General features: G+C 40.9%; 1 protein-coding gene, 2 non-coding genes and 1 pseudogene across 6 annotated transcripts in view; 2 read left to right on the top strand and 2 right to left on the bottom strand.

Moving 5' to 3' along the window:
* Nucleotides 1-2,068, bottom strand: part of CHN1 (chimerin 1) — a 194,544-nt gene extending 192,476 nt beyond the window's left edge. For 2 of the 4 annotated variants that reach the window (XM_032292893.1, XM_032292895.1), the window contains exons 1-2: nt 1,103-2,068; nt 791-976 (exon numbers count right to left, since the gene is read on the bottom strand). In XM_032292893.1, coding sequence (XP_032148784.1) covers nt 791-809 — 19 coding nt within the window. In that variant the 5' untranslated portion in view covers nt 810-976; nt 1,103-2,068. Of the gene's footprint in view, nt 1-790 lie in introns of all 4 variants that reach the window. The other 2 variants (XM_032292891.1, XM_032292894.1) reach the window with 1 other exon arrangement.
* A 16,327-nt stretch (nt 2,069-18,395) lies between these two features.
* Nucleotides 18,396-18,501, top strand: LOC116561268. The gene has a single exon (XR_004273362.1). It is a non-coding gene; the product is annotated as a U6 spliceosomal RNA (small nuclear RNA).
* An 8,046-nt stretch (nt 18,502-26,547) lies between these two features.
* Nucleotides 26,548-26,656, top strand: LOC116561265. The gene has a single exon (XR_004273359.1). It is a non-coding gene; the product is annotated as a U6 spliceosomal RNA (small nuclear RNA).
* Nucleotides 26,657-45,697: 19,041 nt separating this feature from the next.
* LOC116561237 lies at nt 45,698-60,446 on the bottom strand (annotated as a pseudogene).
* Nucleotides 60,447-72,089: the final 11,643 nt, after the last annotated feature.

Here is a 72,089-nt window from a genome sequence, read left to right as displayed (position 1 = left end):
TGACTTTTCTTAAAGTCAGGCACGTTAAGTGTACCATAGTCCAGTTTTGTAAAAGGAAATAATGTATCTTTTCAGTCCTTTTTCCCAATCCATTGTCACTTCAGACTGACAACCTTGAAGGCTTACCCACTAACAACAACAGTGTTGCAGTAATTACATCACAAAACTACCATTTCTTTCCTAATACTCAGATATTCTCCTGAGATTACAGCTATATTCCGGTAACCAACTTTCTTCTGTCTACTCTCATTCGTTAGCGCAAACATTTAAAATTTTAACCAATAATCAGTTCACAAATCATTATTTCCGACGTAATATACTGAGTCCAAAAGAAAAAAATCCAATAATCCAACAGGAAGCAACGCATGCATTTGGCAATTCCAAGGAGGCTGGCGAAGCACAGATACCTCGTTCAAAATAAATAAACTTTCCAAGGATCTTTATTTACCGACTTGGGAAAGGCAGGTTTGAAAACAACCAGTTAACTTCACTCCCAAGTTGGCATCTTAGAGAATCGTCTAGCTTTTGCAAAAACACCCAGGACCTCTGAGCCTCCCAGCCTAGAATTGGCCAGGGGAGCACACGCCCATCGGCCCTGCCTGGAGAGGAAACAATGGGAGAGGGGCGAGGGAGCGAGCCGGCGCCCCAGGCACCCCAATTCTACGGCCCCGGCCCGCCCAGACCCCACGCACCGCGCCCCCTACCCCGGCGCCCGGGCCCTCCAGGCCCCCGCCCCCGAGCCCCAGGACGCGGCCCACCTGCGGCGGCACGGGGAAACGACTGCACTTACCAAACAGGGTCAGGGCCATTGTAAAGACGTTCGCCGCCGCCCGCGAGTCCACGCGCTCCTCCCAGGCGGGCTGAGGATCACCTCATCGGCCCACCGCGCTCACACCTCGGAGGGAGTGGGGTGCCCGACGGGGCGTGCCGGGGGCGCCGGCACTCGGGGAGGCTGCAGGCCGGGACGCGGGGGCCGCTGCAAGAAAAAAGTTATTCACGCGTTATCCTCGGGTGCACCATCCCCGGGGAGCCCCGCTAGCTCTCCGCGGGCCGGCACTTGTCGCTGCCATCCGGCGCTGAGCGTGCGCGCGGGGGGAGGTACCTGCGAGGCGGGAGGCTTGGCCGCGGCGCAGTGGCAGGCGGAGAGGCGGCGCCGCAGTGGCGGCGGCGGCGGCGGCGGCGACGGGGAAAGCAGTAGTCTCGCACAGTCCCCGGCGGGGCGCGCTCACTCCGCATCCCGCTGCCTCGCAGACGCCATCTTGCGATAGCGTCTCCCACGAGCTCTGCCGCGCCGCAGCCTCCAGCCTCTCTCTCGGGCTCCCTGGCCGAGTTCCGTTCCCATGGCAACGGGAGCGCGCGGGGGCACGGGGGTGCGCCCTTATTCCCCGGGCGGCGAGGAGACGCCCGCGGCCCCCTGGAGGCGGCCGCCCAGAGCGGAGATGGAGCGGGGCAGTAGCTGAAAGCCCAGGCTTTTTCTTGAATGGAATTTGAGGAGGCGCAGAGGAGAAAACTGGCTGTTACTAGAAAGAGGAAGAGTCACGGGAGGATGCTGCGTGAATGCAGTGCCCGGGCAGGGTCATCTGGGGACCTGGTGCGCGTGAGGACATATTTCTCCTCCTGGCGCCCTTCGGACTCACTGAAGCTGGAGCCGGTGACTTGAAGCTTCAAGGCTCATGAAGGAACAGGCACTGAATGCTGCTTTCCTCTCCGTTTGGACTTATGAGCGGCCAGTAGTTCTGATGAAATTGTCACACATTAGGAAAGAGGAGTCGTTTAAAACCACCTGAGATTACCTAAAATAATTTGTTAAAAGGCCGATGCTTACACCTGATTTTCTTCCCTTTACGTTATACCTCTTTGATATCGTCTCAAGGAAGAAAAATCAGCATGTGTCACTGACTGGCACTTATTTGCCACAAAAGATTGTTCCCCTGAGCTTCTTGTATTTGTCTCACAATCACTGGCAACATCCTGCTTTCTGGGATGGTCTCTCCTCACCTCTGTCTCTGCCATGAGGAGCCATACACCACCTTGAGATTGTCAGCCAAAAGATGTTCTTGAAAAGCTGGGTTATGATGTTTTTCGTCCTTGTCGTTTAATGTATTCAAAAAGTCATTCTTCTCTAGTTGCTATATGTGTGCCCTGTTTAAGAAATTCTTTTTTCTTGTTTGTCTGCTTAGGGATTTGACACTATTTTGGTATCTGATCATGTAGATCTTCTCTTTGGTTCTCCTTTCTTTCTACAGGCATATTTCCTCTTTTAGTTCCTCAGCTTCCCTAGTGTCATTTCCCTCTTCTCTCTGATTGTCAAATAATTCTTTAAGAATATTACAGAAATATATTGTATTTAATGTATCTTAGACATCGAATCGTGATAAAGTGGGGGATTGCTACAGTACTTCCAATGGAACCACAGTTAATTCCACCATCATTATTTCACAGCAGACTTAAGCATTAGAAGAAAAGCAGGTGGGAAGGAGGAGCCAAGCCTTTTGTTTCAAGTCAGTTAACTCAAGAAGAAAGAAATATTAAAATGATTCAACGTGAATGGGCAAGTGGTTAAGATGCTATATGCTTCCAATTTTGTGATGTAAAATGCCTCTCTTTAGCCACTAATCAAACTGAATCTTTAAAGTCCCCAGAATTTTTAATTTTTCATGAAAATGGACTCGATTTTGAACAACCTTTCTGCTAATGAAAGATTACAAACACACAGCTCATGAAGATAAATGAGAAACTCACGAAAGCTTTGTGGGACAGATTTTATAACCATATAAAGATTGCTGCTAATCCGCTCTGCAGCCAAATAAATGAAAAACTAAAGACTCCATTTACTCTTCCATCCAGTGGTCTTCAACATTTTTGGACCTAATTTTCTTTTGAGGCTCTAATGAAAATACTGTCCCTCCTCCTAGAAAAGTGCTTACGTACATACACACATTCACTAGAAAATTTTCACATAATTTCAAGAGAATTATGGGCTATTCAGGTACCTTAGGTTAGCCCCTGGAAGTGTTTTTTGTAATCTCAGAAAGTTTTTGCCTTTGTAATTTAAAAGAATATATATGTGTGTGTGTGTCTATATATATATATATATATATATATTTTTTTTTTTTTTTTTTTTTTTCAGAATAGAACCATTGAATTTTGAATAGGAAAACACCAAAACTCCCTTGATTTACAGGTAAGAAAATCGAGTTCCCAGTGGTTAAAAGACTTCCCCAAGTGTGTTCACCTGTTTAGTAGCAGAACCAGTGGGAAAATAGGTTTCTGGTGTTCTCATCGACCACCTCCTATCCCCCCATCCCCCACCAATTTAGAGGTTGCATGGTTTGAATTTCAAAAGAAAAATCTGTTTAGTATTAGAAGCAAAATAACAAGGAGAGTATTTTGTCCTCAGCCAATTTGCATAGAGTTTGGGAAGCTGCATTTTGTCCCATAGAGTTTATTAACATACGCTTCTACTCAGAACTCTGTGTCCAATCATCCTCAAAGAGAAACAATGCCTTTCTCTCCTCTTTGTTAAGCTCTGTTAGAGCATCAAGGTTTTGGTGCTGCAGCTCAGCTTGCTAGTAGCTCTCTCCATCCCTTGTTCTGACAGTGAGTCAGAGGGAAATGAGTTTCTGTGTGCTCTGCTCGGATTTACCCTCCCATTTAACAGCCAGCCTTTGGTTACTGGACTAGCTTTCCGCACACTAATTTGGCCAAATACGGCTAAATCTTAGAGACATACCCTGTTTAAATTCAAGTGAAGATCCTTTTCCTCTCTGCTTTCTACTCCCACACCCACACACGCGCACACACACACACAGAGCTGTTTTTAAGGTACAATTTGGAACAAAACAGTGTTAATGTTGCTATGTTTCCCTCTAAAGCATCTGGCTTTCCACAAGCCATTCCTTTCAACTAACTTCCAAATGGTTTGATGCTGTAACAAAATGCTCTCTATACTTGATCAAAGTGCCTGTCTTGAAAATAGTATTGGCTTTTATAATAGAGTACTTTTTCAATGACCTATTCCCATTGTATTGCATGTGCTTCTTTTCTCACTTAGGTGAAAATAAAGCCACAGCCTTTCAGCTACAGATTCAATGCAAGGAAGGGCGTTAACTACTTGGAGGTGATTATTATGGGTGGTGACTTAGATTGTTTATAAAAGAAGGCCAAAGAATGAGTTGACTTCTCAAAATATTTATATTTTCACTCAAAGATTTAATTTTGTGCTCAGCACCAAGTGCGTAGAAGAGCCAGATTTGTTTACTCGTTACTAACTAGCTGTCAGATTTTTAGACAAATGTTTTACTCTTTCTAGTTCTTATCTTCCTCCTTTGTAAAATGAAAGGATGGTACTAAGTTATCTCTAATGTTCCTTTTAGGTTTATCTGTCATTCTGTGATATTTTGAAATCTTTAAATTAACTGGTTTATGGATAAAACAGAGGACATTTTTATTTGAATCTTCAATATATTTAAAGGGCTGTTATATGTAAAGTTCATAAATACCTAATGTAATAAAGAAGTCATATTTTATTAAACCATTGGTACTGCTATTTCTTCTGCAGTATGTTGTATTAATAATGTTGTATTAATCATATAGAAAGCAACCTTTTTTTTTTTGTTTAACAGGATTAAAAGTGCACTGAACAACCCATTTCAAATTTACTAAAATAATTTCTCATTTTTATTTAAGTTTTGTTGACTAAACAGAACCTAGACAACCCTTTAAAATGGTTTTTCTACATTTTAAACTAATGACTTATCACAAGTGTTTTGAGTTTTCTTTTTGTTACCCATTTAGCTTCATTCCCATTGGTAAACATTGATTTGTTCCTCAGTTTTGAATAAAGCAGAAATTAATGAGGCGCTTTCTGCCTCACAATAACAAGTTAAAATTATAGCACTTTATCATGTCAACACAGCTTTAAACACTACGAATACCAGTGCTATTAGCACAGTTCCTAAAATAGTGCAGAAGTTTGCTAGTGAAGAGAAAAATTACACTGTATATTTCTGCTAAGGTTAAGATTAAGAAAGTTAAAATTGTTTATTTAAATATTCACAATATGTGACATTCTTTCTATTCCATATTTATGTTACTAGTTAAAGTATTTGTTTCCATTGTGTGAATTTGTTTAAAGTGGATTTGTTTTTGGTTTTGGTTTTGTTTTGAAACAGGATCTCACTCTGTCACCCAGGTTGGAGTGCAGTGATGCGATCTCGGCTCCCTGTAGCCTTGACTTTGAGGGCTTCAGTCATCCTCCTACCCAGCCTGTGGAGTAGCTGGAACCACAGGTGCATGCCACCATGCCCAGCTAATTTTTAATTTTTAGTAGAGACAGGGTTTTGCCATGTTGTGCAGGCTGGTCCCGAACTCCTGAACTCAAGCAATCCACCCCTCTCAGGTTCCCTAAGTGCTGAGATTGCAGGTGTGAGCCACTGTATCAGGCTATTTGGTCTGTTTTGGTTTTTTTTAGACGAAGTCTCACTCTGTCACCCAGGATAGAGTGCAGTGATGCAATCTCAGAACTCACTGCAGCCTCCACCTCCCAGGTTCAAGTGATTCTCTTGCCTCAGCCTCTGGAGTAGCTGAGGTTACACGCATGAGCCACCACACCTGGTTAATTTTTTGTATTTTTAGTAGAGACCAGTTTCACCATGTTGACCAGGCTGGTCTTGAACTCCTGACCTCAAGTGATCCAACTGCCACAGCCTCCCAAAGTGCTGGGATTACAGGCATGAGCCACCGCGCCCAGCCTATTTGGTTTGTTTTTAATAACATTTTCCTTAAACGTTTAATTCTGATGATTTTTTACCCCCCTTCTTTTTTTTTAATCTCACACTCTCTGAATTAATACCTTCCCTGATACTTGTGTGGCATTTCATGATTTACAAATAGCACTCTCACAGGACAAAGCCATATGCACACAAGTGGCTAAGGCAGTACTTGCCTCAAATATGAAGATTTAGACTATAACACTATTTATTTAAAAAAAATTATGTCCTAAACTGTAAAATTGCCCTTTAAGCTTAAATAACTCAATATTTTGGATAATTATTTGTGTTCTCTTCACCATCAGAGGATGCCTAAATTATAATAGTAATATTGGGCCTTAGAAATGAAGTAAAACTCAGTTTGAGAAATACATGAGAAACCTTAAGAATTAAAAACTTGCTTGGTTCCCCTGGAGCGCTTGCTGTATTAGCAGAAGATACTTTCACCAAAAATATGCTAAAATTAGAGGTGGCTATTATCTGGCTAGATACAGATTAGAAACTGGATTATTACTGAGGAAACACTGTTCAGTCCTTATTATATGGCTTCCAAAGTAAAAAGAAAATGTGTGTGTGTGTGTGTGTGTGTACGTGTGAAGTGAGGGGAAATTGGAATTGAAAATCAGAATGAAAATAAGGTTTTCTATCCTTGACCCAGAAGAATGGAATTCTTGTTCATCGCTCAGCATCGAGAGGAACTCTTAGTTCAATAGGCAATAGAACCACACATATTACTGTAACCCTAGGTTAGAATATTCTAAAAGACACATGCTCTAGTTTTTTAAATTTTGTGATACCTTATTTTGATGTAATGTCAAAATGGCCAATGGTTTGGAGTGGCACAAAAAAGGAAGGGAGTGGGTAAAGAAAAGGTCCGTTTTTGATGTATTTTGAATACATGTTTTAAAAGAATACTTATTTCCTGGTAAATAGTATAGCAGGTCTCTCCGAATTTTTTTGTAGGCTTAAAGTCAAATACATTTTCAAATACACATTAAGTAAAAGAACAATGATGATGGCTGCTCTTAAGTACAAGTTTTTGTTCTGAACTACAATCATATTATAGTACTTTAAGCCAGCATTTCTATTCAAGTGTATTTTTCTGAGGTCACCAGGCATATCTAATGCACAGTGTGGCTAAATGTCTATTTGACTGGAACAGTTGGATTTCTGCCAGATTTAGTTTTCAAGAGGGTCTAAGTGGATTTGGCTACAAATCAAATCTCTCTAACATGGCCATGGTTTTTCTGGTTAACGTGGGTGTCCACCGTAAGGATGACTTATTCAAGTTGATTACATTGTGAGTTAGAAATCAGGAAAACAGCCATGAACTTTGGATGAGACTTACACAATCTCTAATTTAAAAACAGAACTGAAAAACAGGCAAGTGAAATTCCATGATTAAAATCACAATCTGGGCTAGAAACTCGTCTACTGCTGTGACGGAGTTTTCATAAAGCTCTTTTGTATTCTGTTGTAAAATAGGACATGTGTCAGATATTTGAGACAATGCACATATTTAAAATCATCCATCCGTCATCCATTCAACAAGTATTTGTTGAGTATCTATGATATTCCAGGCATCATGCTAACTTCTGGCAAAGAAGCAAAAGATGAATCAAACATGTATCCAGAGCTTTAAAAAAAAAAGTAGTGTCTGGGGAAAGTGGGACAACGACAAAGACCACAAGAGGAGTACAGATTAAATTTTGTGGGAGTTCACAAAACCAAGATTATTTCTAGCTGATTAAATAGGTAAAACGTTCATGGTAGATGAAGCTGTGCTTTGAGGTCTGAACAGGAATTAGGCAAACAGAAAAGAGAAAAAGAGATATGGAGTTTAGGAAAGAGGGGAAAGCATGAGGAAACTCTGAGACTTTCTAGTGAAAGTCAGAACACGAGGAAAATCACAATAGAAGATTTGCAGGCAGGACAGTTTGTAGCAAAGGACTCACGAGTGGAAGAAGTGGGAGAAGAGACTACACAGGCAAGTAGGAGAACAGATGTAGAAGGCTAACCTGTTGAGTTGATGCTTATAATGTTGTCTGAAGCCTGCCTGCTTTCTACAAGTACTTAAGGCAACTAGGAATTTGGATTCATTATGTAAAACTCTGGCCTCAGATTATTTATAGTGCCCTATCTTTCAGTAACAAGTTTTTGAGTTACAGGAAAACTGTCAAATACACACACACACACACACACACACACAAACACACTTGCCATTGTTGTAAGCTAATAAGGCACAATGTACCCTTGAGATTAAGCTCACCATTTCATCTACTACCTCCCTGGAACTCCTAGAATGCCACAGTCATCTCGAAAAAGCACTGTTCAGAAAGACTTAGAGCTGAATCTTGGCTTCACCTCTCACTACCTATGTAATTTGGAGCATGTTTAAACCTTTCTGGATTTTAGTTTATTCTTCTGTAAAATGGGGGTATCTTCTGTATCAGTTTGCAACATTTTGGTTGCAATTAATGGAAAATTTAACTCAAATTGGCTTTAGTTAAATGAACAAAGAGAATTTATTTGCTCTGTAATGAGAAAGACCAGAGTCAGGGTGAGTTTCAGGAAAGGCTGATCCAGCTGTGTAAAGAATGTCCCCAATGACTTAATTTCTTTATTTCTCTAGTCACTGTATCATATACCACAGGGCACTCCAACTCATGGCATCTCCAGGCTCACCTCTTTTGATAGCAGGATGGCTTCAGGGCTTCTAGACATCACACCATCTCACCCCTCCATTCAAGGGAAGAGAGTTGTGTATACATCTTGGAATCAATCTCTCTCTCTCTCTCTCTCTCTCATTGGCCTGAATTGGGTTCTGTGCCCATCTATGACTCATCACTGTGGTGAAAGGGAAGAGGTAAGTGCAACAAGTTACCCTGAACCTGAGGGGAATCATCTTCTCAAACCTCGTGGCTGAGGTGAATTTCCTGTAGAAATACCAGGCAACAACTGGGGAAAGGGAAAAGGGGCTAGACAGGCAACTAGCACATGTCTGCTTTTATGGTCAGTCTGAGAAGTAAAAGCACAGAGTGGACAGTCAACAAATACTTTTCTTCCTTGCTCCATATGGGTGATCTTCCTCAGTATTCAGTAAAAGCCAGTTTTTTATAAAGCCTTAGGTATTTTCATTTATCTTTTGTTTACCTATTTTTTCAGAGACAGAGTCTCACTCTGTCACCCAGGCTGGAGTGCAGTGGCACAATCAGAGCTCACAGCAGTCTCAAACTCCTGGACTCAAGTGATCTTCCCGCTTGAGTCTCCCAAGTAGCTGGGACTACAGGCGTGAGACACCACACCCAGTGTTAGGTCCTCTTTTTAAGAAAGAATCTCTTTTGAAATGCCAGAGCAGTGTCCTTCTCCTTTTACCTCATAAGTATTTGCTTCCCAGATTATTTACAGTCATGGCAGCCTCACCAACACAACCTTTTAGAAATAAAAATTGTAATCAATTATTTTATGTGTGTTTTCTGCTATGCAATGCCATCCAAACAGTTGAATTTTTTCATTAAATCAACATTTGTAATATTTTTCAATTTCAAAATAAGTTAAACCTCTTAAAATATAATTTATTCAACATCAAGAAAAATATTTTGTATATGTTTTAGGATTTCCAGTTGAGCCTCAAATGGGATTCCACATCTGCCTATATGTGATGAACTAGTAAGCTTTATAGGAGCATACTTACATAAATTGCTATACAGGGATAGGTAATTATTAATTATGTTCCTAATTGGCTACTAACTATAGAGTTTATAATAAGATAAATAGATTCCAGGTCCCCAAATGGCCTAGTCTCTGCATAGTGTTGCATTCTAAGCAAGAGTCCATTTGGCAAAAGGAATTTAAAAGGAATTGTAGCCTTTACTTGCATTTAACAAGGAATGTTAAGGGTATACTATATAAACTATTCTTAAAATTCCCTTTCTCCTTTTCTGCCATACCCCACAGAACACTCCAGAGTGTTCTCGAGGAGAGCACTCTGAAACCCCACAAATTATCTCCCATACCTCAGCCTATATGACTTTTCTAACCCCCCTCTCCAGCCCCGATTTCTTATTATGTAGATGGCTTCCCCTCGTTTCTGTTTACTTTCCGTGACCTTCAAGTATTACCTGAATTTTCCTGTGTAAAGGGGGTCCAGGAACTGGCACAGCAATCAAGACTCTTCCTCCTGGTCTTCCTGCCTCCAGTTCTAGTCTTTCTCTGCCCACCATATTGATTCAGCATGACTAAAAATGCTGAGAAATTTGATGTGGGAGGGTGAAAGAGTAAGAAATGTGGCCTAGGTAAAATTCTAATAAATTTTGTCCCCAGCTTAAAATGAATGCTAGGAATTGTGTGGAATGCTTTCCATACATTTTTTTTTTATTAGAATCTTCCACCAGCCTTATAGGGTATATCCTGGAATCCAGGACTTTGAACTCAGAACTCCACTGCACACCACCTTTCTATAGGAAAGGATCTAGCTACACATTTTTATCATTGCATATTCATATACATTGGTATAGTTTGCTCATTCAGTTTCCTTTATTGTAAAAGTTAAGCTAATACCATAAACAAATATTTTGTGTTGTTTTTGTTTTTTTGTTTTTTTTTTGAGACGGAGTTTCACTCTTGTTACCCAGGCTGGAGTGCAATGGCACGATCTCAGCTCACCGCAACCTCCGCCTCCTGGGTTCAGGCAATTCTCCTGCCTCAGCCTCCTGAGTAGCTGGGATTACAGGCATGCGCCACCATGCCCAGCTGATTTTTTGTATTTTTAGTAGAGACGGGGTTTCACCATGTTGACCAGGATGGTCTCGATCTCTTGACCTCGTGATCCACCCGCCTCGGCCTCCCAAAGTGCTGGGATTACAGGCTTGAGCCACCGCGCCCGGCCACAAATATTTTGTTATAAGAAATTGAGTTCAGAATTGATGCTCCAATCTGAATCCAGTTTAGAACTTCCACCTTTATTTTCATTTGACAAAACATCCATTGATGATGATAATGTACCTGTATTAGTCTGTTCTCATGCTGCTATGAAGAAATACCCAAAACTGGGTAATTTATAAAGAAAAAAGATTTAATTGACTCAGTTCCGCAGGGCTGGGGAGGCCTCAGGAAACTTACAATCATGGTGAAAAGGGAAGCAAACATGTCCTTGTTCACATGGCAGCAGAAAGAGAAATGAGAAGCCCCTTATAAAACCATCAGGCCTCATGAGAACTCACTATCACAAGAACAGTATGAGGAAAACTGCCTCCATGATTCAATTATCTCCACTTGGTCCCGCCCTTGACACATGGAGATTATTACAATGCAAGATGAGATTTGGGTGGGGACACAGCTAAACTATGTCAGTACCAGAAGTTCAGATATACAAAAAGATAAACTCCAAGTAATAAAGCAAAGAACAGGTATTTACAAAATATCTCTTATGAACTTAGTATTTTGCAAAGAGCTTTGATAGAAAATTTTTACACAGGATTTGAATAGACCAACTGAAAGAAATATTATATAACTGGAGTAGGTCTAAATTGAAAAAATGCTGGGAGAGGGTTAACCTGCAACACTTGCCCTTAAATCTCTCTAGATAATGGTAGCTGGTGAGACAGCTGGCTGAGCAGTAGAGAGGGAAAGGAAGAAGGGAAGGGGGCCCTGAGAACCTACTTGTCATTGAACCATCAGTGTCACTGGAATGCCCAGATATTGCTGGCCCAAGTATTACAAGATAATAGGTTAAGTGACAGGATGAAGTTTATTTTACTGATGAAATTTTAAAATTCCACTCTAAGGTAGAACCAAGAGTTTCCTGTTGTGTTTCTGTTATACCCATAATGATTTCATTAATACTTCTTTCTTTCTGAGCTTCGGTCAGAAAGAAGTCTGATTCTTTGGCTTTAAAAGTGTTTTAATTGCCTGGTACCTCTTAAACTGTGAGGGGAAGCCAGCTGTCTTAGGGAATGTCTTCCTGCGTTTCCTGTGTTTCTTCTGAGGAACAATGCAAATTGGAGAAAGATAACCTCTAGAGACAGGGTGAAGTAAAGTGCTAGTTTTAAGCAAAAGAAGAAAACATCCAGAATGAGAAAAAGCTTCTCATATCCGGTCTTCACTCAGCATGGCCACACCTCTGTGTTCTCCACCCCTTTTCTGTTCTCAGTGCATTAGGTTAAGATTTTCACCATTAGCTCAGCCTCCTTTCCAACTGTGATGGGAAACATTAGGCTTTCTACCATCCAACATACATTTGTATCCCGTTACTTAATGGAACAGCTAATTCATTTCTCCAGCTTATATTTTTTAATACAGGACAGTCTCCTTAGGGAAGAGCTGGTGTTTGTTTGTCTTATGGTAATCGGTCTCAGACCCAGCCATTTCTTAGTGTAAGGGAATCAGCCTTGACAGCCTCCACATTCCACAGTCCTTCCCACTCTCTCAGACCCTCAGGGACTTAAAACTCCACCCTTTTTTTCCCTCCCTGAAACTTGTGAGAGTTTTATTTAATCAAAAATGTTTAATACCAGGTTTTTAGCCCTCCTCTTTTTTTTTTAAAGCCTGTGCATCCCCCTAGTATAGGGCATATGTTAATCCAGATGCTTGGTTAAAACAAAACAACAGCAAAACAACAAATATATACATTAGACAGATAGAAAGATAGATAATGATATTTTTCAACAGAAATCTCAAAACAATCATTTAAACTAAAATGCTCCATGAAGCCAGCCCACTCAGAAGTAACTCATCCTTTTTTAAACACTCAGATAACTCTTCAAGTATGAATCTTAATGCATTTAATATTTCATACATTTTAACTATTTGAGTATATATGCAAATATATATTTTGTACACACATACACACATATATTCTACCATTCTATATACTGGATCCTTAGCTCATTCAGAATAGGGTTCTGTTGTTTTTCTTTATATTTCCCAGCATGTAGGTCCTCACCAACATCGGTTATATGAATGGATGAATATATTAATATAAACATAAAAGCTAAACGAGTGATTTCAAATAGGCCACTGCTGTGCTGGAACCTCCTAGCAGGGAGCGTGCTCGAATATTGAAGACATTCTGGTCAATGGTTTACACTGCTCTGTTTCAGCCTATATTTTGGCAAATGCAATGGATAGTTTTGCTTAAAGTTTGTACTTATTGCAAATATGATAGAGTCACACAATAGAGGATTAAGGAGCCCAGGTTGTAAGAAGGGATACAGTTTGAATGTTTTGTCTCCTCCAAATCTCATGTTGAAATGTGATCTCTAGTGTTAGAGGTGGGGCCTGGTGAAAGGTGATGGATCATGAGGGCAGATCCCTTATGAATGGTTTAGCACCATCCCCTTAGTGATAAGTGAGTTCTCACTGAGTTATTTTACACGAAATCTGGTTGTCTAAAAGAGACTGTGACCTCACACTTATCTCTCTTGTTCCTGCTGTCACCATGTGACATGCTTGCTCCCCCTTTGCCTTCCACCATGATTGCAAACTTCCTGAGGCCCTCGCCAGGAGCAGATGCTGCAGGCATGCTTTTACAGCTTGCAGAACTGTAAGCCAATTAAACCTGTTTTCTTTACAAACTACCCAGCTCCAGGTATTTCTTTATAGCAATGCAAGAAAGGGCCAATACAGGAAATTGACAATGAGTAGTGGGGCACTGCTGTAAAGATACCCTATGATGTGAAAGCAGCTTTGGAATTGGGTAACAGAAGCTGGAAGAGTTGGGAGGGCTCAGAAAAAGACAGGAAGATGAGGGAAAGTTTGGAACTTCTTGCAGACTGCCAAAATGGTTGTGACCAAAATGCTGATAGAAATATAGATGATGAAGGACAGGTTGACAGTGTCTCAGATGGCAATGAGAAACTTACTGGGAACTGAAGTAAAGGTCACCGTTGTTATTCCCTAGAAAAGAACTTGGCTTCATTGTGTTTGTGTCCTAGGACTCTGTGGATGTTTAAACTCAAGAGTGATCACCTACAGTATCTGGCAGAAGAAATGTCTGGGCAACAAAGCATTCAAGAAGTGGCATGCCAGCCTCTAACACCCTAAATCAGATGTGGGAGCAAAGGACCAACTTAAAGTAGGAATTCATATTTAAAAGGGAAGCAGAGCATAAAAGTTTGGAAAATTTGCAGCATTGTCCTGACATAGAGAAAGAATCCAAGTGGGCTGCATAGCAGCCACTTGTTAGAGAGATTAGTACAGCTAAAAGGGAGCATGACTAAATGCGAAGGTATTTCAGAAATCTTTGATATAGCCCCTTTCATCACAGACCCAGAGACCTAGAGGGAATGAATGGTTTTGGGATCAGGCCTGGGGTGCTGCTGCCCTGTGCAGCCTCATGATACTTCTTCCTGCATCCTGGCTGCTTCAGCTATAGCAAAGGCTCAAGGGGCACCAGATACTGCTTGAGCTGCCACTCTGGAAAGCACAAGTCATAAGCCTTGGTAGCTTCCATGTGTTAAGCCTGCAGGCGCATAGAATGCAAGTGAGAAGGAGACTTGGCAACTTCTGCCTAGATTTCAGAGGAGGTACAGGAAAACCTAGGTGCCAAGGCAGAACCCTGCTGCAGGACAGATCACCCACAGATAAACTCTACCAGGGCATTGCTGAAAGAAATGTAGGGTTAGAACTGCCACACAGAGTCCTCACCAAGGCACTGCCCAGTGGAGCTGTGGGAAAGGGACAGCTGCCCTCCAGACCCAAGAATGGTAGAGGCACCAGCAGCTTGCAGCCTCAGTGTGGAAAAGCCATAGGCACCCAGCACCAACACATGAGAGCAGACACAGGAGCTGTACCCTGCAAAGCCACAGGGGCGGAGCTGCCCAAGGCCCTGGGAGGCCACCCTTCACACCAAGATGAGCGACATGCAGCTAAAAGAGATTGTTTTGGGGCTTTAAGATTTAATGTTTGCCCTGCTGGGTTTCAGACTTGTGTGGGGCCTATTGCTCCTTTCTTTAGGCCAATTTCTCCCTTTTGGAATGGGAATCTTTACTTATTGCCTGTACCACCATTGTATCTTGGGAGTAAGTAACTCATTTTTTATCTTACAGGCTCATACATGGAAGAAACTCATCTCCATATAAGATTTTGGACTTGGGACTTGAAGCTCTTGAGTCAATAATGGACAAGTTAAGACTTTGGGGGACTACTAGGAAGGCATGATTGTATTGAAATGTGAGAAGCACATGAGATTTGGGGAGTTAGGGGCAGAATGATATGATATAGATGTTTCACTCCTGCAAATCTCATGTTGAAATGTGATTCCCAGTGTTGGGGGTGGGGCCTGGTGGGAGGTAACTAGATCATGGAGGTGGATCCCTCATGAATGGTTTAGCACCATCCCTTGGTGATAAGTACGTCTTTGCTCAGTTAGTTCATGTGAGATCTGGTTGTTTACAAGAGTCTGGGACATCCCCCTCCTGTCTCTCTTGCTCACGCTCTCACCATGTGACATACTTGCTCTCTTTTCACCTTCTGCCTTGACTGCGACTTCCTTAGGCCCTCACCAGAAGCAGATGCTGGAGGCACGCTTGTACAGCCTATAGAACCATGAGCCAATTAAATGTTTTCTTTAAAAATTACCCGTTTAGTTTGTTTGCAATTTGATGAAATAAGCTTTGCAAAGTTAAGCCAGATTTTTTTCACACCAGTTCCCAGAAAATCATACTTAATGTGAATATTCTTCCTACAACCTGTAAGTGGATCTTTTATGCAGAAGGCAGAAACAGGTACCTACTTTTTCTTTTTTAAAACTATTTGCAATTACTAAAATATTATTCTACATATAACAATGACAAAGAAAGGTATACAAAATGAAAAAGAAACCATTGTCTATTCTACTACCAAAAAATAACTACTGTTAACACTTTAATTTATATCATTTGTGATGTTTTTTTCCTGACTCTATGGATGTAGCACATGCAAGCATGGGTTTGCCCCCTTTCTCTACTTCTTTGAATACAAATGGTTACAGCAGGTGCCGCCATATTACTACTGTGTAACAACCTTACCTTCTACTACAGTTGTTTGGTTAGGCCCATGGATAGACAGTGACCCAAACTGGACTATTTGGAGTTACCCTCTCTCTAAGGATGAAGCTGCTGGAAATAATCCTTGACTATGTGTAATAAGAAACTGGGAAAACAGTCCAGAGTGAGAGAGATGCATAGAAAGAAACAGACAAGAGAGAGTCTTGACAGCATCTATGTGTCTGGTTTCAATTATTCTAAGGCCTGGAGGAAACGAAACTTTCTTTAGTTTTCCTGCTAGAGCAGATGCTGCAGTGTGCTTCCCAGATCCTCACCATCAGGACCAAGGTATCCATTGCCCCGGATGCCAGGAGAGTCACTTACTGATGGCTAAAAGCTGAGTCAGTTCCCAGGATTTGCTTTGTACTAAGGAGCTGTTTGGACCAAGGCTGCACACTCTTTCCAGGATTATCTTACATACAATTATTGGTTAATATGTTGATATAAAGGTCTGAATCCCTTGCCTCAAAAGGGAACAATGCGAGAGCTCGCCATGGAATTGACTGTAGCATGGGTTGCAATTGCATCTCAGTTCAATTTGCCTTTGCTCAGTCCTGCTTCCCTTACTCTGTTACAGGTATTGATTCAAAGAGCACTGCCCAGAAAACTTTCTGTCTCCATCTGTTTCTTTCTTAAGACTAACTTAAGACAGTGGGTGTGGCCGAGCTGTCTAAATGTCCCACATAATGCATTCTCTCTTTCTTCCTCTGTAATAGGGCATATAATGTATCATAGGAAGTCACTCTGGCCAGGCGCAGTGGCTTGCGCCTGTAATGCCAGCACCTAGGAGGCCCAGGCGGGTGGATCACCTGAGGTCGAGAGTTTGAGACCAGCCTGACCAACTTGGAGAAACCCTATCTCTACTAAAAATGCAAAATTAGCTGGGCATGGTGGCACATGCCTGTAATCCCAGCTACTCAGGAGGCTGAGGCAGGAGAATCACTTAAACCCGGAAGGCAGAGGTTGCAGTGAGCCAAGATCATGCCATTGCACACCAGCCTGGGCAACAAAAGCAAAACTTAAGTAAAAAATAAATAAAATAAAAAATAAATCACTCCACCATTAGTACTTAAGTTAGCACAAGTGGCTTCCTGTTATTAGCAACCAAAAGGGGTCTAACTAACTTATTATTTGGTTATGATAAATTTCTCAAAGTAACTGATGTTACACAAAAGCGATACATTTTTAAGATTTTGATTCCCATTGCCACATTATCCTTCAGAAACCTTGCACCAATTTACATTGTCACTAATAGCAGGCCAAAGTAACCATTTCCTAGGCTCTGTTCAACTCTGATATTATCCTTTTTTAACTTTTTCATTCAACAAATGTTTAATGAGTGCCCACTATGTGCCTGGCTATGTACTGGGAACTGGGGATAAATCTTTGCTACAGTGAAGCTTTTATTCTAGGGGTGAAGAGATAGGCAATAAAGATAAGTGATATTGTACACTAGAAGGTGGTAGATGTCATGGAGACACATGACACAGGAAGGGACAGGCAGTGCAGGAGATAAAGCGTGTCTCTGTTAAATGCAGGAGTCAGGGATGCCCTCTCTGAGAAGATGGCTTTTTAGCCAAGACTGGAAGGAGGTAAAGGAAAAAAGTGTAGGCATACTGATGAGGGCAGAGCAGGATTAGGGGGAAGAGCATTCTGGGCAGAGGAAGCAGCTAGGACCAAGTTTTGGAGGTTGGAGTACACCTGTTACATTCAAGCAACAGCAAGGAGGCAGAAGGAAGAGGCAGGAGCAAAGGGACCAGGTGGGAGCATGGGAGGAGATGAGGTTAGTGAGGTAAAGAGGGCTGCCACATAGTCTTGAGGATGGTGGCTTTCTCTTGGTGAGATGGAGAGCCACTGGAGGGATTTGAGTAGAGGAGTAACTTGTTCCCATTTATGATTTAAAGGGAGCACGCTGGCATTAAGAAAAGACTACAGGCCGGGTGCAGTGGTTCAGACCTGTAATCCCCACATTTTGGGAGGCCGAGGTGGGCAGATCACTTGAGGTCAGGAGTTCAAGACCACCCTGGCGAACACAGTGAAATCCTGTCTCTACTAAAAATACAAAAACTAGCGAGGCGTGGTGGTGCATGCCTGTAGTCCCAGGTACTCTGGATGCTGAAGCATGAGAATTGCTTGAACCTGAGAAGCACAGGTTGCAGTGAGCCAAGATCACACCACTGCACTCCAGCCTGGGCAACAGAACGAGACTCTCTCTTAAAAAAGGAAAAAAGAAAAGACTATAGCCATGCATCACTTAACGATGAGGTACTATGCTGAGAAATGCATCATTAGGTGATTTTGTCATTGTGTGACCACTATAGAGTGAACTTAGACAAACTTAGATGGCGTGACCTACCTCACAAGTAGGTTATATGGTATGGCCTATTGCTCCTAGGCTACAAACCTGTACAGCATGCTTTTGGACTGAATACTGTAGGCAATTGTAACACAATGGTATTTGCGTATTTAAACCAGAAAAGGTACAGTAAAAATACAGTATTATAATCTATATAACCACTGCAGTGTACGTGGCCTGTCATTGACTGTCATTGTTATGCAGCATATAACTGTATAGTGAAAGTAAAATTGGAAGTAGGATGTGCTGGCTCTGGCAGTGTGTACACTAAAGTTGGAACTATATAGAGAAGATTAGCATGGTCCTGTGCAAGAATGACATGCAAATTCCTGAAGAATTTAATATTTTTTAAATGTATTTAAAAAAAAATTAGAAGTAGGAGATCAGATAGAAGACTTCGCCTATCTGCTTGGCTGAAAATGGTATTTCTTTGTTGTGAATTTTGCCTCCAAACATTTTATATACATAAATTGGTTGTTTGTTTTTCTTCTATTGGGAGTGGCCTATTTAAGACCTTGGATGGTTTTTCTATTAGAATATTTACCTTTCTGTATGAATTTTCAATGATATTTAAAATGTAGTTCTTTTTCGTATGTGTGTAGTTCTCTGTCCCCAGTTGTTCTTTCAGTTTAATGATGTTTATTTTTTTTTAGATAAAGACGTTTTTAATTTTTATGAGAACAGATTTTTAAAAAACATTTCCTTTAGGGGTTCTATGCGCAATAGCATACTTAGTATTTTGCCAAGATTATTGCTTCAGTCTAGGCTTTTTTGTTTGTAAGAAATAGAAGCAGGCTTAATTAAAGGGAAATTCCTTATAATATAGGGGATTTGAACTGGAATCCAGGTGTAGAAGATTTAGCCAGGCTCCATGAGATACTAGGAACCAGGAATTGAAATCTTGTCCAGAACTGAAACATCTTTATCTATTTCTCTAAGCTTGCCTTCCCCCTCCTTTCTAAGTCACTGCTTCATTTCCCTTCCTTTTTGATAAATTGTTTATCCATATACATATCACTCTGATGTGGCCAACTCAGTTCCAAAGCCACTGACAAGTGAACTAGTATCTCTGTGCCCCAATTTCAATTTGCGGCAAATAGAAGCTGATTCACACAGTTCATATAGTACATTGGCTGGTCCAGGGGTCAGGTTCCTGTCTCCTCCCATCTCCCAACAAATGAGCTGTGGCCAGGGAGTCTGGAAGTCACAAGATACAAGGAGCTTATCCTGAGGGGGGTGTGTACAGAAAGAGCTGTTCTCACAGGAAATATGGGATATGTATTGAGTCTTTGCCATAAAAAAATATAATCCACATTCATATATATTTTATTCTTGTATTTTTATGGTTTTCAAACTTTAAATATATCTAAAATAATTTTTTGTGTTAGGTATGCTTTAGAACTTTCACATTATTTTATTTTGTATTTTATTGCAAAAGGTTAGCCAGTTGTCCCAAAAAATGTGGTAGAAAAATAAATTGAACATGTGCCCAAATTGCTATTGAAATGAACTAGATGTCTTAATTTTTAGATTGTTTAAAATACTTTTGGCAACTACCGCTATTTAAATAATATTTCTCTGATTGTTGGAAATTTCTCACGGTTATGTGTTTGCTGTTGTTCCTTACCATTTAAAAAAACAGAGCAAAGACTAGGATCAGACCAACACAATTACTCTACCTAATGGCTCATCAATACAAAAAGGATATGGGAGCCACCTCGAGGCCACCATGTTTATGAACTCCTTGTCTAGAACTTGGTGAAGAAACAGCTGTTGGTCTGCCGGGCGCGGTGGCTCATGCCTGTAATCCTAGCACTTTGGGAGACCGAGGTGGGTGGATCACCTGAGGTCAGGAGTTCAAGACCAGCCTGGCCATCATGGAGAAACCTCATCTTTAAAAAAAAAAAAGAAACAGCTGTTGGTCAAAGGGTACAAACTTTTAGTTATAAAATGGACATGTTCTGGGTATCTAAGATACAGCATGGATGGCGGTGGATATGTTAACTAATTTGATTGTGGAAATCATTGCACAATGCATATGTATAACAAATCATCACATTGTGCACCTTGAATATATACAATCTTTGTCAATTAAATATTTTTTTATCACCCAGAAAGTTTTAAAATAAAGGTTTCCCATGTTTAAAAGAAAATTAAAGAGGGAGAGAGAAACAAAGAAAGAAAGAAAGAAAAGAAAAAAACTCAGCTGAATTCAGAAAGGCACCATCAGGCAAGTGACAGCCATATCTTTCCCATCTTTTTTTACCTGTGAGAAAGGAGAGTCTCTACATTGAGTAAATCAGAGGTTGTAGAAGCAGAAACCATTCAAACACATTTTAAAACCTGACAAGATTGTTATTATTATTTATTTTGAGGGTCTGTGTCATTGCCATCAAGATCATTTTAAAATTAATTATATCATATATATTTTAAAAACTAGCCAAATAACCATAGCCTAAATGTCACAGTTGAAGTAGATGATGTGTAATGTTTCCTAATGATATTTAATGTTCCTGTAAATGTAAACATTCTTTACAAATGTAAAAGTTCCAGTAAATATACAGATTTACCAGTTTCCCATGTAAAAATGTGTTTGGCTGTATGAAACCATTAATCAAATGCTGTATTCCCTAAAGGCATTTAAAATCCACCAAAGTCAACACCTTCAAAGACAAATTTACCAAAGGCTCATTAAGAAATTGGCATACATTTAATAATTATTTCAATAGAAAAGCAAACTATTTCTGTATAATGTAAACCAAGAAGTGGACACTGCACCTGAGCAGACTATAATATGATTTCCAAGAAAGTAACATCTTAAGACTGGGTGGTGACTGAAAGAGGAGAGGAATGGTCAACTCTTTTCCAATTCTATAGTGGAGACTGTAGAAAACATTTTAAACAGCTTATTAAAATCCTTTTTAGCAGCTTTTTTGAAATATAATAGACACCTGGTGGACTATGCATATTTAAAGAGTAGAATTTGATATGTTTGGATGTATGTGTATACCTTTGAAACCATCACTATAACCAAGACAATAAACATATTCATCACCCCAAAAAGTTTTTTTTTTTTTTTTTTTTTTTTTTTTTTTTGAGACAGAGTTTCACTCATGTTACCCAGGCTGGAGTGCAATGGTGCGATCTCGGCTCACCGCAACCTCCGCCTCCTGGGTTCAGGCAATTCTCTTGCCTCAGCCTCCTGAGTAGCTGGGATTACAGGCACACACCACCATGCCCAGCTAATTTTTTGTATTTTTAGTAGAGACGGGGTTTCACCATGTTGACCAGGATGGTCTCGATCTCTTGACCTCGTGATCCACCCGTCTCGGCCTCCCAAAGTGCTGGGATTACAGGCTTGAGCCACCGCGCCCGGCCTAAAAGTTTTTTTTTTTTGAGATGGTGTCTCACTCTATTGCCGAGGCTGGGGTGCAGTGAAGCAATCTCAGCTCACTGCAACCTCCGTCTTCTGGGTTCCAGTGATTCTCATGGCTCAGCCTCCCGAGTAGCTGAGACTACAAGCACATGCCAGAATGCCCAGCTAATTTCTGTATTTTTAGTAGAGAGGGGGTTTCACCATGTTGGCCAGGCTGGTCTTGAACTCCTGATCTCAAGTGATATACCCACCTTGGCCTCCCAAAATGTTGTGATTACAGGCGTGAGCCACCATGCCTGGTCCCAGAAAGTATTCTTTGTGTTCATTTATAATTTTTTCCTTTAGCACTCTCTGCCTGCAAGAAAGCCACTGATCTCCTTTCTGTCACTATAGTTTGCATTTTTTAGAATTTTATATACATGGAATCATACAGTATGCAATCTTTTGGTCTGGCTTCTTTCATTCAGCATAATTATTTTGACATTCATCCACATCATTGTGTGCATCAGTACTTCACGCCTTTTTATTGCTGAGTTGTAGTTTATTGCATAGATATAATAGATTATCCATTCACTTTCTGATGGGTATTTGGATTGTTTCCAGTTTGGGGTTATCATAAACAAAGTACTATGAACATTCATATACAAGTCCTAGTATGCACATATGTTTCCATTTCTCTTGGGTAAATACCTAGTAGTAGAGTGATTGGGTCAGATAATAAATGCATGTCTAACTTTTCAAGAAACAACTATTCTGTTTTGCAAAAAGGTTGTGCTATTTTATATTTCTACCAATGGTATATGAGAGTTCTTGTTCCTCTACATGCTCATCAACACTTGGTATGATCAGTCATTTTAATTTTAGCCATTCTACTAGTGTGCAGAGGTACCTCATTAATCTTGAATGGAAGAACACAGGAGAGAAAAAAGAATTATTAGTGTTGATTCAGTCTAGCAAAGGTGCCTTGAGTGAATCTCATGCTCCTTGGATCCCTAAAACTGCCCTGGTTCTTGCTCCTGGTGAGCCTGGCTCTTTAGCTGATTTTACAATTTATGAAAATCAGACTTTTTCTCATCTTGTACTCATATCAAACTTCACCCACTCACCCACCCCCTTACCACGGCATCTTTGTCTCTAGATTCCATTGCCTCTAAACCAAAATCTGTTCCTCTTATAATTTGGATGTATGACCCAATAACTCCTCTTTTTGGCTTTCTCTACTTTGAGTCATATTTCTCTTTTTTTTTTTTTTTTTTTTTTGAGACGGAGTCTCGCTCTTGTTACCCAGGCTGGAGTGCAATGGTGCGATCTCGGCTCACCGCAACCTCCGCCTCCTGGGTTCAGGCAATTCTCCTGCCTCAGCTTCCTGAGTAGCTGGGATTACAGGCACGCACCACCATGCCCAGCTAATTTTTTGTATTTTTAGTAGAGACGGGGTTTCACCATGTTGACCAGGATGGTCTCGATCTCTTGACCTCGTGATCCACCCGCCTCGGCCTCCCAAAGTGCTGGGATTACAGGCTTGAGCCACCGCGCCCGGCCCTCATATTTCTCTTAGTTACAACTGAAATCACCCTGTGTCCAATCTTCCCCACATCTGTTCTATATGTCATGTAAACAGTGCCAAGCACAAGGCCTGGGAATCAGCAAGTGCTGAATAAATAAACTAGTATCCTCTAAAAAATAAAAGACATTTTAGGCTGGCATAGTGGCTCACACCTTCCCAGCACTTTGGGACACTGAGGTAGGCAGATCACTTGAGTCCAGGAGATTGAGACCAGCCTGGGCAACATAGTGAAACCCTATCTCTACGAAAACTTTAAAAATTTGTTGGGCATGGTGGCATGCATCTGTGGTCCCAGCTACTCGGGAGGCTGAGATGGGAGGATTGCTTGAGCCCACGAGGTTGAGACTTCAGTGAGTCAAGATCACGCCACTACACTCCAGCTTGTGCTACAGAGCAAAACCCTGTCTCAAATAAATACGTAAATAAATAAATAAAATAAAAGACGTTTTGATCGAATATATAGATGACAAAAAACTAGAAGGGTTTACTGAGTACCAGCTTAGCTGGAAGACCCCCCACCCAGGCGGCACTGAAGGCAATGAAAGGCAGACAATTTAGATAGAACAATAAAGTGGGTATATCTGGGGGTCCAGCAGCCTTCAAAATGAGAGCCTCAGGGTCTGACACCATTCCAGGCTGAAGGCCCCAAGCAGATTCTGATCCAGGTATTTATTCTCTCTTAACAAGTGATTCTTATTAACAAACAGGGGTTCTGTATTTTCTCGTAACTCAAAAATATACCAAGTAGGCAGCTGCTATCCATTTACCACTGATTACAGGCAAACTAAAAGGTATTCTCCACGAGGGAGCCACGGCGGCAGGGTCAGATATCGCAAAGAATTGTTTTAACAGGTGTATGATATTTATACATTGTCCTGCCACTTTGGAACAAAAAGCACTTAAAATAATGCCTGACATATGCAAGTGTTTTTCTGATTTTATTTTACTTTCATGCTAATAATTTTTGAATGATAGAATTGAGATGGAAATGGTGTTGATATGCTATCAAGGAATAATATGCTAAAACCTCAGTTACTCAGCTACTAGATGAAATGCCTAACTTCCCTGAGAAGCAGTTGTTTGTTTTTACCATTTAACCAGGCAAATATAAAGTCCCATACTCAGACTCAAATACCTGGACACAAGACAGTTTAACAGACGTTCATGAATTAAAGACCCTAAGTCTTCTCACTCCATACCTTGTATGAAAAAAGAAAAAAAAAAAACAGTTAAAAAATTTTAAAAAGACCCTGAGTTAGGAAGTTGACATGAGATTAGCTGATGTAAAATAGCAAGCCTTCATAAAACTTTCAAAGATGAGACTGCATTGCTGGAAGTAGTGTGTCTTAATTATGGAAGATTATAATTTTTGAGTTCTCTGCTCAGTACCCATCAAAATAGAATTTGCACTCAGCACTTCAATGGGCTGGAAAGCCCTGGAAGAGGATGAGAAGAGAGACAACCATGTAATTTGAAGAAGAGTTGAGAGCCTTTAGAATGCTTGTTCTTAATAACACAAGATGCAAAGCAGATGAAATAACAGTCTTCAGATACCAGAAGTACCGTCCTGTAGAAGAGGTATGAGACTTCATCCGACTTGCTCCTGAACCCCTGGGAGGAAGGGCCTGGTGCAGCCTCCAGCCCAGTGGGAGGACATGCTCTTTCCCAGCGGCAGCTGCCTGGTAATGGAGGGCTACAAGCCCCTGGCCCAAAGAGGAGCAAGGTAAATGTTGTTTCAAGGACACATGAACAAGGAATCCTAAATTGGAGATGGGTGGATCATACAGGACTGCTCTGTTTCATTTCATATTCTAAAAATATTTGACTATTTTTTTTTGAGACTTTTGTTTAGGTTTAAAGGAGGATAACCAAACAGTAGACCAATGAATTGCAGTTTTTAAAAAGTAGAAGCAGCTGCCTCTTGGCTTTTGCCCTAAAGCTTCAGGGAATGGAAAGAGGCATGACTGCCTCCCGGCACAGATTGTTCCCAACTGGTCTCACTTTCAGGATTGTGCCCACGTGGTCAAAGCTGAGTCTACTTTAGGTATTACTGATGCCTGTGGCCATAGCCATGGAAGGACCTGGAAGAAGCTCTGGTCCTGCCCTGATGTAAGATGAAGACTTGTGAAACCGTTGGGTCACAGTTTTTCATTTTGGAGGCATAGGAGACAGAGCAGATGCTGCAAATCCATCTGCAAGCGCATTTGCTTCCTAAAGAAAGTATTGCCAGACTATTTGCTCACAGAACAACCACTGGCTAGATGAGCTCACACTAAATAAACACAAAGGAATTAAAACAAATCAGGGGCATCTGAATTCCTCTGTTTAATTACGCCATAGTGAAAGTGGCTTACTTTTTCCTTAAAAAAAAAAAAAAAAGAACTTTGTTCTCAAAAGCTGCTCCACCTCTAATGCTATTTTGTCAAAAAAAATTATACATATAAAAAGATAGTATATTAAAAGGCTATTGTTGAAAAAAATCTATTTCTTGTACCTTGTAGATTTAAATAGCACTGAAAAACAGCCCATGGATACTTTGATATATATGTGTGTTTGTAGGGAAAAAAAGTAAATATCAGGCTAGGCACAGTGGCTTAAAACCGTAATCCCAGCACTTTGAGAGGCCAAGGTAGGAGGATCACCTGAGGTCAAGAGTTCAAGACCAGCCTGGCCAACATGGTGAAACCTGGTCTCTACTAAAAATACAAAAATCAGCCAGGCATGGTGGCAGGCACCTGTAATCTCAGCTACTTGGGAGGCTGAGGCAGGAGAATTGCTTGAACCTGGGAGAAGGAGGCTTCAGTGAGCCGACATCATGCCATTTCTTGACACTCCATCTCAAAAAAAAAAGTAAATATCTTGCAATATAGAAAATCTTAATTAAATACAGCTTATTTAACTAAATAGAGGGAGTAAAAGGGGTCAGTCACCCTGGATTATTTTTTTGTTTTAGGATTTGTTGTTTTCTAATTATAAGAGCAATATATGATAATGGTAGGAAAATTTGGAAAATTATGAAGTTCTAAGTTCACAAAATGAATATAAAACCAAAAAATTACATATTTTAGGTGGCTAATTTTTACGTTTATTAAATGTATTACTTTAAAAAAATGCTTTAAATGCCCTAACAATAAGTGCTGGTTGGTTATCTCCCTCTGAGGATCTCAGAGCAATTTACCAATACCCTTGCTCTGACTGTAAAAGGGTATGATGAGTCTTCCAGTATTTAAAAGCATATTGATCCTTTCAAGCTCTTCAAGTACTCAACACTGATTAATTCATTGGAAAATAGTCTCTAAAAGGAATTGTTCTGATGCAATCTATGCTTATAACTTTGTTGAGTCCTTTGCTGGCAACCAAGACCCACTAAGAAGATTCTAAATCAAACAATAGAAGGCGACCATCTAAAGATCCTCAGTTAAGTATATGGCCAATTCATTTTTATTAAAATTGTGTTCTCTTGGGCAGCACATATACTAAAACATTGGAACAATACGAAGAAGGTTAGCATGGCCCCTGTGTAAGAATGACACACAAATTTGTGACAAGTTGCATATTTTAAAGAGAAAAATGAATAAATAACATAATTTTGCTGATGGGCTTCCTTCTTTGTATGACTATGAATTGGAGACATTTTAACTAGCACTTCCTAGCAATCCTGAGCCTTGGGATTCCCTAAATGTGGTCCCTGAACCAGCAGTATTAATATCACCTGGGAAGGCAACCTATGTTTTAGTAAGCCCTCTAGACAATTCAGAAGTCCACCAAAGTTTGAGAATCACTGCCTTAGGTGTTTTCCCCGAATGTAGAAATTAGCTCTAATTGACTCACACTTTCAAATCTAGATTTGGGTGATGGTTATATGGGAAAAGATGTCCATAAAAATTATCCGAGCTTTATGCTTAAGGTCTGTGCATTTAACTGAGTTTAATTAAACCTAAATAATAAAAAAAAAACCTGCTAAATTATATTTCCAAAAAAGTTGGTTGGGTTCAGCTTGTCTCTTGAATAAAGGTGGTGAGATCCAGGGGCCTTGGCCATAGGATCACTGCCATGATGAGCCATTCTATGCTACTGACAGCCAAGGACATCTGTAGCAATCCCAAAGAGATTTATTGACACTGTTAATCTGTGAGTTACTCTCCAAGCAATAACCTCAACTTGTTTGACATCATCCTGGGTACATGTCTGAGTTGTGGGGCACAGCCACAGGAAACTCTAACATGAAACCAAAAGGGGCAGGTAGAAAAAAGTGCTGGTCCTTTAAACTGGAGAAGGAAAGCATGAGAAACCTAGGAAGCAGGGATTAAATGCAGCCAATCAGATGGTATGTGCAAGTGTTGGGCAAGAGAGAAGCTGTGGTCAAAGGCCATGAGAGACACAGCAGTGAGAGCAGAGCTGCCCAGGCTGCCTCTCCCCTGCTGAGATGGTTCATAGAAGACGGTTGTGGGAAAGGGAGGAAGAATGACGCATGGGCCAAGAAGGCCTTGGCAGGGCCACAGCTCTAGCAGATGTCCGTCTGCTGTCTTGGTCCTAAGGATGAGGTGGAGACCCCTAAGAGCCATGGTGTCAACCGTGCATCCAGTCTCAGAATCACAGAAATTCTGTACCTCAGTGCTGAAGTGTTTCATGTGTCCCTAAATGACAGGTACTCCCGGAGCTGCCAGGTCCCCATCCCAACCCATGAAGAACTGTCTTCTTGATTAATCACTCCCTCTTTCACTGTCATGCAAGGAACTCACATTAGACTTTGCATCTGGCCCCTTTTTGCTCATTGCCGCACTGTTGGGAAATGTTAAAGAAAAACTGCACCAGCAGATGGACCCAGAGTCCAAACTATACTGGGCCCATGTGCACAGCTGTCTGGCTGCTCCTCTCAGCCAACTCCTGAGTCCTCAGAGTTGCTTCTGCTTTTCCTAGGCTTCTTGTGTAAAATGTGACCTTTTTTCATGGAAGTACTCGCTACAAGGTGTCTTCCAGTCCTGCCCTGCTCAGTTGAAATGTAAACAAATTTGAAATTGCTCCTATCTAAATCAGTGAGGTGTCCCTAATTTTCCTAGACCATTTCAACCTAAAAAGCAGTTCTAGGCATTTTGGGTTTTAGCTCATACCTGGTTTTGTTTGTGATGCTTCAATTTCATATTTCACTATGGTGGATGCTTGTTAGTTCCCGTGGCTACTGAGCATCCAAACTTTATTTATCTGTTGGGTGAGTCTTTCACTGCATAAATCTTGGTGTGAAAAGGCCTCCCTCTCGCTACAGAATTTCAAGGGGAGAGAACCCATTTCTCCATCCTTGAGGAGTTAGCATGGGGAGGTCGAGGGCTGAGCTCAGCCAATCAGATGCTGCCGCCTGCAGCTTTAACTCCTGAGCAATAATGAAAAGATCAAGGCATTGTTAAGAAATTATTCACTGGCCGGGTGCAGTGGCTCATGCCTGTAATCCTAGCACTTTGGGAGGCCGAGGCGGGTGGATCACGAGGTCAGGAGTTCAAGACCAGCCAGGCCAAGATGGTGAAACCCCATCTCTACTAAAAATACAAAAAGTAGGCTGGGCGTGGTGGTGGGTGCCTATAATCCCAGCTACTCGGGAGGCTGAGGCAAAGCATTGCTTGAACCCAGGAGGCGGAGGTTATTTATTTATTTGTTTAACACTGCCATGAATTCATAGAAAATAGGTTCCAGCGGCTCAGGCTCCTTCCCATTGGTTCTCACAAAGTGTGCTTCTCTGAATTGGAGCAGGCTGGTGCTTCAGCTGAACCCAGGTACCTTTCTCTTTGGTTCCTTCTTTATCTGATCATTTTCCTTCATACGTTTCAGGAAGCTATTTTGTCTCTTAGAGTGCTTAATGTGTTCAATACACACATTGATTCTCTTGGCAAGAATCTTCCCCTAAATTATTTGTTTATAATGCCAACGGCATGTTGGGTAACATCATAGACTCTCCCAGTTTTGCCATGATAACACTTATGGGGCATTCCTTTTTAACAGTACCCATTTCCTTGATGTCTACAATATTATCTTCCTTTCAGATTTGCATATACATGGCCAAAGGAACAACTCCATGTTTCTAAAAGACCTAGAGAACATATATTGGGTGCCTCTCTTCTTTCCCTTTGTTTTTGTCATTTTGGTGAATTACTGGAAGATGGCAGTTCCAGCCAAAAGGAAGAGGGAGTTTGATTATTAAATGCCTTGAAGTAGTTTTCTTTGGGTTAAATCTGCTTGGTGTTCTATAACCTTTTTGTAGTTTGATATTGATATCTTTCTATAAGTTTGGAGAATTCTGTTATTATTCCACTGAATAAACTTTCTACCCCTATCTCTTTCTCTACCTCCTCTTTAAGACCAGTATCTCTTAGATTTGCCCTTTTGAGAAATTTTCTAGATCTTGTAGGCATGCTTCATTGCTTTTTATTCTTTTTTCTTTTGTCTCCTCTGACTGCGTATTTTCAAATAGTCTGTCTTCAAGCTCACTAATTCTTTCTTCTGCTTGATCAATTCTGATATTAAATGCCTCTGATAAATTCTTCAGTATGTGAACTGTATTTTTCAAGTCCAGAATTTCTGCTTGATTATTTTTAATTATTTCAATGTCTTTGTTAAGTTTATCTAATAGAATTTTGAATTCCTTCCCTATATTATTTTGGATTTCTTTTGAGTTCCTCAAAAGAGCTATTTTGAATTATCTATCTGAAAGGTCACATCTCTCTGTTTCTTCAGGATTGGTCCTTGTTGCCTTATTTAGTTCGTTTGGTGAGGTCATGTTTTCCTGAATAGTGTTGATGCTTTAGATATACATTAGTGTCTCAGCATTGAAGAGTTAGGTCTTCGTTGTAGTCTTCTCAGTCTGGGCTTCTTTGAACCTGTTCTTCTTTGGAAATTTTTACAGTATTCAAAAGGACTTGGATGTCATAATCTAAGCTGTGTCTGCATTATGGGGCATCCCAAGCCCAGTAACCCTGTCATTCTTGTAAACTCGTAGAAGTAAAGTACTGCCTTGGTGGGCTTTGATTAGAACCAGAAGAATTCTCTGGATTATCAGGCAGAGACTCTTGTTCTCTTCTCTTTTTCTTAAACAAACATAATCTCTCAATCTGTGCTAATCAGCCTGGAGCTGGGGGTGAGGTGACACAAGGACCCCTGTGGCTACCACCACTAGGATTGTGGCTTCAGGTCTGACCCAGCACAGCACTGGGCCTCTTCCAAGGTCCACCATAACCACCACCTGGCTATCACCTATATTTGCTCAAGGACCTAGTGCTTTACAATCCGCAGGTGGCAAAGCCAGATAGGCTTGTGTCCTTCCCTTTAGGGCAGTAAGTTCCTCCAAACACTGAGTGGGTCCACAGAGGCTGTCCAGAAGCCAGGGACTGGAGTCAAAAAACCTTAGAAATCTATCTGGGGTTCTATTGAACTGCTACTGAGCTGGCTTTCAATCCATGAGATTCAGTCCTTCCCACTCTTCCTTCCTCTTTCCACGGGCAGAGGCACCTCAGCCCATGGCCACCACCACCATAGGCCCATAGGGAGTACTGCCAGGCTTCCACCAGTGTTGGCTTAAAGCCCAAAGCCTCTTCAGTCAGCTTGTGGTGAATGTTGCCAGGCCTGGTACTCACCCTTCAGGGCAGCGGGCTCTCCTCTGACTCAGGATAGGTCTAGAAATGGCTGTACAAGAGCCTGGAATAGGAGACCCAAGAGCCTGCCTGGTGCTCTATTTCACCGTGGCTAAGCTGGTACCTATGGTGCAAGACAAAGTTCCCTTTTACTTTTCTCTCTGCTTTTCTCAAGTAGATGGAGTCTCTCACTGTAGCCATCACAGCTGGGAATGTGATGTGTCTCACCTGAAGCTGGCATGTCTCAAAGTCTCACCGAAGGCCCACAGTATATTGCTGCTAATTATTCGGGGCCCAAGGGCTCTTACTCAGCAGATAATGGGTCCTGCTATGAGTGGGTCCTTCCTTTCAAGGCTGTGGATTCCCTTCTGGCCCAGGGTGTGTTGAGAAATGTTGTCTGAGAGCGAGGGCCTGGAATGGGGGCCTCACAACACTGCCCAATACCCTGTCCCACTGTGGCTGAGCTGGTATCCAAGATGCAAGATAAAGTCTTCCCCACTCTTCCCTCTCCTCTCCACAAGTGGGAGGATAGGGTCTCTTTTGGAGCCATAAGCTGTGCAGCCTGGATTTGGGGGAGGGGTGGCATAAGCACTCCCTCAACCACCCTGGCTGCTGTCTTACTAGGTTATGTACCTTCCGAGTCAACTGGCTCTGAGCCCAGCTCAGCATTAGCACTCACCTAGAAATTGCAGTCCTGTGGCTCAGACTGCCTTTTAAGTTTATTTAGGGACCCAGAACACTGAAGCCCACAGTGGCAAGGTTTGCCAGAAGTCAAGTTCTGTCCACTGTGATGGGCAATTCCCCTCTGGCTAGGGCCAGTCCAAATGCTCACTTCGTGGGTGGGCATCAGCTAAGTACAAACTTGTTCTGCTTTCCACTATGACAGGGCAGCACTGAGTTCAATGCAAAGTCTCACGATTGCTGCATTCTCTCTCCCCAAGCACAGACTCTCTGCACCACACAGCCGCTGCCAAGGGATGAGAGAGGGAGGTAGCATTGGCAATTCAACACTGTTTTTCTTATCCTTTTCAGTGCCTCTTTCAGGGATATGAAGTTAAAACCAGGTACTGTGGGTACTCACCTGATTTTTGGATCTTATGAAGGTGCTTTTTTGGGTAGATAGTTGTTAAATGTGGTATTCTTGCGGGGGAGGAGGGATCAGTGCAGCCTTCTATTATGCAATCCTGTTCCACCCCTCTGCCCCATTTAATTCATCTTAAGTTAATTTTTGTATATGGTGATAGGTAGGCATCGAGATACATTCTTCTGCATATGGTTAGCCAGCTGTCCCAGCACCATTTATTGAATAGGGAGTCCTTTCCCCATTGCTTATTGTTATTGACTTTGTCAAAGATCAGCTGGTTGTAAGTATGTAGCTTTATTTATGGATTCTCTATTCTGTTCCATTGGTCTATGGGTCTCTTTTTATACCATACCATGCTGTTTTGGTTACTGTAGCCTTGTAGTATAGTTTGAAGTTGGTTAATGTGATGCTTCTGACTTTCTTCTTCTTCTTAGAATTGCTTTGTAAGCCATTAATTTAACAACAACAAAAAAGTGATCATTTTTAAAATTTAACCCAGAATAGAAAGAAAGACTGAAAAAGATTGTTTTTAAAAATAAGATTCCTGCTTTCAGTAATCTGAGTGGAAAAAAGAGAGGAGGGACTTTTGTAAGTTTAATGTATAAAATTTCTGCAAATATAGAGTTACTGTAATTGGAATCTTAATAAATAGTAGGGTTAGTTTATAAAAGAAACTAATCCTTCCTCTAGTTTATTTGTGGTAATTTGTGTTTGGTAACTCCTTATCACATAATAGGTGCTTATTAGTGTTATAATTACCATCTACTAGGTGCTGAGTACTTTGGTTACCTTAACTCATTTCCCCATTTTATAATTGACAAAATTCCTAAGGGATTCAAATATTGCTATATTGGCAGCAGAGCTCATGATTTTTCTACAGTAAATCATGCTGCATTATAGTCTTGCTATATTCTGACTGAATTTACATTTTTCACCTATTTAAGACTTAACAGGTAGATATTCTAAATTTAGTTTTGAAGATTAAACTACAAAACAAAAATAATAGAATGTTGACCCATGTCAGGACCCCCATCTCTCTAAAGGTGAATGTCATAACTTATGAGACAATAGTGTGAGTATTATTCATGTCTTCTCATATTCAACACAATTCTTTTGACTTGTTATTATACATTAAAATCTTTGCAAAAATTGTGAGATAAATTCATCCCCATACCTCTTCGCCTCCATCCTTTCCCATTGGATAGATATTCAGTTGGCTCAGAGAAAAAAGTCCTTTTTGCAGAATGGGTCCTCTTTACTCAACATCCCCTTCAAAGAAAGCAATTGTCTGGTCTGAGCCCCTGCCCTACTGCAAGAGTCTGCTAGCTTTAGCATGCCAAAGGCGTGATCAATGTTTAACAGAAAGGCATGAAGCATATTATGTATAACCCCAACTACCCTAGCAAAGGTGTAAAGATGTGATGAGAAGCAGGTTACCTAGTAAAATGAGACTTGGGTGGCCTAGAGTATTGTCTTCTGCTTTGCCAGAAAAGGCAAGAGGTTGCTTTAGAAAAAGTTATTCTGACAGAAGTGTCACCATTTTGGTTGTGTAATAAATCTCATAGTTCTTACACTAAGGAAAAAAATTCTGTAAAGTATAAATTAAGCTGCTTAATACGGAAGCTGAAATGACCTTGAGGTAGGGGAAATTCTTTTATGACTTCAGATCGTCAGTTTATAAAATATGATATCTAACAGAAATTTAGATCCTGTGATTTTCCCCAGTTCTATACCGCTACTCCCAAATCTCTACCAACCTCTATTCATGCCGAATGAAGATTTTTTTTAAAAAGAGCAAGGACACTTTAGGCCAGGGTTTTCTCAACTTCAGCACTATTAGGCTGAATAATTCTTTGCCAGAGAGAGGGAGCACTGTCCAGTGCATTGTACAATGTTTAGCAGCATCCCTGACTTCTACCTACTAGCTGTCAGTAGCAACCACCCCATTTGCAACCTGTGGCTTCTACATGGAATACATATTCTTCTAATATGTTTTATTTTATTTTGAGATGGAGTTTCATTCTTGTTGCCTAGGCTGGAGTGTAATGGTGCGATCTTAGCTCACCACAACCTCCACCTCCCAGGTTCAAGTGACTCTCCTGCCTCAGCCTCCCGAGTAGCTGGGATTACAGGTATGCACCACTATGCCTCGGTAATTTTATATTTTTAGTAGAGATGGGGTTTCTTCATGTTGGTCAGGCTGGTCTCAACCTCCTGACCTCAGTTGATCTGCCCACCTCAGCCTCCCAAAGTGCTGGTATTACAGGTATGAGCCAACGCACCCAGCCTCTTGTAAGATTTTTTTATGCTTTTTTTAAAACATCGTAAGCCAGGCCGGGCGCGGTGGCTCAAGCCTGTAATCCCAGCACTTTGGGAGGCCGAGGCGGGTGGATCACGAGGTCAAGAGATCGAGACCATCCTGGTCAACATGGTGAAACCCCGTCTCTACTAAAAATACAAAAAATTAGCTGGGCATGGTGGCGCATGCCTGTAATCCCAGCTACTCAGGAGGCTGAGGCAGGAGAATTTCCTGAACCCAGGAGGCAGAGGTTGCAGTGAGCCGAGATCGCGCCATTGCACTCCAACCTGGGTAACATGAGTGAAACTCCGTCTCAAAAACAAACAAACAAACAAACAAACAAAAAAAACATCGTAAGCCAAATGTGTTGCACATCATCAAACTGTTTCTTTACGGTCCAGAGTTGCCACTGGAAACATGAAGAGTTACATTGCACTATAATGCAGGGAACAATCTCTTGGTCTCTTGAAAGGTGTAAAGTGGTTTATCTTGGTGACTAAATGGCCCCAAATTCTTATGATGCTTAAATTCTTATATCTTCTTTTTGTTTTTCCGTATCCCTTCTTTCCTCAGGCAGTCAGATTCATTTTCTCTCTCTCTTTTTCTTCCTCTCCCTCTTTTTGGTTTATACAGTGTGTTCCCATTGCTTAGAGTGTGTCTGACGGTATCAGTCATGTTCTTCCCTTCTAATCACTGGTCTAAATCTGGTATTGACTTACTAACCACACTTCTGGTTACAGGAAATTCCATTCTTTATGGCTGCACAGATATCTACTCCTTTTTCGTATTCCAGATAAAGTTTCTGTATATCCAAGTTCAATAAAGATAACTCTATATTACTACATAAGAATAATAATTATAATGATGATCCTGATTTATTAATAAGATTGAGTGGATACATCTTGAAAGGTATATTAACTAATTTTAAGCAAGAAAGTAACCTGATCAGATATCACTCTGGCAGCAGCATAGCAGAGGGTCTGAGGCCAGTATGAAGTTTTGTAAGCATGAAACTTCATTTGTATCTGCCCAGAATTACGTGCTGTGTAGTTGGTAGTATAATTTTGGAGCATAAAAAGAATACAAGTTTTATTCAGGGTTCATTTTCACTTTGGGGAGAAAATCAATCATCGTTGATTTATGAAGGACAGCAAGGCTCCACTATAAGAGCAGTACATATCTGGGGTCGGGGTGCATCTTTGTACCATGTAGGGCTGCTGGAAGGGAAACATCCCTGTTAAGTACTTGGGCAGAGAGGGAATGGCAGGATATGTAAAAAAACAAAAACCATGAGGAGATAACCATGTACCTCCTAATGCATAGACTCTGCTGAAAAACTGTTAGCAGAAACTAAACATGAACCCACCACTTGGGCTCTGATTTACAAAGAGGGTCAGCTCTGCAGGAATTATGTGCTCCCAACAGAAAGAGCCAGCTGGAAAATTCATGATATATTTTCTTCTAGCTCTGAAAACCAATATTTCAACTCCTAAAGATGGATATCTGTAATCACTATGTAAAACTAAATAGAATTGAATATTACTGAGCTGCAAGGCATCTAGTTTTTGTTTTTTTTTTAACAAAGTATTCACATTCTATTTAGGTTCATTTATTTCATTCAGTACATATTCATTGAGCACATACTATGTGTCAGGTCCACAGAAAGACAGATAATAAAGATATATACATATCAATAATAGATAATAAAGCTATATAACTTCTCTAATATATATTTTATTTTATATATATGTATAAATACATAAAACTTCTCTAATATAGAGAAGTTGATGGAAATAACCCATGCCCTCATAGAGTTTACAGTTTAATGGAAAAAACAGACAAAATAGTGTGAGAAGATGGCAATATGTTCAGAGTGCTATAGGAACCCACAGAAAGACTGTGTTAGGCCGTTCCTACATTGCTATAAAGGAATGTCTGAGGCTAGGTAATTTATAAAGAAAAGAGGTTTAACTGGCCCATGGTTCTGCAGGCTGTACAAGCATAGCACCAGCATCTGCTCAGCTTCTGGGGAGGCCTCAAGGAGCTTTCACTCACGGGGGAAGCTGAAGAGGAAGCAGGCATGTCACATGGCCAGAAGAACAGGAGAGAAAGAGTGAGAGGTGCCACACACTTTTTTTTTTTTTGGAGACAAGGTCTCACTTTGTCACCCAGACTGGAGGGCAATGGCACAACCTCGGCTCACTGCAGCCTTGATTTTCTGGGCTCTCGCGATCCTCCCTTCTCAATCTCCTAAGTAGCTAGGACTACAGGCGCATGCCACCACACGTGGCTGATTTTTGTATTTTCAGTAGAGATGGGGTTTTACCACCTTATCCACACTGGTCTCAAACTCCTGGACTCAAGTGATCTGCCCAGGTTGGCCTCCCAAAGTTCTGAAATTACAAGTGTGAGTCACTACGCCCAGCCTACTTTTAAGCAACCAGATCTTGACTGAATTCACTTATCACCAAGAAAATCGACTAAGCCATTCATGAGGGATCTGCCCCCATGATCCAAACATCTCCCACCAGGCCCCGTCTCCAATATTGGGGATTATAATTCAACAGAAGATTTGGTGGGGACATATATTCAAACTATATTACAGACTCCCAAAATGTCCTCACAAGGTCGCAAGCTGCCACGAGTGGTTCTGCAGGTTTAAACTGCATGTCAAAGTCTTTATGAGAAGCACTCCCTAAGATGTGCAGTGTAAGAATTGTACAACCATACAAGGAGCTTGGTCAAGGAAGACTTTCTGGGGAAAGTGACCTCCAAACTGAGACCTTAGATGAGGATAACAGTGTATGCAAATAATATGTTGCTTTCTTGAAACTGCAACCTATACCTGGAGCTTAGAATGCAAAGTTGAAAATGGCAAGAGATAGTTCTGAAATGGTAGGCAGAGGCCTCATCATGAGGAACTTGAATCTTCTTGGAAGAATTGTGGTTGTATTTTGAAGGCAGAAAGATAACATTGAATGGCTTTAAATATTATCATATTTGTGTGTACAAAGACCATTTGGGCTGCAGTGTAGAAAAATGCCCGGGGAATGCATTCCTGAAGATGAGAGACCATTTAGGAAGTCGTTAGAGAAATCAGGCTGAGAGATAATTGTGGCCTCAATGAAGGTAGTAGCAGTGGAGATACAACTACTGTCACTTCTATTGATAATCCCCCCTTCACTTCTTATGAATATATTCAAGAGATATTAAGGTAATAAAATCAAAATATTGTGTGATTTATTAGATATGGAAATTGAGGCTGGAGCCCAGGACTCTTATTTGGGCAATTATATCAATAGCTAAAACTTGCTGAGAAGGTAATATATGCCAGGAACTAGTCTTACTGCTTTATGGGTATTCTCCTATTTAAACTCATGACAATCCTCTGATAGAGGAAGTTTTAGTATTCTCATTTAGGAATTTGAGAACTAAGACATGAATAAATTAAGTAACTTGCTCAAAGTTACTGGCTAGAAGGCAGTGGAGCTGGGCTACAAACCTAAGCAGTCTGTCTCCAGGGCCATTACCCCATAGGGTGCCATCTACCTAGATAGGAGAAACAAGAAAGAGAGCAGAGTTTCTGAGGGATGATGATGAGTTCAGTTGATAAGGATGATAAATCTAAGGGGTCTGGGTAACATCCAAGTGGAGATGTTCATCAGGCAGTTGCACATCTGGGTCCGGAGCTCAGGAGAGAACCAGATGCAGAAATCATCAGTGTGTAAATGTAGTTGGAGCCATTTGGTGCCAAAAAGTATCCAGCGACTGTTTAGAGTAGAAAAAAAGAGGGGCTTAGAATAGAGACTTTGGGAATACAAGAATCCCAATGTATCCCAATCCCAATGTATCCCAAGAATCCCAATAAATCCCAAGAATCCCATTGTATCCCACTGGGAATACAAGAATCTCAATGACAAGGAGACTGCGAGAGGTAGAAGAAAAACAAGGGAAGTGCAGTGATCTGCAAGTCAAAAGAAGAAGGGAAGGCCAGTGGTTGTAAATGTTCCCAATATGCTAAGGGCAATAAAGAAAGGAAAATGTTCACTAGATCTGACAATGTGAGAGTTGCTGGAAATTTCCACCATGGCAGGTTCAATGGAAGAGTTGGGTAAAGGCCTGGCTGGAGTGGGCTCACGAGCAAAAGGGAGGAGAGTGGGATATAGTGGAAGCCTATCACTTTACAGCTCCCTTACATCAGAATGTTGGCCCCAGAGCAGGGGAGCTCAAGGAGCAGGCCCACACATATACTCATTTCCCCAAATACTCATGACCCCAAATTTCTCCAAGCTATTCCCCCAACCAGTAAGCGTAACTTGGTTGTCACATTCTGCAATTTCTCTTCTCAGTGGTTCATGGTAACACTCTGTGATTAATTTTCCAAGCTTATGTCTCAGGTGTTTGAAAGTAGGGTAAAGCCTCTTATCACATTCAAGGGCCTAGTTCTTGCAGCAGAAAGCACGCTTCCTTGATACTATTTTTCCTACCATGGGCTTTAAAATGCCTGTTTTAAAAGTCAAAACTGAGCAATAGCTTCTTTGTTCTAGACTGTTTCCAGAGTTCCTCTGTTGGTCATGCATCTAGAAAACTATTACTGTTTGATGGTTGGTGTGGGAGGGGTAATTTATAAAGGAATACATATTGTATAATTTAAGACATTAACCATTACAGAATTCTAGTGCTGTGTGATCTTCAGAAAATTATTTATTTGCCCAGTCCTTCAGTGTCATCATTTACAAAATAGAAGAAATAAATAGAACCTGCTTCATCAGTGTGCTTTGAGGATTAAGTGAGATAATTAATATAAAGTTTTCAGCGCCATATGTACCACATGGTTCTTGTTTTTGAAGGCACACAGCTACATCCCAATTCCATCTTGCAACAGGGTAGAGTATAAATGAACACTCAAAAGAATGTACTAAACGTTTTGAACAATATTGAGGTGGTTGTCACGTGGTACACACTAACAGTTTGTAGATTCCTCTAGGAAATTAAGCCACAGGAGTGGATTAAATATCCAGGGAGAACGTAGGAGAGTCGAAGCCATCTCCAACACACACCAACATTTAAAGGACAGGTGAAAGAGGAAACTTTAAAGGAGGTGAGAGTGGTGGGGGAAACCAGGAACGTGTGATGTCGTAAAAGTCAAGGGACAAAATCACTTCAGTAAGGAATAAAAGACCACTTGAAGCAAATCCTCCAGAGATGCTTTAAGAGTCCAGATTCCATTTGGTTAAGGCATGATAACAGACAAAGAATTGGGGATGGCAAGTGTAGACAGCCTTTTTGAAGAACCTGGCTGTAAAGGACGATAGAGCTAAAGCTAGAGAGTCACTGAATAAATTTGAGGTTAGTCTGATTTTAGAGTGGAAACTGTCTCCCATTTTAACAAACCTGGGAACAAGTCAGTGGGGAGAAAAGAAGGAAGGTGTGGGACAGTAGAGATGGGTAGATGGCCAAAGATGATCACGGGGCTGAGGAATGATACCCAGGTCCTGGTGGAAGCATTAGGCTTGAGCTCAGACAGGAAGAGGAAAACTCTTCCCTCCTAAGAGGAGGGAAGGAGAGAAGATGGTTCTAGATGTCAGCATACAGATCCAGGAGCAGGAAGTTGAGCAAGGTCCCATTTGAAGATTCCCTCTCTCTGTGAAGCGAAAGCAAAGCCATCTCTTTCAGAGAGGCAGGAACATGGATAAAGGCTAGAGAAGAGTGGAGGTGACTACTAGAGATTTGCAGAGAAGAGAACATGGTAGGACTCATTGATAAGCCTAATAAAGCAAATTGTCATCATATTCTGGGTCTGAAAACGAAAATCTGAAATTTGGGAAAGATATTCTTCTGGGCTTCAAAGTAGAGACTCTATCCCCTTGGCGATCTACACTGTATTGGAACACATGCATAAAGAAGATTATTCAATGATGTTTTGTGCAACAGGATCTTACCTGCCTATTTAGTTAGAGCCCCAAACCCCACGTTTCTATAAAAAATGAATGTTCTCTTTACTTCCGAAGTATCTACTTTCCACTACCACTAGATGGTGTTTCGTTCAATTAATTCAAGAAAAACTTTCTTTTGATTCCTGTTTCAAAAGAACACACACTGAAAAGCAGTCGTGCTATCTGCTACATTTTGGGTTTAATTTTTACTTTCTGACTAATTCTAATTTTCTAGACCAGCTATGGTATCAATGAAAACTTTGCTTTTCTCAAGTATTACACCCTGTTTTATCTGTCTTTAAGTACAATGGAAAGAAGAATGTGCGTTTTTACTTCCCTTTAAAAAGACCAGGGGAACGATGCAGAAGGCAGGCCTTCTATAAGAAGTATGAATCTATTCTGGCCCGAGAAATCATTGTGTATTTATAATTCCTGTACTCTTCTTTTCAACAAACATTTCATGTTTTTTAAAAATCAACTTTTTTACACTAAAGATACATACTACCTTTAGTATGTACATATCTTTTAGTCTCCTTAATTAATCGTTTCTGCAACTCCTGTGCTAGATGCACTAAATCTTCTGTAAGTTTACTACTAAAAACTCTTTGTTAAAAACCAAAGTTACCTAATTATGGATCACGTAAAAAAGTATTCTCAGTTAATACAACAACTATTTAAATTAAATAAATATGTTTTCTCTCACACAGATGCAAAATAGGCTTTTATGAATTAACTCAAAGCCTTCCTTTTCCTCTATGTTGAATGGAGGTTTGCATTCTAACTCAGCTGCCCACCTGCTCTGTGGCCTTGGGCAAGTCTCTACCTCTCTGAACTTTGGCTTTCCCATCTGTAAATGAGCATGCTAATATCTACCTCCCAGGGTTGTTATGGCGAACAGACCTTTAAAAAATGTTTCAAAGTGTTAATATGGGGCCAGGCACAGTGGCTCATGCATATAATCCCTGCACTTTGGGAGGCTGAGGCAGGTGGATGACTTGTGGTCAGGCGCTTGAGACCAGCCTGACCAACATGGGGAAACCCCATGTCTACTAAAACTACAAAAATTAGCTGGGCGTGGTGATGGGCACCTGTATTCCTAGCTACTCAGGAGGCTGAGGCAGGAGAATCACTTGAACACAGGAGGAGGAGGTTGCTGTGACCCGAGATCATGCCACTGCACTCCAGCCTGAAGGACAGAGCAAGACTCTGTCTCAAAAAAATAAAAAATAAAAAAATAAAGTGTTGATATGAGACACTTGATAGATAGTAGGTATTAAGTACAAGGGCATCTTAGATTCACTGATATTTCTGCTTAAAAAAGTGAGAAAAAAAAATAAGAAAATGTATGGGAGTTGTGCAGCTTGTCTTCTCTTAGCTCTCCCTCCTCCACCCCGGGTCCAGAGTCACCTGTTTCTATCTTGTTTTGTGCTCTGAGGGGTTGACTTGTATAGACTGCACAAACATGTTTTTGGTCCTCTGGCTTTTGGCTGAGTTTGGCCAGGGGACAGGGGATGGGAAGAGAAAAGAAGAAAGAGTTTGGGATATTGGTTTGTCCAGCCCCCTTCCTGGTGGATTATTGCAGGCTGGTTGCAGCTATCATCTGAGCTTCCCTGGATCTGCCATGCAGCTCTCCCCACACAGTTCTCTCTTCCTCTGAGTTTCAGTAACTGCTCACTTCCTCTTCCCTCACCATCTCTGGCTGCAACACTAAACTCCTAGAATCCTATGCCCTGCCCACCCCTCTGTGTATAGTTCCTTTATTAAACTCCTGTCACATTACCTAATATAAGTCTGCCATCTTTTTCCTGCTGGTTCCAGTATTTAGGCAGTAAGCTAATTTGACGGCCACCACTAGAAATATCCTTAAGGCTAATTCATTGCTTGGGGCCTCTGTGCTCCTCTAGAAATCTTGGTGAAACTTGGCTTGAACATCAATTCCAGGGTCTAGATGAGTTCAAAAGCTCCCCCTACTACTTCCACTACTACATTCTCCCTCTTTCTTCAGCTTCTGAACTCCTGACCTTAGATCTTCTTTTTTTTCCTTTTTTTGAGATGGAGTCTCACTCTGTTGCCCAGGCTGGAGTGCAGTGGCGTGATTTCGGCTCACTGCAACCTCTGCCTCCTGGGTTCAAGCAATTCTCCTGCCTCAGCCTCCTGAGTAACTGAGACTACAAGTGCATGCCACCAGGTCCAGCTAATTTTTGTATTTTTAGTAAAGACGGGGTTTTCCCATGTTGGTCAGGCTAGTTTCAAGTGCCTGACCTCAAATGATCCACCTGCCTTGGCCTCCCAAAGTGCTGGAATTACAGTCATGAGCTACCACGCCCAGCCCCTGAGCCTAGATCTTCTTGATTCAGTTGTGGATCAGCCCCAGAAGTGAAATTCCATCCCTTCTCCTTTGCCCCAGGAATTCCAAACATTTTTCATACCTTGTGACCCTGTGACTTTGCTGAAGAGTTAGGGTGACACAGGGCAGAGACCCCATAGCATCCCACCCAGCTACAGCAATCTTTACTGTCTCCAAATGCCTGTTCTCCTTCCAAATGAGACCCCATTATCTGTCATCTCATGTCATCCAGCTCCACGGCTCCTATTGTTTCTCTGATTGGAATACCCGGGACAGCTGAGTCTACCTTTCCCAGGCCCTTCTTCTGGAATTCCATGAAACAAAACAGTCTTATCTTGTGACCTTTGGGGAAAACAAACAGGCTCCACAGTCATAAAGTAACATAAGGCACTCTACATTCATGCTTACTCCTCAGCTAATTCCATTGATAATTATGCCCCTAAGATCCCACCAGCAGAATCTGGAGGAGTGGACCACTGGGAGCAGTTGGCAAGAAACATTCCAAAGGACTTTGAGCACCGAATGTTTACCACCAGGGATTCCTTGATGAGACTGCAATCATAGTGGACTTGGAGCTTTTCCTTCTGTGACCTCACTGCCACTTAGCACAGTTTCAAGAGCTCTTCTGAATCAATGATTAAAAACCAACATCAACAGCACCCCTAGAAAAATGAGTAAAGAATAGAATCTGCCTATGAAAGGAGTCTCAGCCCAGGGGCTGTGGGCACTTTGCCTTGGGCCCCTTCCTCTTGGAACAGAAGGAGCACAGGTGGCAAGGTCTGGGCCCGGAGCCTCTTTGGCCAGGGTGACCATAGGTGACTGCAGCCCCAGAGCACAAGGCCCTGCCAACTCTCAGTGACATCACATCTAGTTACTGAGTCTGAACAGTGCCTGAGGAAATGTGGGAGCTAAGATGCCACAAAGACTCTCTGCTTGACACAGTCACCTTAGCCTGCTGATGCCAGACTGTTCTCTGGCTGCAGCTGTTCTCCCCACACCAACTTTGCTGCAGTTATCCATAGCAGCAATAGCTAATAGCAGATGAGCACATTTTAAAATACTTAATGAAGCATTCCTCAAAGTCCTGCAATGATGGGGGAAGTACCTTACAGGAAAAAAAAAAAGGCAAAAAGCAGAAACAACAGACACCCGTTACTTCTACACCAGCTCAGACCTTCCCAGGGCACCTAACCTGGTGGTCCCTTCCTCACTCTCAGCCCACCTGATTTAGGAGTAGCTCACCCTCAGCTGTCCATATGCCTTAAATCCCAGCCAACCAGTGTTGTGGGACACTTGTCACTCATTCCAGTTAAAAGCTTTCATGTGCCCTGAACTGTTCCCAGGATGACTGGGAGTGGGAATATTCATCACTTTCAAGAAAAAAGCCATTCTCCTCAAAAAGGCTCAATAGACTCAAATGGACAATCACTGATGGGATTTGGCTCTGTGTCCCCACCCAAATCTCAGGTTGAATTGTAATTCCCAGTACTGAGGGAGGGACCTGGTGGGAGGTGATTGGATCATGGAGGTGGATTTCTGCCTTGTTGTTCTCATGATAGTGAGTGAGTTCTCACATGATCTGATGATTTAAAAGTATGTGGCACTTCCTCCTTCACACTCTGTCTTTCTCCTGCTCTACCACGGTAAGACATGCTTGATTCTCCTTCACCTTTTGCCATGATTGTAAGTTTCCTGAGGCATCCTAGCCAGCCTTCCTATACAGCCTGTGGAACTGTAACTCAATGAAACCTTTTTTCTTCATAAATTATCCAGTCTTGGGTAGTTCTTTACAGCAGTGTGAAAACGGACTAATATACTCACCTAATAATTGTTTTTTCTTTTAGTGTTTTTAGAACCCAAATGTTTTACCATCTCCCAGTTATTATTGATACATTTCTCAAAATCTAGGTTCTTCTGTCTAATATAAGAGTATGTTTGAAAGGCTGGGTACAGTGGCTTACACCTGTAATCCCAGCATTTTGGGAGGCTGAAGTGGGCGGATCACTTAAGGTCAGGAGTTCAAGACCAGCCTGACCAACACGGAGAAATCCCATCTCTACTAAAAATACAAAAATTAGCCAGGCATGGTGGCGCGCCTGTAATCCCAGCTACTTGGGAAGCTGAGGCAGGAGAATAGCTTGAACCTGGGAGGCAGAGGGGTTGCAGTAGGCCAGGTGCGGTGGCTCACTCCTGTAATCCCAGCACTTTGGAAGGCCAAGGAGGGCGGATCATGAGGTCAGGAGTTCGAGACCAGCCTGAACAACATGGTGAAACCCTGTCGCTACTAAAATACAAAAAAATTAGCCGGGCATGGTGGTGCATGCCTACAATCCCAGCTACTCAGGAGGCTGAGGCAGGGGAATCACTTAAACCTGGGAAGCAGAGGTTGTGGTGAGCCGAGATTGTGCCATTGCACTCCAACCTGGGCAACAATACCGAAATGCCGTCTCAAAAAAAAAAAAAAAAAAGGATGTTTGAAACATCAAAAGCTAAATTGAAATTGCATTGCGTGGCAAGTTCAGTTTGTTCAGTTTATTTATTTATTTAAACAATTTTTTATTACCAAACCCTGAGTAGGGCCAACTCTAACCTGACTAACAGCAAAAACAGTATCGCTAACAAGATCAAGGATGGAGGTATAGACCCAATACAGATGGTCTCTTTCAAAAAAGGATTGGGAATATACATATATCTATCTATCTTCATGAGTACTTTTTTAAAAAGTAAAACTTTCCAGTGTTGCAGAAAAAAAATACCCCCAAGTGATTTCAGTTGGTAAAACAAACAAACAAACAAACAAAAAAACCAGCACTTGACAGTCTGTGGTACCTTAAAAACCCCAACTGGAGATAGCCCTAGGAGAAAATCACCCCTACCCCATAAAGACAAAATGAAATTCCACTGCTCATTCCACCAACACCCAAGGAATAACAAGACCCAGCTTACCTCTGTCGGCCCCTGTTTGATAGGGCTCCCAGCAATCTTAGCAATCTTCACCTCTACTACAATCAGGAAATTGAGCCCTAATTTCCCGGCCAGATTCTGGAAGCTTGCAAAACATCCTTATGCTTCGAGGGGCCTGAGGACTCCTTCAAAGATCAAGGGGACAGTGGAACCAGCAGAGACTAGCATGCCTGCCCTGCAGGGCTGAGACAAGGGGACATTTCTAAACAAAAAACATCCCAACACTTGTCACTGAAAGTCTAACCAGGCAAGACTACGGAGCAGGAGGCACAAACTAGGGCTGTGACTAAAAGGAGCACATCTCCCCATTTTCGTCATAAAGGCAAAGGAAATAAAGGCAACTGAGTATCTGACATCATCTGTCTTCTGAGAAGTTTGCGTATTTTAGGCCAAAGCCATGTTGCAGAGAAAGACATTTGGTCAAAGGGTAGCCTTTGCTGTTTGTGGCTGAATACAGCTGCCATTCCAGGGCAGCCTGGTTCGTGGCTGCTTTTTGGAAGCTTTTCTCCTTATACAGAGTACTTAAGAATTAATAGGAAAAATTTCAATGGAACTTCATAACTGACGAATACGTTAACAGCAGCTTCTGGAAAAAAAAAAAAAAAAAAAACAGTGGAGACAGGCCACCCCTCAGCTGATGATCATAGCTCCTTCCAGCCGATGGGCTTCTTGCCTGACTTCCGTAACAGCTGGTTGGTCTTAGAAAAGTGTCTACATCCAAAGAACCCTCTATACACTGACAACGGGAGGGATGGGCAGTCTGTAGTACGTGGTGCCGCTTCCTACCGATGGCACTGTCCTTCTTCTGAACATAAGAGCCCCAGAGCAAGAAAACAAGGCCATCCGAGTTCTGATTTTGCCAGCACACACTGCATGGGTGAACTGCTCCCAGCCTCTCTCCTTATGAGAGCTGGCTTGATGCGTCCGAACCGTGAGGACAGCGTTGAGTAGCAGAACACCTTGCTTGGCCCACGCAGATAAATCTCCATGGCCGGAATGGACAAAACCCTCTATGTCTGTAGACAGCTCTTTATAAATGTTCTCCAAATTGGGCGGAGGCGGAGCAGGACTTTGAACACTAAAGCAGAGCCTGTGAGCTTGATGAGGTCCATGATATAGATCCTGTCCCAGGACGACAACCTTCTCGTCTCTTATGTCACACATCGGGGTCCAGGTGAAGACTTGGCGTTGGGGTGAATAAACAGTGCAATGCTTTCTTTCTTCTGCAACAAATCCCATTAGCTTGATAAAATACGGTTTCCTGAACTCCCCGCTGAAGCGCCCCTTGGAGCTCCCCTCAAAGCCCACGGGCACGTTGCGGGCCGCGAGTCTGAGGAGGCCGCGGCCATGTTTTCCTGGATCCGGTCCAACTGCTCCGCGCTCAGCGGCGAGGAGGGCGGCGTCCCGGCCTCGTCCTGCTCGGTCCAGGCTTTCTTGGCGGGGCTGGTCGCTGCATCTCCGCTCTCTTCAGCCACGGCCGCCATGCCAGTCCCCTGGTCAGCCGGCTCAGGGCTGGGGGTGCGTCGCTTCCTGGCGGGGCTAGGGGAAAAGGAGTAGAGCGCCTTCTGGCTGATCGTCTGGGAGGAGGCAGCCAACGCGCTTCGCCGGGGAACGCGCGAGCCTCGTCCTGGCTGTGGCGGTCAGCCCAGTTTAATTCTTTATCAGTTTCTTTTCAAGAACTGAAAAATCTTGGGATCCAGTTTATCCATATTTCACTTTTATAAGGTATTTTGATGATATTCAGAATGGCAAAGATTTATACTTCTGATATAAAGGTATGTTGAGCTTTTTTTCATGTTTATTGGCCACGTAAATGTCTTCTTTTGAGAAGCGTCTGTTTATATCCTTTGACCACTTTTTGATGTTTTTTTTTCTTTTTTCTTGCAAATATGTTTCAGTTCCTTGTAAATTCTGGATATTAGACCTTTGTCAGATCCATAGACTGCAAAAGTTTTCTCCCATTCTTTAGGTTACCTGTTCAGACTGATAATATTTTCTTTTGCTGTGCAGAAGCTCTTCAATTTAATTAGATCCCATTTGTCAATTTTGGCTTTTGTTGCAATTGCTTTTGGCATTTTCATCATAAAGTCTTTGCCCATGCCTACGTCCTGAATGGTATTGCCTAGGTTTTCTTCTAGGGTTTTTATGATTTTGGGTTTTACATTTAAGTCTTTAATCCTTCTTGAATTAATTTTTGTATAAGGTGTAAGGAAGGGGTCCAGCTTCAGTTTTCTGCATATGGTTAGCCAGTTTTCCCAGCACCATTTACTGAATAGAAGATCTTTTCTCCATTGCTTGTTTTTGTCAGATTTGTCAAAGATCAGGTGGTTGTAGATGTGTGGTGTTATTTCTGAGGTTTCTGTTCTGCTCCGTTGGTCTGTATGTCTGTTTTGGTACCAGTACCATGCTGTTTGGGTTACTGTAGCCTTGTAGTATAGTTTGAAGTCAGGTAGTGTGATGCCTCCAGCTTTGTTCTTTTAGCTTATGATTATCTTGGCTATCTGGGTTCTTTGATTCCATATAAAATTTAAAATAGTATTTTCTAATTCTGTGAATAATGTCAATGGTAGTTTGATGGGAATAGAATTGAATTCATAAATTACTTAGGGCAGTATGGCCATTGTCATGATATTAATTCTTCCTATCCATGAGCATGAAATGTAATCCCATTTGTCTTTCTTTTTTTTTTTTTTTTACTCTGTCACCCAGGCTGGAGTGCAGTGGTGTGATATTGGCTCACTGCAACCTTCACCTCCTGGGTTCAAGTGATTCTCCCACCTCAGCCTCCTGCATAGCTAGGACTACAGGTGAACATCACCACGGCCGGCTAATTTTTGTATTTTTAGTAGAGATGAGATTTTGCCATGTTGGCCAGGCTGGTCTCAAGGAATCCACCCATCTCAGCCTCCCAAAGTGCCGGGATTACAGGCATGATCCACTGCACCCAACTTGTGTATTTTTGCTTCTGTTGCCTGTGCTTTCGCAGTCTTATAGAAAAAATTCTTGCCCAACCCAATGTTGTGAATTGAAGCATTTTCCCTATGTTTTCTTCTAGTGGTTTCATAATTTCAGGTTTTATATTTGTTTGTAATCCATTTTAAGTTGATTTTTTTTAATATGGTGAGAGGTAGATGTCTAGTCTCATTTTTCTGTATATGGATATCCAGGTTCCCCAGCACTATTTATTGAAGACACTGCCTTTGCCAAATATATGTTCTCAGCACCTTTGTTGAAAACCAGTTGGTTGTAGGTGGATGAATTTATTTCCGGACTCTCTGTTCTGTTCTGTTGGTCTATATATTTATATCTGGTTTTTCTGTTCTGTTCTATTGATACAGTCTTTATGCTAGACCCATACTGTTTTGATTACTATAGTTTTGTAGAATATTTTGAAGTCAGGTTCTGTGATACCTTTTGCTTTGTTATTTGTGCTCTGAGCCTTATTGTTTCCTTCTTTCTACCAATTTTAAATTTAGTTTATTCTTCCTTTTCTAATTCCTGGAGCTGCATCATGAGGTTATTAGACATGTTTCTTCTTTTTTGATGTAGCTGTTTATTGCTATAAACTTCCTTCTTAGAAGTGCTGTTGCTGGCCAGCCGTGGTAGCTCATGCCTGTAATCCTAGCACTTTGGAAGGCTGAGGCAGATGGATCACTAGAGCCCAGGAGTTCAAGACCAGCCTGGCCAACATGGTGAAATCCTGCCTCTACTAAAAATACAAAAATTAGCCAGATGTGGTGGCAGGCACCTGTAATCCCAGCTGCTCAGGAGGCTGATACAGAAGAATTGGTTGAACTCTGGAGGGAGAGGTTGCAGTGAGCCGAGATTGTGCCACTGCCTTCCAGCCTGAGTGACAGAATGAGACTCTGTCTAAAAAAAAAGTGTTATTGCTGTGTCCCATAGATTTTTGTATGATGTGTTTTCATTTTCATTTGTGTCAAGGAAATTTTTTAACTTCTCTTTGAATTTCCTCACTGACCCACTGGTTATTTAGGAGCATGTTGTTTAATTTTCATGTGTCTGTAAAGTTTCCAAAATTTTTCTTATTGATTTCTACCTTTATACCATTGTGGTCAGAAAAGATACTTAATATGATCTCTATCTTCCTAAAGTTGCGAAGACTTGTTTTGAGACCTAACATGTGAGCTATGTTGGAGAATGCTCTATATGCAGTTGAGGAGAATGTGTGTTTTGAAGCAGTTGGATGAAATGTTCTGTAAATGTGTGCTATGTCCATTGAGTCCATGGTGCAGTTTAAGCTGGTAATTTTTGTTGACATTTTTGTCTAGGAAAAGTGGGGTACTGAAGTTCTCTACTATTGTATTGCAATCCATCTCACCCTTCAGGTCTAATAATATTTGCTTTATATATCTAGGTGCTCCAATGTTGGATATATATATTTATAATTGTTATATCCTCTTGTTGAATTAATCCCTTTATCATTATATAATAACTTCTTTGTGTCTTAAAAAGTTTTTGACTTAAAGTCTATTTTATTGGATATAAATGTGGCTACTCCTACTTGTTTTGTTTTCCATTTGCATGGAATATCTTTTTCCATCCCTTCACTTTTAGTCTACGTTTGCCTTTAACAGTGAGGTGAATTTCTTGTAGGCAGTATATAATTGGGTCTTGTCTTTTAATTTATTCAGGCACTCTACATCTTTTAATTGATAGACTTAATCAGTTTTCACTCAAGGCCATTATTAATAGATAAAGACTAACTCCTGTTATTTAGTTAATTGTTTTCTGCTTTTTAAAAAAATTAAACTCTTGTTTTTTTCTCCCTCTCATTGTTTACCTGCATGATTTGGTGTTTTCTGTGGTGCTAAGATTTGTTTCCCTTTTCTTTCTCATTTTTTTATCTGCTGAAATTTCTTTTTTTGTGGTTACCATGGAGCTAACATATAGAGTTTTGTAATTATAGCAGACTATTTTTAGCTGACAGCAACTTAACTTTGTTTGTTTTTTTCCTATGCAGATTTAGTAGCAACAACTTAACATAAAAATACTGCAAGTTTTTTCCTTTTCTCCAAAAATTTATATATTTGTTGTCTTTATTTACTTCTTTATCTATCATGTGTTCCTTAGCCACTAATTGTAGCTGTTGTTGGTTTTGATCATTTTGACTTTAAATCTTCATATGAAAGGATTGAGAGATTTACATAGCACCATTATGTCACTGGTGTATTCTGAGTTTGATTTATGAATTTACTTCTATTGGTGAGTTTTATACTTTCATGTGCTTTCATGATAGTAATTATCATCCTTTCATTTCCAGTTATAACTCTCCCTTAAGCATTTCTTGTAAGGCCAGTCTAGTGGTGATAAGTTCCCTCAGCTTTTGTTTATCTGAGAAGGTCTTAGTTTGTCCTTCTTAAGAATATAATATTCTTTGCTAGATATAATATTCTTGGGTGACAGTATTTTTTTTTCAGCACTTTAAATATATCATTTTATTCTCTCTTGCCTGCAACATTTAACACTTTTTTCCTACAGCTTTTAGAATTCTGTCCTTGTCTTTGACTTTTGACTGTTTGATTACAATTTGGTTTGGAAAGGATCATTTGGGTTCATCTAATTGGGGCTCTTTGCACTTCCTGAATCTGGATGTCCATATGTCTCCCAATACTTGGGAAATTTTCTGCTATTATTTTGTTAAGTAGGTTTTCTGTGCCTTTATTTTTTCTCCCTCTGGAACTTCTTTAATGCAAAAAACAAAAACAAAAACAAACAAACAAACAAACAAAAAAACGTGTTCACTTAATGGTATCTCATAAGTCCCATAGAGTTTCTTTATTTTTTAGTTTGATATTTCTTTTTCTTCTGACTGGGTTATTTCAAAAGACCTGTCTTTAAGTTCAGAAATTTTTTCTTCTGCTCAATCTAGTCTGTTGAAGTTCCATCTTTATTCTTTATTTAATTTATTGAATTAGTCAGCTCCAAGATTTGTTTGGTTCATTTTAATAATATCTATCGGTTGAATTTATCATTCAGATCATGATTTTTTTTTCCTGATTCTACTGAATTGTTTGTATTCTCTTGTATCTTGCTGAGCTTTCTTAAAATCACTATTTAGAATTCTTTTTGGCATTTTGTAAATGTTCTTTCCTTTGAAGTCTGTTACTGGAGACTGATTGTGTTCCTTTCAGAGCGTCATGTTTCCTTGCTTTTTTATATTTCTTGTGTTTCTAGGTTGATATTTTTTCATCTAGTGGAACAGTCACTTTTTACAATTTTCTGGAGTAGCTTTTGTGGGGAGATTTTTTTTTTTTCTATAGATAGGTTCTAGGGTATAATTTAGATATGGTACATTGGCTTTGGTTCTGGGATAACTCAGTAGTGTGGTCTCTATTAAGTTTTTTAGTTGTAATCTTCATCAAGAATGTCTGTGATTGCTTCATTGGCCTAGGCCATGGAAGTTTGTGATGACTTTGGTGTAATTTTGCTGGGAGCAAAAGTATTGGGCTCACTGTTGCTGGTCAAGTGAGGATGCAGAGGAATGACAGGCTGTTTGGTGGGCTCTCTGGGGAGGCTGTGGTCACCACCAAGCTGGCTGCCTGACTGGGTTCAGGCCTGCATAGATGCAGACAACTAGGTAATGTGTGGCTGGCTGGCTGATGAGGCAAGGCCTCTGCTAGATTGGCTGTTGAGCTAGGTGCCAAGTGCACACAAGTGTGACAAGGCTGGGCAGCTTTGCAGTGGTCTGTCCAGAGGTACAGGTCTGCTGTAGGATTGGCTGTTGGTCAGGGCACAGGTACAGCAGGGCCAGGGATCTCTGCAGTGGTTTGTTCAAGGGAGTGGGGCTGCCACAGGACCAGCTGTCTGACCAGGTGTGAATGCACACAAACGTGGCAGGCTGGCTGGCTGTGTGATACAGATGCACACGGGCAAGGCACCTGGCAGGCTGTTCAGCAGCTACCCCACTGTGCAGGTCTGCGTGTCCCCTGGGGCTGTTGGGAGTGCTACACAAGTTTGGATGTTGGGGTCTTGGTCATCTTGTCTGGCCTAGGCTCCAAAAAGCTGGAGTTATGGTGCTGCATGCACCTATGTGAATGTGGTGGAATGAAGGCAGGGCTACAGGGATGGAGTAAGCCAGTGGCTACTGATCCCGAGGTCAGGATGCATTCTAGTAGTGGATCTTGTTTCAAGATGGTGTTGGCTGGGCATAGTGGCTCATGCCTGTAATCCTAGCACTTAGGGAGGCCAAGGTGGGCAGATCACCTGAGGCCAGGAGTTTGAGACCAGCCTGGTCAACATGGCGAAACCCCATCTATACTAAAAATACAAAAATTAGCCAGGCATGGTGGTGGGTGCCTGTAATCCCAGATACTCAGGAGGCTGAGGCAGAAGAATCACTTGAACTTGGGAGGCAGAATTTGCAGTGAGCTGAGATTGCACCATTGTGTTCCAGCCTGGGCGATAAAGCAAGACTTCATCTCAAAACAAAAACAAAAACAAAAACAAACAAACAAAAAAACCGGACGGTGCTGAGGTGTAGCAGCTTAAGTCAGGCGGTTGGGGGATGCTTAAGATGAGCCTCTACTCTGAAGCTTTCCAGCTGATGAACTCTCAGCTACTGTCTAAACTGGATTCAGAACCTGTGAAGACTGACGGACTCTCCTGTAGCAAGGATTGCTGGAGATCTCCAGCTTACCTTTTCCCCATAAGAAGAAATCCCCCTGATTCTGAGCTGATCTTGGCAACGCAGATAGTGCGGCAGAGGCAGAATGTCTCACTCCCTTCTCTATAGGGCTGTCTTGAGCTTCCATGCTCCACAGGGATTCTGCTGCTCCTCTGATGCTCTCCAAGGTACTTCCTCAGTTACTCTAGTCAAAATATAGTTGCTTATTCATTGTTTAGGTCCCTTTTTGAGAAGAGGATAAGTGCCAGATAACTCTAGTCAGCCATCTGGCTGATGTCACTGCCAATAAGTCTATTTAAATCTAAGTTTCTCCATACATCTAACGTACGATGGCTTTGTGGTTTCAGAGACCCAGGCTACTTTAATCTTTTATCCCAGCACCCATATGGTGTTAACCTCATTGGTGTGATCACCATGGCTCACCACCACATTAACATTCCAGCAAGATGAAAGGGAGAAGGGTCAGGAGAGGGAACGCTCTTTCATTAAGAGCATGGCTTAAGAATTTCATATGTGATGTATGCACATTCAGCGAGCCAGAGTTTAGTCCCCTGCCTGTATCAGTGATGGGGATGCTCAGAAATGCTAGGAAATATAGTTGTGCCAGTTATTAAGCTATTGTCTTCCAGATCCATTTCCACCTTTCTGCACTCTGGTTTTTGATGCTGAGACTGGGGCTCTGCAAACTACAGTTGACCCTTGAACAATGCAGGCCTTAGGAGTGCCTCAGTAAAAAAAATCTCAGTATAACTTTTGACTCCACCAAAACCTTACTAATAGCCTCCTGTTGATGAGAAGACTTACTGATAACATAAACAGTTGATTATTCCATATTTTTAATGTCCTATATATTATGTACTATATTCTTATAATAAAGTAAGCTAGAGAAAAGAAAATGTTATTAAGTAAACCATAAGGAAGAGAATATATTTACATTCATTAAGTGGAAGTGGATTATAATAAAGTTCTTTATCCTCATTGTCTTCATATTGAGTAGGCTGAGGAAGAGGAAGAGGAGGGTGGGTCTTTCTGTGTCAGGGGTAGCAGAGGCAGAAGAAAGTCTGCATATAAATGGACTTGTGCAGTTCAAACTCATGTTGTTCAAGGATCAGCTATATCTTCTCTTTTATCAGCTGACTTCATGGTAAGTTCTACCAACAGAAGGTATAAGAGGGAAACTGGAAGGTAAGAGAAGTGGAGAAGGGAATTGCTTCTTCCATATTTGCTGGCTATACATATCATGTTGCCCAACAATGGTTCTGCACCCCAGTAGTATCAGTTGGTTTGCTTCCAGCCTCTGACATTTTTTTTTTTTTTTTGAGACAGGGTCTCACTTTGTCACCCAGGCTGTAATGCAGTGGCACAGTCATGGCTCACTGCAGCCTTGGCATCCTGGGCTCAAGTGATCCTCGCACTTCTGCCTCCCAAGTAGCTGGGACCACAGGCATGTGTCACCATGCCTAGCTAATTTTATGTGTTTTTGTTGCCCAGGCTGGTTTCAAACTCCTAGACTCAAGCAATCCACCCACCTTGGCCTCCCAAGTGCTGGGATTACAAACATGAGCCACCTTGTCCAGCCCTCCAACTGCTTTTGGCAGTCCCAGGACCAGCCTCATTGTCCTCTCCTCAGAGGTCTGAGTCCCTGCTCTGTGGGACCCTTCTTCTCAGCTCTGAGTTCTGTAACTTCAATCTTTTCTCTTTGTCCCCCAGCCGTGGAGTTGTAGTTGCTTCCTGCAGTTATTACTTGCTTTTCTTCAGTGTTCTCTTATCTTTGAGTCTTCAACATGTTTGTTTTCTGTTTTCTTGTATGGACACTACCTGAATGTTACATTAGTCTATGGCTGAGTGGTTAGAGATCACTAAAAATTCTCTTGCTAGTTAGGAAGAGAATGGATATGGGAGAAAAATACCAGAATAAGAATTTTAGTACGATTTCATCTTCCTCCTATACCCACCACAATTTTCAGGGTTTGTTGAAACCATATTGAGCTTTTCTTCCAGATTACTAATTTTTATACTTTATGCCCATCACATTTTAAGACCTTTTAAAATTATAGTTCCACTTAAACTCACAAATATAGTATCAATAATTATTCAAACTTAACTATATCTTTTACTGGCTTTATTTTTCATAACTCTTCCTGGTATAGCAGATCTTCCTGTTTCATGAGTTATTAATTCTGATTGTTTTCCCTCCCTAATAATTATTTTTTAGAACAAATGTGTATGTGGCACTCATTATTGGTTTCTGGGTGTTCAAAATGTGTCTTGTAGCGAATGGGCAAATGGGTCACTGGTGCTGTACAATATAGACATAAAATTATTTTATTGAGAAAAACCTACAAACAGAGAAATAGGGCAGGACACCAGTGCCCTGAGCTCTCATTATTCCACAAAGGGTTGAACTTGGGGTGGCATAGCTGGACTGCATGCACACAGACTAATTCCAGGAGGAGAGGCCCCAAATTGCTTTACATATTTATAGGGAAGATGGAAAGGAGTAGGGAACAATTAGTGGATATAATAGTGGACTTTCTGGTTGAGGAAGATAATGAGATAGGAGCCTCCAGAGCTCAGCACCCGATGTCAATTTGTTTCTCTACTCAGGTAACTTAGACTTGCTGAATGGGTTTCTTGCTAAGAGGTGAGGAAAATAGATCCCCAGAGCCACTGGATTTTTATCTCCTCAGTAATGTTTGTACTAACGTACAAAAGATAATTTGGCTGCATATGGAGTTCTAGAGTTGGAACACTGTAAACATTATTACTCTTAGTTGTTAGCTGGAGTATTTTGTAACCTCAAGGACTATGTAAGATCAACTGGAACCCCAGCTTCACATCTTGCACATGTTCTGAGCACATCCCAAGATTTCTTCACAGTCTTACAGGATTTGTTTAATGTAGTGGTTAAGAGTACAGACTCTATGCGCAAACTACCTGTGCTCAAATTCTGACTCTGTTACTTGTATAACCATGTGACCTTGGTTATTTAAATCCCTGTTGCTTCATCTGTAAAATAAAAAAAGAATACACTGCTATGATTTGCATACAGTTTGTCCCCACCAAAACTCATGTTGAGGCTTGGTGCCCAGTGTGGCAATGTTGGAAAGTGGTATTTTTAAGAGGCATTTGGGTCACTCAGGATCTGTTCTCATGAAAGGAGTAATGCAGTCCTGAGGTGAGTAAGTTCTTACTCATTTTTTTTTTTTTTTTTTTAGACGGAGTTTCTCTGTTGTTACCCAGGTAGGATTGCAATGGCGTGATCTCGGCTCACTGCAACCTCCGCCTCCTGGGTTCAAGCAATTCTCCTGCCTCAGCCTCCCGAGTAGCTGGGATTACAGGCATGCACCACCATGCTCGGCTAATTTTGTATTTTTAGTAGAGACGGGGTTTCTCCATGTTAGTCAGGCTGGTCTCGAACTCCCAACCTCAGGTGATCTGCCTGCCTCAGCCTCCCAAAGTGCTGAGATTACAGGGATGAGCCACCACGCCTGGCAGTTCTCACTCTTGAGGAACGGGATTAATCACCATGAGACTGGATGATTATGAAGCAAGATTACCACTTGCATTTTCCTTTTTGCCTGTGCCCTGTTTCCTTTCCATTTCTCCACTATGTTTTGATGCAGTGGAAGGCTCTCACCAGAAGCCACCAGATGTGTCCACCCAGTCTTGAACGTCTCAGCCTCCAGAACCATAAGCTAAATAAACTTCCATACTTTATATGATAAATTATTCAGGTTCAGGTATTCTGCTTTAGTAACAGAAAATGGACTAAGTCAGAAACCAATGGTGCTGGCCAATCCCTCCAGCTCTCTCCTTGGTCCCTTGTGGCTGGGTCAAGCTATGTGTCTAACTCATAGCTGTGCACAGAAATAACAGTTGTGGTCTCGGGGCTAGAGCACTGAATGGCTGATTTGAGACTCTCGAGAGTTCTCTCTCTCTCTCTGTCTTACACACACACACACACACACACACACACACACACAAATAAACACACACACACTCACATTTGTGAGTTCTGGGGCCAGAGTACAAAAGGCGGTCTGTATGCCAGTTATCTAAATATTGATGAGTTCTAAACCAAGCTAACAAACTATTAAATAAAGTGTGTTCCATTCTTCTACTTTGACAAATACATTCCATATTGACAAAATAAAAAAATCATATGAAACTATTTTTATGATTGAGAATCAGCAAAATGTCAAAGATGACCATATTTAATAATTATTATATATATTTTGGACAATTTTCTTACAAGAGAAATTTATTGATATTTGATATATTTATTCTTGCCTTCATTCAATAAAATTACTGTTATAATGAGTTTCACATAATTTCGGTTCTCTTGACAATAATGATATAAAGAGTTAAAAAAGTAGGCTGGGTGCAGTGGCTCATGACTGTAATCCCAGCACTCTGGGAGGCTGAGGTGGACAGATCACCTGAGGTCAGGAGTTTAAGACCAACCTGGCCAACATCATGAAACCTCTGTCTCTACTAAAAATACAAAAACTAGCCGGGTGTGGTGGCATGCACCTATAATCCCAGCTACTTGGGAGGCTGAGGCAGTGGAATCGCTTGAACCTGGGAGGCGGGGGTTGCAGTGAGACGAGATAGTGCCACTGCACTCCAACCCGGGAGACAGAGCAAGACAATGTCTCAAAAAAAAAAAAGTTAATTACTCAGAATATATAAAATGTAAATACATTTTCATCAAAATGTAAATTTAAGTAAATGAAAAAGTTAAAAAATTAAAATTATTTTTAAAAAACATTATTTTCTTCCTACTAGTAAAATTATCTAGGTAAAAGTAAAATGAAATAATTATTTATATCTCCTTAAATTTTTAAAATGTTGTTTATATTGACCTTCATTTTAACCATTTCTGGAAATTTTTATTTCTTTTTGTCAATCTAAGTTCATTTCTGTTATCGTATTTCTTCTTCCTGAAGAACTTCCTTGACATTATTGTAGTGCAGCTCTGCTGGTAACAAATCCTTTTAGTATTTCCTTGTCTAACAGTATTTATTTTCCTTTCATTTTGAAAGGTTTTTTTTGTTTGTTTTAGGTATAGAAACCTGGGTTGATCATTTCCCTGCAATACTTTAAGTAAGTCACTCCATTGTCTTCTTCTTCTTCTTTTTTTCTTTTTTTAGACACAGAGTCTTACTCTGTCACCCAGGCAGGAGTGCAGTAGCACGATCTTGGCTCACTGCAATCTCTACCTCCCAGGTTCAAGCGATTCTTGTGCCTCGGCCTCTTGAGTGGTTAGACTGGTCTCGAACTCCTGACCTTAAGTGATCCATCCACCTTGGCCTTCCACAGTGCTAGAATTACAGGCGTGAGCCACTGCGCCCGGCCTCCACTGTCTTCCTGCTTGTTTAGTTTTGGATAAGAAGTCTGCTGCAGTTCTCATCATTTTCCTCTGTAATTTTTTCCTGGTTGTTTTCAAGATTTGTATTTAATTTTCAGTAGTTATGTATGATGTGTCTAGGTGTGACTTTTAAATATTTATGTTCTTGGCTTTCCCTAAGCTTCTGAGATTTGTTGTTCAATGTTGTTTATATTTTTGAAAAATTCTTAGCCATTATCTCTTCAAATAATACTTTTGTCAAGTCTTAATTTAATATTATTCTATAGGTCTTGGATACTCTGTTCCATTTTTTTTCCTCATTCTTTTTTCACTTTGTGTTTCAGTTTGGGTAATTTCCACGTACTTATTATCTTCAAGTTCATTGATTCTTTACTTGGCTGTATTGAGTCTACTGATAAGCATGCTGAAGGCATTCGATTTATGTTATTGTGTTAGTTGTAGCATTTCCCACGGACTTGTTCTTATCCTTTCACTTTTCTGCTAAAATTCACCCATCAGTTCTATGATGCCCAGTTTTTCCACCAGAGCCTTTCGCATGTTAATTGTAGTTATTTTAAATTCTCTGTCTGATAATTGTAATTATTTTAAATTCTCTGTCTGATAGTTTTGATGTTTGCGTCATCTTTGAGACTGATTGTTGTTAGCTTTGTATTTTGATGGTGGATTTTTTTGGGTACATATCTCCTACTTTTTATTGAAATTATGAGTCCATAAGCAGATAACCCAGCTATGCCAGACATGTGTAGGACAACAGTATTGTGAATACTTTTTATTTTTATTTTTTTTCAGATAGGATCTCAGTCTGTTGCCCAGGATGGAGTGCAATAGTGTGATCTTGGCTCACTGCAACCTCTGCCTTCTGGGCTCAAAAATCCTCCCACCTCAGCCTTCCAAGTAGCTGGGACTATAGGCACATGGCACTGTGCCTGGCTAATTTTTGCATTTTTTTTTTTTTTTTGTAGAGACTGAGTTGAATTCCTGGGCTCAAGGGATCAGCCTGCCTTGGCTTCCCAAAGTGCTGGAGTTATAGCTGTGAGCCACCCAACTGTGAATTCACCCAGCTGTGAATTCTTTTTAATCTTCTATATATGATGAAGTTTTGACATCTTAAAAACAAAACTAAATGAAAAAGTCTTTCTAGCTGGGGAATGACTGCCCCTCCTGGGGTTAGCCAAGTCTTAAGCATAGCAAAGGCTCAGCCACGAGCATGACTTTGATCTGTAAACTAACCAATCCAGAGACTCCATGCTGCCTCTAGCAGGTCTGTACACCACAGGAGACAATATTCCTCTGCCTTAGTCATCCCAGGGCCAGGTACCAGGCAACCAGGGGTCGCTCCTATAGTTTAAATCTCTCTGATATCATTCAAACGAGCCAGTCCTAAGCTGTTCACCCTGCCCTGCCTTGCCTTTCCCATGAAAACCCCAATAAAGCCTCTGGCCTAGTGTGTTCCTCTTGCTGTCTTTTGCCTCCTGACCACCTCGTGTCTTTACCCTGACCCTCCATGGAATGCTGTGCCTCCTGTCTCTAGCACCTGTGAGTATAATTCACTTTGGTTTTGTCCCCCACCCCCACCCTCATCCTCTCTGTGTATCTCCTCTTGTGGCTAAACTTGACTGGCCATGTTATAAAAGAATACAGAACAACAGTACAGACAGGTAAATGTTTATGCCTAGAAATGGGCATACCTCTTATTCTGCTAGACCATCAGTGTGGGGGTTTGAGTTAATCCAGCCAGGAGTTGAGCTGGTTTTGCTGTTGCTGTGGTTACCTTCAGTGTACTACCAGGTTCAGATTCCCCTGGCATAATCTGCTGTGGGCTAGGTGGCCAGGGGTTGTTCTTAATGTTCCTAATCTACCTTCAACTTCAAGCTGCTGTACTTTTGTGTCTCTGAAAGGGTCTCTTTCCAGGCTCATGCCTTCACCCACACATAGACCAGTTTTTGTTACTGGGTGATTGTTAGCCTGGCAGTGGAGGTTGGGTGGGTTTGATTTTTGTCCTCAGTCTTGGGAGGTGGGGCTTTCTTAAATATCCTACCCTTTCCCCAGTAGCAGGAAAGCTTGGATGATCTGGACTAATGGTCATTTCTTGCTACTCTTGTAGACATAGGGGGTTTTTCCTGCTTTCTTCTCCTTCCCCTGTGCCCTGGTACAACAAGGCTTGCTGCCCTTTTCCAGAGAAACTTTAGATGTTTTTGTTTTTTTCCTGTGGGGAAGAAGGTCTGGGTGGAGCTTTGAGTTGTCCCTGCAGTTTTCCCCTCGGGGCCTGCACCACTGACGGTGGTTTCTTCAAGTCTCCCACCTGCCTCCAGTCTTCCTTGTGAGGGGCTGAGGGAGGCCTGTGGAGAATAGCATGCAAGTGGGTACACATCTCTTTATGTCAGTGGCTGCCAGGGGTTGCAGAATCCCATCCTTGGCCTTAGCAATTTGATTAAAATGTTAGTTGAGTTCTTTCTACCCATTTGTGTGGATACCCCATCTCCCCCAACCTATCCCCTCCTCTCAGTAGGCCAGTGCCGCTGGCTTACCCATCTTCCTGAGATTTCATGCTACTTATTTGCTTTGCAATTGCAGCTGTCTGATGGTTCAGGGAGATTTTTGACTTTGTAGATTATCTGGGTTTTTCTTCTTAGAGGGAAGGCAAGATGTTTTCTAGCTTTTGCCACCCTAGCTGAAGGCCCTGTATTCTGGATATTGGTGCATTTTTAATTACATGGGTTGAAAGTGTCTCTTAGTCTGTGATTTTCCCTTTTTCTCTTTGTTCATTTTTAATTGGTCAGTTTAAATTTTTAATACAGTAAAGTAATAAAAGTTTTCCTTTACTGTGTTTACTTTTTGCATCTTATTTTTTAAAATAGATTCCTATCTAATTTACAGAGCTATTTTCTCTTAAACATTATTCTAAAAGAATTTATTTTTGCGATTAATGCAAAGATGAGAGTTAATTTTACCTTTTTCAATATAGGTCGGCAATCAGTTCTGTGGTGAACAAAATTCTAAGATAGCCCCTAAGAGTTCTGTCCCCTGCTGTATAGTTGCAGAATAATCTCCTCTTCCTGAGTGTGACATCCGAGAATATGATGGGATATTACTTTGTGATTATGTTACCTAATTGGCAGAGGGGATTTTTGCATACATAATTATGATTCTTAATTAGTTTACTTGTAGTTTCTCAAAATTAACATTAACCTGGTTAAGCTTGACCTAATCAGATGATCCCTTAAATGATGTTAGATTCAAAGTCAGTGACATTCTCTTACTGGCTTTGTGGGAGCAAACCACCATGTTGTGAAGAGAACCACATGATGGATACTGATGGGTGGCCTCTAGGAGCTGAAAACAATCTCCAGCTGACAGCCAGCAAGAAAAATAGTGATCTTTGTTCTACAACTGTAAGGAACGGAATCCTGCCTAACACCCAGTGAACTTGGAAGAGAATCGAGCCTGAAGTGAGATTGCAGGCCCAGCCAACATCTTGATTTTGGCCTTGTGAGACACTGAACAGAGAAGCCAGCTATGCCCTGCCCGGCCTTCTGACCTAAAGAAAGTGTGACATAATGAATGGGTGTTGTTTTAAGCTAATAGGCTTGTGGTGACTTCTAAACAAATAGAAAACTACCACATACATATAGATAACTGATAAACACAGATAGAACACTAATATGTCTTTTCCCCAGTGATTTTTAATACCACTCTTCTCTTACATCCAGCATCCAGTTTTCGTGTGTGTGTGTGTATGTATGTGTGTGTGTCTATTTCTGGGCTCTCTAGTCTCTGGTTTGTTTGCCCTTCCAATGCTCTAACTTTAACTTTAGCTATCTGAATATATGGTAGGGTAAGTTCCTTTGACCTTGCTGTTCTTCAAAATTGTCTTGGACATTTTTCATAATTTGTTTTTTGTTTTTTTTTTTTTTTGAGACAGAGTCTCACTCTGTTGCCCACACTGGAGTGCAGTGGCACGATCTTGGCTTGCTGCAACCTCTGCCTCCTGGGTTCAAGTGATTTTCCTTCCTCAGCCTCCCAAGATGCTGGGACTACAGGTGCACACCACCACCCCAGCTACTCCCCCAGGATTGTAAGAGAAGCTGGGACTACAGGTGCACACCACCACGCCTGGCTAATTTTTGTATTTTTTTAATAGAGATGGGGTTTTGCTATGTTGTCCAGGCTGGTCTCAAACTCCTGACCCCATATGATGCACCTGCCTCGGCCTCCCAAAGTGCTGGGATTATAGGTGTGAGTCACCGTGCCTGGCCAATTTTAGTCATTTCTTTTCCATATCAATTTTAGAACGAGTATGTGAAGCTCCCCATAAAATTCTATTAATATTTTGGTAGAAATTATTAATATAAATAATTTATAGATTAATTTGGGAAAAACTGGTATCTGCACAGCACTTAACTCTTCTAATCCACAGACATATCTCTTTATTTTAAGGAATTTTAGAATTTTCTCATATACTGTTAATTTTATTTTTAGATACCTTATAGTTCTAGATTCTATTATAAATAACATATTTTAAATTAGAATTCATTTTTAGAAATTAAAACAGAAAAAAACAAGTAAATTATATGCCCATAATCCAACTCTCCATGCTTAGCTGTAACATTTTATTTATTCCTAGTCTATTTTTTAACATTTTTATCTTAAAAAATTTCAAACATACAGAAAAGCTGAAAAAATAGCACAATGGACATACATACATTCCTACAAAATTCAATAATTATTAATATTTTCTAATATTAACCCTTTCTTTTTTCTGAAATATTTGAAAGTAATTTAGAGACATAATAATGCTTTAACCCAAACACTTTATCATGAATATCCTAAGAATAAGGAGATTCTCTTATACAACCCAATACATGGTATGTGGGAAAATATAAAATAACAGGAACATGATTGACCCTCCCACCTTAAACAATTAGCCAACTGGAGAAAATATATGAAATAATGTCTTTTAGATATTTGACAACAGTCTGTGCTGGGCTGTGGTTCCTGACAGAAGAGAAACACATTAAAAGTGAGCCTAAAGCTCAGTGTTTCTGGGCTGTAGCAAATTGGTCGGGAAACAGACAGCCACGTTTCCTGAGCTAGGGAAACACTGCAGAGCTTTGGGAAGAAAAGTAGATAGAATAATGGCTCCTCAAAGATTTTCATATGCTAATCTCCCAAATCTGTAAATATGCTATTACCTGGCAATGCAAAAAATAAGGTTGAAACTAGAATGAAGTCTGCTAATCAGCTGTCCTAAATTTGCTACTCAGCAGGGGAGAGTATCCTTGATTATCCAGGTGGGTCCATTGTAGCCACCACGGTCTTTATACAAGAGAGAGCAGAGGTGCAGAGATTTAAAGATGCTACACTGCTGGCTTTGAAGCAGAAGAAATGGGGCCCTGAGCAAAGGAAATGGGCAGCCTCTAGAAGCTGGAGAAGCCAAGGAAATGGATTCTTCCCCAGAGCCTCCAGAAGGACCACAGACTTGCTGCCACCTTGATTTTAGTCCAGTGAGGCCCATTTTCAATCTGACTCCCAGGATTGTAAGAAAATGAATTTGTGTTGTTTTAATATACTAAACTGTGGTGATTTGTTACAGCAGAAATAGAAAACTAAAACAGAAAGTGATGTACCTAGACCTAGAGATGAGAGATCTCCAGAGATCTGCAGGAGAGACTCCTTGACTCTGGCTGAGTACTGATTTGTGCATGTAAGTCAATCAAAGTAAATTAGAGGCACTTACAGCACTCTACCCAAGGCTGGAGAAAGAAGTAGACAGAACAATTTTCCGAGATCTCATTTAAGGAAGAAATACTTCCTGAATCTCATTTAAGGAAGAAATAATGCAAAATCTTCACACTTTCCCAAAAAACTGAAGAGGAGGAAACACTCTTCCTGACTGATTTTATGAAGTCAGCATTACCCTGATACCCAAACCTTATAAGAATACTACACAGCAATAACCCTCATGAGCTCATGCATGCAAAAATCCTTAATCAAATTTTAACAACTAGAATTTTCACACACTGCTGGTGGGCATGCAAAATGGTATACACACTTTGGAAAACAGTTTGGCAGTTTCTTATGAATATACACTTGCCATAGGATCTAAGATTCCCAATCCTAGGTATTTACCCAGAAAATAGAAAAATATATGGTCATGTAATAACTTTTACTCAAATGTTCACAGCAGCTTTATTCATAACCATCAAAAACCTAGTTACCATCTAAATACCCATCAGGAGTGAATGGACGTACACATTGTGATATAACCACAGTGGAATACCACTGAGCAATAAAATGAACCAAACTGTCATAGTCTGATTTGGGTGTTAATGTTTTAGTCTGATTTAGGTGTTAAGGTCATAAAACGATTGGTGAGATTTTTTTTCTGTCCTCTGTAAAGTTAAATATTATTTTAAAGTGATTTTGTAATAACTTTTCTATAAAGCCTCTGGAAGTAGAGTCTTCTCTCTCTCTCTCTCATTTTGTTTTTTGATATTTAACCACCAATTACATTTCTTGATTGTTTACAGAACTATTTGGTTTTCTAACTTTTAGAGTCATCTTGGATAAATTACATTTTCTGAGAAACTATCTCTTTTTTATCTAATATTATATTATTGCTATAGAGTTGTTATTCTATAGCAACTCTATATAACTAGATACACATATAGTTATGTCTTTTAAGTCTGTGCTGACTTAATCCCCTTTTTATGCCTTTTTTATTTTACCTGTTTTGCTTATAATTTTATATTTTAATTGTTTTTAGAGAAAGGGTATTAGGTTCTAGTTCAGGTTCCAGCCCATGCTGAGGTCCGAAGGGAGTGGGTGGATGAACGGGAGATAGCTGAAAGAATACTCAGGTTTGGGGTCCGTAGGTAGGTGAAATACTGCTTTATTCAGCAGCTCTCTATCACTGTCTCTGTCTCAGTTGCTTGCTCTAACTCTGCAGCTCCTGTCGCTCCCACACACAGCTGCACTCTCTCACTCACTCTGCCTTCAGGGTCAGCAGTTTAGCTTTCCCTCTGGGTGTAAGCAAGCCAGGCTGTGTCCTGGCCACCCCTTGCCCATCTGCAAGATGGACATCTCTGGCTTTCTGTCTTTCTCTGGGCACAAGCACGAGCACCTAAACAGTGTCAGCAGGGCAATTATACAAACAAGACTGGTGTAGAGCCAAGTGATGGCCTTCCCATGTTATGTACATAGCTGTGTTTACATTATACATGGAACTGTGTGCCTGCGTTCCAATCCCGCTAAGTTACCTTGGCCTATCCTTGACCAAAGCACATCCATTACCTTACACAGTTTCTCACTCTGTTACCGAGACTGGAGTGCAGTGGCTCAATCACAGCTTACTGCAGCCTTGGACTCCCAGGGTCAAGCAACCCTCCTGCCTCAACCTCCTGAGTTGCTGGGACTATAAGTATGTGCCACTATGCTCAGTTAATTTTTTAAAAGTTTTTTTTTTTTTTTTTTTTTTTTTTTAATATAGAGAGGGTCTTTTTATGTTGCCCAGGCTGGTCTCAAACTCAAAGCCTCAAGTCATCCTCTCACCTTAACCTACAATAGTGCTGGAATTACATATGTGAGTCACCACATCTAGCAAGAGGAAAATCTTAAGACTCTAAAACTTTTAAATTATAAGTGATTTAAAATTATACATGCCTATGCACTTGTTGATATAATAGGCATACCAATATATTTTATGCAAGGGTTTAAATTATTGATCAATCTCATTTTCAAAAATAGCTCACTACTTTTGGGGCACTTATAAAGCTTCTACAGATACTCAGTAATAAAAATGACAGTGGGAGCATACCTTCTTTTTAAAATGTTACCTAATTTTATGTTTTCTAATAAATGTTTCCTTGTCACATATATACTCTAGTCCCTAAAGAATTGAAGTTTTATTTGAATTGGACTTCAATGCCACGAAAAAGATCTGAAGGGTTCTGTTTGTAGTATGTAGGTGGCTGACATGGTTGTTTATGATTCAGCATATCGCCTCATGGTGTTGGAAGTGTTCTCAGAAGCCACCATCTGAGCTGAATAAGATGTGGTAGAAGAATTTCCTAATAATTTAGCCATTGGAGGAAGTCAGTGTTTATCTACTGAACTATTTTTAAAAGTCCAAATGAATTACATTACCATAGCTATATTATCTAAATCACTTTATTTAAATTGATGTTTTTAATTAGACCCTAGGAAAATGAATTTTAATAATGGACTGAGGAACTAGCCACATATTTAAATTACATAGAGATAAAAAAAAAAGAAAAAACAATTCAATGAAATAGATAATACAGTATTAATGATAATGCAAAGTTGGTTTAAGATAATTGCATTGCCGGGCATGGTGGCTCAAGCCAATAATCCCAGCACTTTATCACTTGAGGTCAGGAGTTTGAGACCAGCCTGGGCAACATAGTAAAACCCTGTCTCTATTAAAAAGACAAAAATTAGCTGGGTGTGGTGGTGCATGCCTATAATCCCAGTACTCAGGAGGCTGAGGCAGGAGAATCTCTTGAACTCAGGAGGTGAAGGTTGCAGTGAGCTGAGATTGTGCCACTGTACTCAGCCTGGGTAAAGGAGTGAGACTGTCTCAAAAGAAAAAAAGACAATGGTATTGACAAATTTTCTCATTTCCTCATAAACATTACATATTTGCTTTATGAGAAACTCATAGTAGAAAATGCTACCATCTTAAATTCTGCTAAATAAATAACACTAAAAATTTTGGGAGTAGGGGCGGGGCAAGACAGCAGACTGGAAATCTCTACTGATTATCCCTATAGCAAAGGCACCAATTTAATATCTACACACACACACACACACACACACACACACCCCTTCATAAAAAACAAAAATTAGAAAACAAAACTGGACCAAACTCAGCTGACGCCCGCCCACGAAGGGAGCATTTAAACGAGCCCTAGCCAGAGGGGAATCCCCAATCCCAGTGATCCGAACTTAAGTTCCCACAAGCCTCACCATTGCAGACTAAAGTGGTCTTGGGCTCCAAATACACGTGAAAGGCAGTCTAGGCCACAAGGAATGCGACTCCTAGGTGAATCTTAGTGCTGAACTGGGGCCAGAGACAATGAATAGCAGGGCACACAACCTACTGAGACACAGCCAGGGTGGCTATATGAGTGCTGGCATCATCCCTCCCTTATCCCCAGGTTGCACAGCTCAAAGTTCCAAAATAGACCCCTTTCCTCCACTTGAGGAGAAGGAAGAGTGGGGAAGACTTTGTCTTTCATCTTGGATACCGGCTCAGCCACAGCTGGATAGGGCATTGATCAGCATGAGCCCCTTTTCCAGGCCCTATCCCCCAGACAACATTTCTAGACATACTCTGGGCCAGAAAGGAACTTGCTTCCAGGAAAGGAAGGACCCAGTCCTGGCAGGGATTCATCACCTACTAAATGAAGAGCCTTTGAGCCCTGAATAACCAACAGCGATACTTGGGTACTATGTTGAGCGTCTTGGGTAAGACTATTGAAACTTGCTGGCTTCAGGCAAGACACAGCACATTCTTAGCTGTGGTGGTGGCCATGGGGTGAGATTCCTTCCACTTAAGAAAGTGGATGGAAAAGGGGGCTTTGTCTTCCACCTTAGGTACCAGCTCAGTCATAGGGGGGTACAGCACCAACTATGGTCTTGGGGTCCCCAATTCCAGAACTTGGCTCTTAGATAACATTTCTGGACATGCCTTGGCCAGAGGGGAGCCCAGTCCTGAAGGGTGAGTCCCAGGGCAGGCAGCATTAATCATAAGCTCACCTAAGAGCCCTTGGTCCTTAAGGGAACATTGGTGGTAATCTGGAGGTACTCTTCATGGGCCTGTGGTGGCAATGGCCACTTAGTGAGGCTCCTCTGCCTTTGCAAAGGGTAGGGAAGAGTGGGAAGGACTGTGTCTTGTGGTTTGAGTGCCAGCTGAGCCACAGTACAATAGAACACCAGTCCTGGCAGGTAGGCTTTAACAGTTTTGACTTCAGTCTCTGGCTTCTGGATGGCACCTCTGGACAAGCCCAGGGCCTGGGGGGAACTAACTTGCTACCCTGAAGAGAAGGACAGAGGCCTGAATAGCTTTGCCACCTGCTGATTTTAGAGTTCCAGGGCCTTGACTGAACATAAACCATAGCCAATGAGAGGTTATAGCAAGCTTGGGTGAAACCTGGTTGTTGTGCTGGATTCAGATCTGACCCAGTGCAGTACTAGTGGTGGCGGCCACAGGAATGCTTGTGTCACACCACCCCCAGTTCGAGATGGTTGAGAACAGAGAGAAAGACTTCATTCACTTAGGAAAAATTAAGGGAAGAAAACAATCTCTACCTGGTAATCCAGAGAATTCTTCTGGATCTCATCCAACAGCATTAAGGCAGTACCTCTATAAGTCTGCAAGAACCATAGCATTACTGGGCTTGGGATGCCCCCTAAAACAGGTACAGCTTAGATCACAACACTCAAGTCCTTTCACATATCTTGAAGGTGTTCCCAAAAAGGACAAACAAGCCCAGACTGAGACGACTACAATAAATACCTAACTCTAAAATGCTCAGACACTGAAGAACAACTACAAGCATCAACGCCATCCAGGAAAACATGACTTCACCAAATGAACTAAAAAAGGCACCAGGGACCAATCTCAGAGAAACAAAGATATTCTCTGACCTTTCAGACAGAGAATTCAAAACAGCCATGCTTGAGGAAATGCAAAGCAATTCAAGGTAACACAGAAAAAGAATTAACAATTCTATCAGTTGAATTTAACAGAGATGAAAATAATTAACAGAAAGCAGCAGAAATGCGGCAGCTGAAAAATGCAGTTGGCATACTGAAGAACACGAGTCCTTTAACAGCAGAAATGATCAAGCAGAAGAAAGAATTAGTTAGGTTAAAGACAGGCTATTTGAAAATACAGAGAGGAGAAAAAAGAAGAAAGATTAAAAAAACCAATGAGGAATGCCTACAGGATCTAGAAAGTAGTCTCAAAAGGGCGAATCTAAGAGTTATTGTCCTTATAGAGGAGGTAGAGAAAGAGATAGGGGTAGAAAGTTTGTTCAGTGGGATAACAGAATTTCCTAAACCTGAATAAAGATATCAATATACAAGTAATGAGATTGAGCTATAATAAAAAGTCTCCCAGTAAAGAAATGCCCAGGGCGTGATGGCTCCATTGCTGAATTCTACCAAATGTTTAAAGAAGAACTAATACCAATCTTACTCAAGCTATTCCAAAAAATAGAGAAGGAAATTCTTCTAAACTCATTCTATGAGGCTGGTATTACCCTGATACCAAAATCAGACAAACATACATCATAAAAAAAAAAAACCTACCAGCCGATATCTCTAATGAATATTGACACAAAAATCCTCAACAAAATAATAGCAAACCAAATTTAGTAATGTATTAAAAGATCATTCATCATGACCAAGTGGGATTTATCCCTGGCGTGCAAGGATACTTCAACATATGCAAATCAATCAATGTGATGCATCACATCAACAGAATGAAAGATAAAAAAAACCATATGATCATTTCAATTGATGCTGAAAAACCATTTAATAAAATTCAACATCCCTTTATGATAAAAATCCTCAAACAACTGGGTATAGAAGGAACAAACCTCAATATAATTAAAGTCATATATGAAAGACCCACAGCCTGTGTCATACAGAATGGGTGAAAGCTGAAAGCCTTTTCTCTAAGATCTGGAATGTGACAAGGATGCCCACTGTCAACACTGTTATTCAACATAGCACTGGAAGTCCTACCTAGAGCAATCAGACAAGTGAAAGCAATAAAGGGCATCCAAATTGGAAAGAGAGAGGTCAAATTATCCTTGTTTGGAGATGCTATGATCTTATATTTAGTAAAAGCTAAAGACTACACCAGAAAATTATTAGACATTGGTCTGGGCAAAAATTTCTTGAGTAATATCCCATAATCACAGGCAACTCAAACAAAAATGGACAAATGGGATCACATTGACTTAAAAAGCTTGCACAGCAAAAATCAACCAACCAACCAACCAAACGAACAAAAAACAATCAACAAATTAAAGAGATAACCCACAGAATGGGAGAAAATATTTGCAAACTACTGGTCTGAAAGGGATTAACAACTATAATATAATAAAAGCTCGAAAAGATCTACAGGATCTAATATTCTGATTTTAAAATGGGCCAAAGATTGAACAGACATTTCTCAAAAGAAGACATACAAATGGCAAACAGGCATATATGAAAAGGTGCTCAACATCACTGATCGACAGAGAAATGCAAATCAAAACAATCTTTTGGATGAAAATGGCTTTTATCCAAAAGACTGCAGTCAAATGTTGGCAAAAACATAGAGAAAAGGGACTCCTCATACTATGTTGGTGGGAATATAGAAGTATGACCACTATGGAGAACAGTTTGGAGGTTCCTCAAAAACCTAAAAATAAAGCTACTATATGATCCAGCAATCTCAATGCTAGGTATATACCTAAAAGAAAGGAAGTCAGTATATTGAAGAGCTCTCTGCATCCCCATGTTTGTTGCAGGTCTGTTCACAATAGCCAAAATTTAGAAGCAACCAATGTGTCCATCAACAGATCAATGGAAAAAGAAAATGTGGTACTTACACATAATGGAGTACTATTCAGTGATACAAAAGAATGAGATCCTGTTATTTCCAACAACATGGAACTGGAAGTCATTATGCTAAGCGAAATAAGCCAGGCAGAGAAAGATAAATATCACATCCCCTCACTTACTTGTGGGTTCTAAAAATCAAAACAATTTAACTCATGGGGCAGAGAACAGAAGGATGGTTACCAGAGGCTGGGAAGGGCAGTGGGAGGGTAAGCAGGAGGTGGGGATGGTTAATAGGTACCAAAATATCTAAAGAATGAAGACCCAGTATTTGATAATACAGGGCAACTACAGTCAATAATAATTTAATTGTACATTTAAAAATAACTAATTGTTTTAACACACAACATACAACAGATAAATACTTAAGGGGATGTACATCCCATTTTACATGATGTGATTATGCATTGCATCCCTGTATTAAAACATCTCATGTGCCCCATAAATGTCTACTATAAATGCACAAAAAATAAAAAAAATTATATAAATTTGCCTAATTTTGGGGTCAGGCTATGAAAAACAGCATCTCTTCTTAATTTACATGCTTTTAAAAATTATTAAGCAAAAATAACTTTAAAAGGAGCTGTTTTGGGGGGAATATTCTCCCGTTTTTTCTGTTAATGCTTTCCTAGAAAGCAAAATTTACTGCAAAATGACTAAAGTAAGCTAATTCTTACTTGACATAACTGCCATAGTTAAAATGAGATTCAGAATAAGAAATACTTTCCCAAATAACTGAGATAAAGCATCATACAACCAATACAATTGTTTTGTTCAAAAAATTATGTCTCAAGAAATGATGTCTCATATTTAAAATCTAATGTAACATAGAGACAAGGGAAGGTACTGTGACCGTGTCAAGGGTGTACCAGCAACACTAATGGAAATGAAGTATCTTCTCTTCTTGGAAAACCACTGGAAGAATTGCATGTATATTTGAAGAAAAAATGGTGCAAGCCACTTGCCCATTATTAACAGAGCCCTTCCGGTTTGATTGCTGTGATATATTTGATATTTTATGATTAACCTTTGATTTGGTGCTTTGGACTACAATAAAAAACTATGCCTGCTTTTTCTTCCATTGCAGGTT

Source organism: Sapajus apella, unplaced genomic scaffold (assembly GCF_009761245.1).
Source record: "Sapajus apella isolate SASKATOON/1434 unplaced genomic scaffold, GSC_monkey_1.0 scaffold28, whole genome shotgun sequence".
NCBI classification, from domain to species: domain Eukaryota; kingdom Metazoa; phylum Chordata; class Mammalia; order Primates; family Cebidae; genus Sapajus; species Sapajus apella.
The sequence above is the reverse complement of the archived record's forward strand: the minus strand, read 5'-3'. Positions and strand labels throughout refer to the sequence as shown.